Genomic DNA, 69,580 nt, shown 5'->3' with positions numbered 1-69,580 from the left:
TCTTTTCCTAATGGCATAATTACACTAAAATAGAAGTCATCATCCACATTGTCTTACAGTAACAAATAAGTACTAAGTAGCCAATAATGAGCTAGTAAAGTTCACTGGGGACCTTTTCCTAATGACATAATTACACTAAAATAGAAGTCATCATCCACACTGAAATTTAAAGTTAGCTAGCATGTCTTACACGAACAATAAGTATTAAGTAGCTAATAATGAGCCAGTAAAGTTTACTGGAGACCTTTACCGAATGGCATATTCACACTAAAATAGAAGCCATCATCCATTGAAACTTAAAATAAGCTAGTGTGTCTTGCACGAATAAGTAAGTACTAAGTAGCCAATAGTAAAGTTCAACAGGGAATCTTTCCCTAATAACATATTCACACTAAAATTGAAGCCATATATCATTCACATTGAAATTGAAAGTCAGCTAAGTACTAACATGTCTTATACGAACAAAAAAGTACTAAGTAGCTAATAATGAACAAGTATAGTTCACTGGGAACTTTTTTCTAATGACATATTTACATTAAAATAGAAGCTATCATTCACATTTAAAAATCATTATTGTCTATTGAAAAATTTGGGATCAACAAAACAAGTATACTTTCAAAAATTAATTTCCTCATGTGCAATATATTGTATTCCATATTAAGCAATTTCTTTTCAGATATCAACTTCCCAATCAATTTAGATATCTAGGTTTTCAATCACCAGATTTTATGAGTTAAAATTACGATTTAAATACATTTTCTTTCCATTTTTGTGAATCCAATTTAATTTTTGACTTTTCAAATTAACTTGTTAATGTAACTAATCTTCCATTAATTTTATTAAAAGATTTACATATTGCTTCAATTTACCAGATTTCATGGATTATAATTACGATATTAATATATATATATATATATATATATACACCACATTAATTCTCCATCGAAAATATATAATTTTTTTGGACGAATTATATATATATATACACCCATACTTTTTTTTGAATATGTATAATGAAAAAGAACCCAAAATAATGAAAAAGAAAGAAAGGAAAAAAAACCAAACAATATTTTTTTTTAGAAGAAAGTCAAAATAATTTAGAGCCGTTATATATTCAACAACATATATATATATATATATATATATATATATATATATTTTGACGAATTATAGATAAATATATATATTCACAAAAATATATAAATATAAATTTTTTTTAGACGAATTATATATATATAATAAAAAAAGAAAAAAATAAAATAATATATATTTTCTAGAAGAAAGCTAAAATAATTTAGAGCCATTAAATTTTGAAAGGATAAGATAGTCTTTTTATTCAAGAATGACATGACATGATTTGACAAATTAATGAGGTGTATAGGTGACATGGTTTGACACCTAGGATTGAGGCCACAAATCTTAGGCCTCATTGAGGCCCTATATCATTGCCCTATATATATATATATATATATATATATATATATATATATATATATATATATATATGAAAGATATTATGTTATCAAATTGAGATTCTATTAGCTTTGTGGTTAATACTTCAGAGTGGCAGATCATAAGATGTTGGAACATGACTTCATATAGATCGTTACAATCAAACTAACAATTTATGTGAACTTGGCATCAATAAAATGTGGTTCTTAATCAGAACAAGACGAAATTCATTTATCACGGTTTTGAAAGTCTACACATACACTTTAGAACATGAAATCCTTCTTGTTGTATTTGCCTTCCTTTTCCTTCATCTTACGCTTCCTCTTCTTCTCACTATCTGCAACCATGTCATCATCTAAATCTTCTCCTTCTTCTTCCTCCAAATCACCCCAATGCTTTGTCTCATGATCAACTGGCTCTCGGAGCCCACAGTCTTTCATCTGATCCCTCAAGCTTACCTGATTAAACTCTTTTCCTTCATAGTACAGATCACCAAGTGCTGTGAGCTTTGGCTTAGTCTGGTACTTGAAAAAGGCATCATAAAGTACCTGATAATCAATATCCATTGCCCCCAACTTGTTACTATCTTCTTTCTCAATCCACGCCTGTCTAATTTTCTCGATTCCAGTTGCAGCAATGTAACTAGGAAGCCGATAAGGTGGCTTCTCGATTCCACTTTCACCCTCCAATTCTACCCCTTTCTTACTCCATTGCTTTGGCACCGGTACAGTATTCCGATCCGATTTCAAATTAAGCACCGGCAGTTTAGGCCTTAATGCACACCTCTGTTTCAATCTAGCTGCAATTGTTTTCTCTTGTTTTTGTTGATTCTCCTCGGCTTCTTCTCGGGACTCATCATCTTCCTTTTTCTCATCAACACCCGCTGCTTCCTTGAACATGAATTCTTCTAAACTTTTTCTCAACTCGTCAACACCCGCTCCTTCATTGCTGAACATGAGTTTTTCGAAAAGAATTCTCAACTCCTCAACACCAACCCCTTCCTCCAACATGAACTTTTCGAAAAAATTTCTCAGTTTCTCAACATCATCATCACCGTGGCTCGCTGCTGTCTGGTGCAAGATTGTCTCGTCACTCATGTTTGGACTAACGTACGAGGCAAAGTTATTAAGGTCAAGCTGTTGAAACTTGGACAAAGTAGTGATTGCAGAGAGAATATATGTAAATAGAATCCCGTTGGTTCCTTCACTTCCTTGTTAATAAAGGATTAGGAATCCTAAATTTGACAAAAGCCACTTAAAAAAAAAAAAAAAAAAAAAATTGGGAACACTTAAGAGAAACAGTTTTAGTATAATTAGACTTCTGAGAAATTCCCCATTAAAAAAAAGAGAAAATTTCAGTTACCGTCCCCAAACTATGCTGCCTGCCAAGACCAATTTGATACCCAAACTCTCAAAAGTATCAATGTGATACCCAAAGACGTATTTTGATATCAACGTGATACTTCCGTCAAAAATCTCTAACGGCGCCGTCTGTGCTGACGTGGCAAGCATGTGGGCCCAAAAAAAAAGTGAAATGACCAATTTACCTTTTTTTTTTTGTCAATTCATTTTTTTTCTTTTCATTTCTTTTTCTTCTTGTTCTTCTGGGATTTTGTTCTTCTCCTCCTCCCAAACCATCACCAATGCTGCCATCATCCTCTCCAATTCCTGCTAAAAAATCAAATCTTTCTGCACCCAGAAAACTGGTCTGGGCACCCGGCAGACACCCATGTCTTCTTCTCCGCCATAGCCCAGTACATCTTCACTGATCATCAAAATAACGCACCTATTGGATCCACTATCGCGATTCAACTACCACCTAAAACGAAACCGAAACATTTAAACACACTTACAAGCAGAGCTCTTTACCCAGCACCACCGGAAATCCGAAACCCGAAACTCAAAACTCTCTATCACTGATTCCTTGCCAAAATAGAAGCCTCGGCGTCGTCCTTGAGAATCGAATCTAAGCAATGTACCTTGAAGCATCAAGAACTCTGAATTGGATTCTTCTTAGCAACTTGAGAGTTCCACAACATCCACGCTTCCCTATAATGTGAAAACAGCTCCTTCATCGCTTGGTTCTGATATTGAGGCCGATAATAAGCCCCAAGACTCCCAGCAAACCTTGTTGATGTCAACACCCTTCCTAGCTCTTGGAACCGCCACCAGAGCGAAAGGACCAAACTGGTAGCTCTTCGAACTCTCCTTCGCCCCACAGCCATCCGAATTGCAGTTCTCAACCTCACCCTGATCTTGAACTCTCTTCTCCACAACCTTGCTCCTCTTACTACTCGCATTCGTCAGATCAGTCTCAAAGCTCCTCTTCTTAGCCTGCTCCAAATTCGGCTCCGAATTCAAATTCAAACCATCTCTTCTCCCATTCATCCCCAACCACCTGTACGGGCTTCCCTGTATCCACCGTATGAGTCTTCTCAATCAAATTCACCGACAACAACACATTCGCAATGTCATAGATCCTCCTCACCTTCGTCCTCATCACTGATACATTTTGTGCATCCCCTACTCCAAGCAGTAATTTCGCAGCTTCATCAAGAGAAATCGATTCCGATTCCGATCCGGTACACACGAACAGCTTCACGAAATTCTGCGCCAGAAGCGCCAGAGACTTTTCCCTCTTGGTCTCATCCAGGGGATTGTTGTTGTTGTTATTGCAGGCCACCGGGATCGGAGTCAGATCCAGGCCTTCTTCTCTGAGCTCCTTCAGGGCGTTAGGGACCTTGCCGAAACCCTTCCACGTGTACGTGTTCTTGGACTTTCTTGACATTTGGGGGGTTTCCGGGTAGGAGGAAGCGGCCATGGTTTAGAGAGAGCTCACAAATCCACAAATCCATTCCCAAAAAATAATCAATTGTGATAGTAAGGAGAGAGGATCAGATTGGGAAAGGGAGAGAAAGAGAGAGAGACAGAGCTCGATCTGTTTATTTATTTTTTATTTTAATTAATTAGTAGAGAAAGACAATTTTACCCTTGATAAAAATATCACATGGGACCCAGATGCTTGCCACGTCAGCAAACAGACAGCGCCGTTAGAGATTTTTGACGGAAGTATCACGTTGATATCAAAATACGTCTTTGGGTATCACATTGATACTTTTGAGAGTTCGGGTATCAAATTGGCCTTGGCAGCATAGTTTGGGGACGGTGACTGAATTTTTCTCTAAAAAAAAAAAAATACTGGTGCAAGCGTGTATACTTTTAAGAAAGGTATTGACCAAGGTAATTTAGCTCTGCTGCAATGTCAAGTTCCACGAAAGGTATTGAAAGTAGTAGTACTACTACTGCCGCTATCAAACGAGATTTGGGTAGATTATCGGCCTCTGCTTCTGGTCATATTCATCGTTCGAATAGGTCCAAATCCAGAAGTAATACTAGTTTTGACGATCTCCCTGAGGATGTATTTGCCGAAATCCTTTGTCGACTTCCTTGCAATAAAATTCTTGTTCGATGCAAGTGTGTGTCCAAACGCTGGCAGAGCCTTGTCTCGTTTCTCGTATGTGATCCTAAGTTTATTGGACGGTTTATATGCCTCAAGCATGATGGTAAAACACCAATAATTCGTAGTCTACTGAATTGGGAAGGAAACGAATTTCGTGTCACCAAAGCGGAGGAATTACTTACCACAATGAAGATGAAAGCAGAGGAATTGATTACCGCGGTGACTATGAAAGTAGAAAAGTTGCTGACCAGAATGACAACTAAAGAAGAGGATGAAGCGTATATTACAACAGCCGACTTCGCTACCATAATGACCACAACCGCTGAGAAGCAAGGTTTTAAATTTCTCCGAAACTGCCGAAATTTCCGTCGAAATTTCCGTAATTTTGAAGTACCGAAACGAAATTCATATGCTATATCATTTCCGTAAGAAGTTTCCCGAAATTTTCAGAAATTTTCCGTACATTTCCACGAAATTCTTAATTTCCGAAATATCTACACACACAATATATATTTAAAAATTCATACCGAAATTTTGTCCGAAATTTCTCTAAAATTTCTGTTAAATTTTATGTCACCTACAATGAATTTTTACTTCATACTTTTATAGAGAAAATATGAAATTTTGATTTTGATTTTTTTTTTTTTTTTTTGCAATCAAGTTGAATACAACAAAAAATCTTTTTGTTTTTATCTGCTACAAAGTTGAATGCTCCAACCATAACATGATTTCCTTTTTGCTTCGTCTCAAATATTGTATGCTTCATACACTGTAACATCATATTAGGTAATTCCACAATATCTGATATATGGATTGCATGTGGAAAGGGAACAACACGTACACATACAATAACCATGTGATGAAGTACGAAAATCATTTCCAAAATTCATGTACTTGGGAGCAGTATTGTATGATACTAAATGAAAGCAGTTCAACCAGCTAGATCGAACCACATCGTAATAGCTTTTATATTCTTTTTGTTGTACTTGTTCATTTTCATTCATGGAGTTTTAGTTTTACGTGCCCCGCCCCACCCCCTTGTAATTTTCTAATTATTAAAAAAAGTAAATCATATTTACATTATCAATATACAACACATTATCAATACACATAGATAAAAACATTAGTTTAGCAATCTACTACAGTACTAGTTAATTACTCGTCCATATAAAATATCATAATTCTGTTATAAATGTATAATTTTAGAGATGTTACATTGTAAATAGGTTTATTATAGGTTAGTTTAGTCTATTTAAAAGTTTCATTCAAAAATATCATTTTATAAATGCAATTAATTTGATTTCTTTATTTTTAACCGAAATTTCCACCGAAATCGAAACTTTCTCCGAAATTTCCTTAAATTTGAAGTACCGAAATCGAAACCGAAACCGAAACCGAAATTTGAAACCTTGCTGAGAAGTCATTTGTTACAGTTTCGTCCAAGCCCTTAGCTCCACTGTCTAAATTAAAGCCTCATGAGAAGCTATCATTTGGAAAGAAAACCGATGGTGTTAGCAACATATAATGACTTGGTTTTGTGTCGGGATCTTAATGTTGATGTTGATGATGATGCTCCCTTAAAAAAAGCGTATGAGTATTACTACATCTGCAATCCATACACATTTCAATGTGTTGCTCTCCCACGACCTCTTCGCGCCCATGATCGGTACGGTCACGTGACTGTTGGATTCATATGTGATCTTGACAATTCTGGGAGTAGGTGCAAAGTTGTGAGATTTCATCCAAAAGATAAAAAAAATTCCTCCAAATTAGAAGTGGAAATCTTTTCCTCCGAAACTGGTGAATGGAGAACGTCAATTATCTCATTCAGACAGAAAGTATCTTCTTGTCATATCTATACTACCTAATCCTTACAATGGAATGTTGTATTATTGGAACACTGACTACAACAATTTCGTTGGGTTTGATCCTTTCAAGATCAACAGTAGTAGGGATGGTGATGATACTATTGAACCTTATAAAGGTCGTATCATTGAGTTTGAGTTTGGTGGGGAGAGCTCTAAGATCGCGTGTGTAGGCATGTGCGGAGGCCGTCTAAGATTCATCGGCGGATTCGACTTCATTTCATGTATTCTTCCAGTGTGGGAACTGGAAGAAGAACAAGATGAGAGAGCTCTCGATAGATCTGGCAAATTGTTTTTGAAACGCACGACGTATTCACTGGATAGAGAAATGGTTGATACACACCAAGACATAATGAGGTTCTGTGCAGACCGGTTTTTTGATCCGAATGACGAGAATATCTTGTGCATGCTCAAACACGGAGATACTGGTAGTCAATTTTTGAAATACAACATTTGTACAAGAAAGTGGTCAGTGATGTGTCATGCGCCCGATGTCCGAATTTACCATGGTTACATTTTCCCATTGACAGTGCTCCCGTGGTGGCCGACACCGGTTCCTAAATGGCATCACCCCAAAGGTCATGGTGCAGCTCGGAATTTACTAGCCTGGCGTGGAAGATAATAGATAGATATATATATCTTTATTAATTAAGTCAATTCTGTAGAGAATGGTTAAATTTTTGAAGTACCCGTAATGTCCATAGTTTATTAATATGAAGAATAACAATACTTTCATCATGAGAGGGTGAAATTGATATTAGCCATAAAACTGAAAATAACTACCCACTATCCATTTATTTTCTTTTTTGTTTTCCAATCTTTATCTACTTTCATAAATTTTCAAAAATAAACGGTCAAATGGCACGAACAGAGTGCGTGTCAAGAGGCTAGTGTATATATATATATTGAGAAAAATTTGAATAAAATTGAACTAGAACGAGGTGTTGAGTTCCGTTAGTTTTGCTTTATTGGTTGAATCTGTCTTTTTTATTTTATTATTATTATTATTTTTTTTTTTTATGTTAGGAAGTAGTATCATTTTGGTCACTATATTTTTCTTTTTGAGTAATTAGGTTTCATGTCCCTATCTCTTTTTCTTTAATAAAATTAAATAGGAGTTTTATCATCTCTTCCACTTTATCCTCTATTCATCATCTCTTCCAATTTATCCTCTATTCATAAAAATAAAATTAAGGTGTTGAGTTTTAAAATATTACTGTACGGTGTATTTCTCTTTATCTTTTCTTTGAGGTAAAGAGTTCATAAATTTTGATCATTGTCTTACTCTAAATAGACAATGTAAGCTCTGAGTAGTCTATGCTAACAAAATTAACTAGCCTTGTAGGCAAACTACTCTATCTAACCCTACTACGCCAAGCACGTTATTGTGGTACGAGAGAGCAAGATACTTCTACAAAAACTTCTAGAGAAGCTTCTACTATCATAGACCAAAATCAAAATAAAGCACCTAGGTTAAAAACCCAATGACCCGAAAGCCAAGTCCCAAGCCCAGGCCCAAGCAAAACCTGAGCTAGCAGGGAGATGAAATCCCTACGCCTCCTGCTAAGTCATCGCCGCCACTGCCAAGCTTTCTGGCGGTCGGCCTTTCCACACTTCATCAAGCCAGAAACCTGCAAGTACCGCTACCTCTCTTCTGCAACTCGCCGGGTCAGAAGAAAGCCCGCACTAATTAATCACTGCCAGAACTAATTCGGAAAGGCCCAATTAGATCGCTAACGCCACCTCCCTACAGGTCAGTCATCTCTCAACTTGGTTCCAGGTCGTCGAAAGTCACTAAATCGTTGTAACCCGAGAGCGACCTGGACGACTGCCGCTGATGCATCGCAGCCTGCACCGCATGTACTCCACAGACACTAAACCACCCGCATAGATCCACCTCCAATAACCTTCTCACCCAGCCAAGGTTGGTGCTAGACGCGATCGGTCATGGCCGCCGCTGTGTACGAAACCCTAAGGGCTAGGGTTCTCTCTTAGAATCCTTTGTTGTTTGATCGTATATTTCTCTTTATCTTTTTGTATGATACATATCTAATTGTCTGTATTTGTCTTCGTCTTAGTATGTACCACCATATCCATGTTAGGGACTAGTATCTATTTGGTCACTCCGTTTCTTTTTCTTCGAGGAGTTCATGTCCCATTCTCTTTTTACTTTAATAAAGTTCAATAGGGTTAAGACTATCTTTCGACCCTTCATAAAAATAAAAACAAAGTGTTGTGTTTTAACATATAAATGTAGGTTATATTTCTCTTTTTTTTTCTTTTTTTTTTGTATGATACATAGATAGATTATTTGTATTTGTCTTCGTCTTAGTGATGATGTTTCTTCTTGCCACATGCCAAGTGATTTGCATTAATCTTTTCAACTTCTGTTTTTTTTTTTTTTTTCTTGCTAAAAGATGTCACTGTTTGTGCGCCTGCGGCGGGGGGGATTAATTTAGCTTTATTGGGATACCCTCGTAAATCTCGGTCGGACTACTGACTGATTGTGTGTGTTACTAACTGGCTAACATAACCGAGTTGACTTGCTACCGCACCCCATTAAAAAAAAAAAAAAAAAAAAAAAAAAAGAGGTTACTGCAATTTTCACTCAAATGTTCTAACCTAGTAGGTAAAACTGAAAAAGGCCCATTACAAACAGAGGTTTAAAGCCCACAAAGAGCCCAAATCCATTGAGACCTGGCCACTATTTTACCTTCTCCTCAGTCTCTCGCCTCAGTAGTCGGTCCTCTCTGCTCAGCAACAAGGTTTCCTTCTCTTCAGTGAGTCGCCTGAGATCCTTCAATGGGTTACATACAGGAAGCACGTGAGAATCACGTGAAGAAGAAGGTAGAAGAAGGTAATATTCAAAACCCCAAACTCTCTAGGGCTCACAACTCTGCAACTACTTTTTTTCATTTGCTCGGCTCAAAATGCATAATTTGTTAACATTTGCTGAAGAAAAGTCTATGATTTTGTATGTAAATCACTGTTAATCTCAGCGCTGAGGAGCAAAATGAAGCAGAAGGCTATGAAGGAGTGTAAGGATTACGCTTCCAAATATGCAGAGTGCTCTACTGGGAGAACCATCTCCGTTGTTTGGCAGTGTCGCCAAGAAGCCAAGGAATTGAACAATTGCCTTCACCAATTGTAAGCCCAGTTCCTCTTTTTCGCTCCGATCGTTCATTCATCAATCATCACAAAAAGAAAGGATTTTTAGTTTTGTTATGTGCAAACAGGGACTTGTATCATTAGAATGGTCTTTTAAACTAGACTAGATAGTGATGAGTTTGTTGATTTTGGTGTGCTGCTGCTAATTTAAGAGTGGTATTGAGAAATTAAGATAGAACCCAAGTCTATTAGTGCATGATCTATTTTAGGGCCTAGGGATTGATCATTTGCATTCATCATCAAGGTTATGCTACTGGTTTTGTAGTCAATCAAGAAACGAGTTGGCTTTCAATCTTTAGACAGAGTTTTAGGGTTTAGATAGTACGTTTTGGGAATCGGATATATATGGTGGCATTTCTCGATGTTTTCTGGAACTAAATGTGGCCTCTTTGAGTTGTATGCAATAGTTTCCCAAATGGTTCCTTGAATTTTTTTCTTTTTAAGTGTTAGTGCCATCAGAAGCACATGGCCCATCAAGGGCAGCTTCTCATGCCATCTGTATCAACCAAACTTCAGTTTTTGATTTTGGATTGAATTGTGGCTAGAGAGAAAGATATTTATAATTACAAAACAGATGAGATACTATCTCATCTTTTTATTGCATTTTCTTGAGAGAATGTGAAGAGAGATGACAAGCATCTCATCGGAGAGCTGAATGGTAATGCCGGGGCAACTTCATCCTTAGTTTGTGCTTAGGGAATGATGGTGCTGGCAGAGCATGCTGTCGTTGCCACCACTTCATCAACTTTTTATAGTCTTTGGGTAAGAGAAACAAATTGTCTGAAAGGAAGCCAGTTGTCAGAAATATCCACTCTAATGCAGGGTCACATAAAATTAGAACTTCACATGATTACTTGAAATACTCGGTTTTCTGTGTGATTATGGATATGTGTATAATGGCAGTTTTTTTATTATTGCAGCACTAATGATGATGTCTTGGAACAAATGAAAAAAGATTATATGCTTCAACAACAGCAGAAGGAGTCTACCGGAAGTCTAAATCCATCTGCTATCTAAGCATGGACGAAACATGTAGTGCAGAGTTTGTTGTTAAGCAACAATTTTTAATGTTTTCCTAAAAGTGGTTATGCGGCATTTTATTCACCCCTTGTTCATATTTCAACTAAACGTTACGTTATTTTGATTCCCCCTGTGGTGTAATTGATGTCCAGGCTAGTGAGCTTTTTCAACGATAGGCACGTCATTTCCATCTTGGAGGATTGAACTGGCCAATACTGTGTAGTTGGAATCATGTCAAAATATGGAATTATGGATATGCAAAATTTGGTCTTTCGGGCCTGTTTGAGACTTATTCTTTTGCACGTTGCTATTTTCATCTCCATGATGATCTTGGTTTAAGATTGGATTGATGGCTAAAATGTGAAATTTTCCCATGCTAAGTTGATTTGAAGCAACTCATACTAGAGAATATCAGAGTAATAGCAATTCAAATTTTCTGTTGGTACACTAGCACCCTATGCCTCTTCCATCACGTTGAAAGCAAAACCTAGTAGGAATTTGAAAAACTCCGTAATCTTTCAGCCAAACCAGATCTATTCTACACAATCCTCATTTCTTGACTTCATTTACGAAATTTTCCGGCCGCAACTTCAAAAGCTTCAGCACGCTGAATCACATATGAACAGAAGCAGTTCACATTTCTGAACTATACACCAGAAGCCACAATTTGCTTTTGTAGTGTATAAAGTTATAAACACGGTGAAGGTTACAATCCAAACAAACAGGAAAAAGAACAAATATAAATTGCAGGATTTCTAAGACGTTTCTAGTTCAACGGTATGTTTAACTGCCCTCAGACACAGTGGCGGAACTTGGAGCCCAATCTTGGAGGGGCCAAAAATTAATAGTTTAGTAAATTGGGGCAATGGGGGGGCCATATATATACAAAATTGTTGACTTTATTGGTGTTATACACGGCTGGTTAAGGAAATTTGAAAACATTGGGGGGGCCATGGCCCTCACCCGCCCCTATAAGGATCCGCCACTGCTCAGACAGTCAAGCTCTAGTAAACAGTATCCTTAATTTGGTAATTTTATGGTCATTAGGCTCTGTCCATTGAGTATTGACCCATTAACATGCCCTGCCCGAGCCCTATCAACGATAGGGTGCAGAAGACTATGGGGTACCCCAAGGAGACTAGATGGAGGACGAAGAGCACTGCGTGTGAGTAATCAATCTGTTTGAAAACTGAAACATTTGAAACTGGTGCATCTGTTTAGTCCTAGTTAGCTCTATCCACTCATATAGGTGCTTAACTTGTTACAGTTTAAGTGCTCTATCTCTATGTATGTCAATTATCATCAGTGTGATGGTTATTCATTTTATTAACTGTCTTTGCTTGCATCGTCGAAGCATTGTTATGAGTTTTGTTGATTGGAAACGGACTTCAATTCCGATTTACTGGAAGAAGATTTGCTGATCGAGCATAGTGCAAGTGAGACCAAGAGGATTGGGATTGATTAAGAATCGACCTAAGCGTTTGTATTCTCTCTTTTCTTAAGGCACTATCAATGTCAACACTATTAGTCATTTTCTGGAACAAAATTTTAAAGCATCCTTTCTGTTATGTGTTGTACTGCAGTGTATGTTGCTCCTTTATTTGCAGCTGGGTTTTGGCCCTTCCCCTACCCCTAGCACGTGGCTCATTGCTTTCTGGTCATTGCATGGTGGAGTGGTCAAAAAAAAAAGACAAGAAAGAATAATATAAAGATAAAAAGATGGATGGTATGGCAAGTACCCCATTTGCATTATTGCATATGTCAATTGGCTGTTGGGGATTTCAGGATGAAAGAATCTGTAACTTTATCCACACATTCTTGCATATATATGGGACTTATATCAAGCACAATATATATGACTAGGCACCAACTCACAGGTTTATATACATAAGATCCTTGATTACTTATAGATTATGGATTCCCTGTGGGATCTTGTCTGCAGGTTTAAATTAATCTTATCAATTATCAACGTGGTCATAGTGTGGTATAAAATATTTCGAGTAAAACCGACCTAATACTGCATCTTTAAGACAAGGTTCATCTCTTGCCTTCAAAAGAATTCTCTCAGTTCCTGAATGTGTAAATGCAGTGCAGAATTCATTTCATATTGGCCATGCCAAAAGTAAGGTATTTATCCTAAAGAGATAGAAGAAATTATCTATCCTAAAGAGAAAGAAGAAATTACGTACAGATAGCGCACATAGCATCATGCATGCATACAGCATGGAAGTCTCTGACCAAAAAAAGTTTCGATTGCTTACTAATGTTGTAGGCAGAAATGGCTTTTCTTTTGCAGTAGTTCAACCTTTGTGGAATAATAATGACGTGCAGAAAGATATGGACAGAAGCCAAATATTCCGAGGCAAGTACAATATTTTCAGAGAACAAAATCTAATTTCCAGAATTTTCTTGCACATGGTTGATTATTCCTTCCATTTTTGTGCTCTATTGGTCCTTTTTTCCCCTTTTGGGACAACTTGTACAGGGTGCAGTAATAAAATGTGTCCTAGTTTTGAGGTAATTTTATGGACAAATAGAGTATAAAAAGAAGATGGAATAAGTTGAGCATGAAGAGTCAAAAAGCAACTGAGAAGATAATAAGATATTTGAAGAATAAAGTTATTGACTGAACATTTACATGATGCATCTCCTTAGAATTTTAAGAATATTCATTCCAAAATCAAAATCTATAGGCAACCTTATTAGAGTATAATTCTATGAATTAATTAGATAATGCATATTTCTTAAACTTCGAAAAAAAATTGGGTAAATGATAATGCTTCAATTTAATCCGCAAAGAAAATGCCAAAGGAATATTTGGATTATGGAAATCACAAACCAGCAGCAGCCTGATGATAAGCTTCATCACCGGCCTGTTGAATCCAATTTCATTAATTATCTTCTCATTGCAATCAACTTTTTCAATTTCGCACGAGGGGATGACTGATTGATGGGATGTTCAGGATCAGTTGTTTGATCATGAGTCCAGCTGGATCTAGATAGGCCAATCCATGGTTCTGTAAGTTGTGATCATTGTGATAATTTCTCATGATACTGAGAGATGAGCAAATTGGTATATAGTATTACTCATGAATAACTGATTTTCAGTGACCAAAAGTCAACTAAATAACTCACATGCATGAGAATCAGCAATGACATAATATGCTGAGTTCATAGTCCACTTGTCAGATAAAAAGAAAAGGAGGAATGAAAAAGCTTTCTTTCCTAATGAGCTAGAGCTGGCCTTTGTGATCTTCTATATAAAGAGCTTCAAGGCAATCACATTAGCGGAAAATTCTACAAATATTAACGTATGACATGCATATAATTCCCTTAAAGTGTTAAAATGCGTCATCAAAATAGTAATATTAGTCCTCAAAGTGGTAACATGAGTCTTTAAAGTGATAAAATTTCTTAGTTACGACATGAGTCTTCAAGTGGTAAAATGAGTCCTTAAAGTGGTAAAATGAGTCATCAAAGTGATAAAAATAGTTGATGTATGAGAAACATTAACATACCATAGCCTAACATACCACATTAGCATCCACACCACAAAGACCAGAACACTACTATTCCACACATTGCATGCGATTTAGAAGATCAATGGCAACCATTTCCTTCGATCTACGGCCTAATCTTCAAGCAACTAACAACCATCAACATGGAGGTGTTGTTGAAGAAATTGAAGGCCTTATCAGAGTCCACAAAAATGGATGCATAGAAAGGCCTTCAATTATCCCTAGTGTCCCTTGCACTACTGCAGCAGCTAGAGATGTTGTCATTGACAAATTCACCAACTTGTGGGCGCGTATTTATGTTCCCAGCCATCCCGCGGCCAACAACCTCCCGGTGCTTGTTTACTTTCACGGTGGAGGATTCTGTGTTGGCTCTGCTGCTTGGAGCTGCTACCATGAGTTCCTCAGCAACCTTGCTTGTAAAGCAAGTTGTGTCATCGTCTCTGTTAATTACCGTTTAGCCCCTGAGAACCGTCTCCCTGCTGCCTATGATGATGGTGTCAACGCTGTTATGTGGGTGAAACAACAAGCTCTCAGTCAGAGTTGTGAGCAAAAAAGGTGGTTAAGTCGGTGCAACCTCTCGAGCTTGTTCATAGGTGGTGACAGTGCAGGGGCTAACATAGCCTACAATATTGTCACCACCCAGTTCTCAAATTAATGAACAGTCGGTTTTAAAACCACTGCGTCTCAAAGGTACTGTTTTGATCCAACCTTTCTTTGGAGGTGAAGCGCGTACTTGGTCTGAAAAATATGCAACTCAGCCGCCACAGTCTGGACTAACTCTATCAAACTCCGATGTGTATTGGCGATTGTCACTGCCGTTGGGGGCCAACCGAGACCATCCGTGGTAGTGCAATCCCTTAGCGAATGGTGTGGCCAAGTTGAGGGACTTGAGAATCCCAGCTATAATGGTGTGCGTATCAGAGTTGGATATATTGAAGGATAGGAATTTGGAGCTGTGTAATGCTTTGACTAGCTTGGGAAAAAAGGTGGAAACAGTAATGTACAAAGGGGTTGGGCATGCATTTCAAGTTCTGCATAATTCTCAGCTCTCTCATCCTAGCTAGGACCCAAGAACTAGTGTCCCACATCAAGGCTTTCATAAACCAGTACGTAGTAGCTACTGACTAGCTCATGGATTTGATTTAAAAGTTTGTAATTACATCATTACATGTATGCAATATTTAATTTTCTTTTGATAAACTGTAATTGGAAAGTTAAATTTTAATGTAATATATTTTCATTGGTTTTAAAGAATTTCTTTAACTGTACGTATATGTGAATGTCTATATAGGTTGTTCGACACATCAAGTAGACTCTTGATGACTCCGAAGATTCATTGTTGCTACTTTCTTTCTTTGTGTTTTTTTTTTTGGACAAATGTTGCTAAAAGTTCAGAAATTATTATGGAACTTCTAGCTATATGGGTCAATATTGAGATCTTGGTTCATTGGCTTAGACGTGGACCAAGTGGATGATAGGAGACTTTGTTGTGGTACGTACTCCATTTGAAATTTCCTCGTATATTTCCACCATGGTTTTATATTCTATATGAATTTATATAGAATTGATGGTGTAATATATATATATATATATATATATATATATATATATATATATATATATATTCCTATCCAGAGCGGAGTTCCGCTTTGAAATTAAGGAGTGAACTTCGAGTTTTGGGTCACTTTTAGGTTGTATATCCACATCTCGACCGTTCAGTTTTTAGGTACTAGTGTATAGATCATCTCTACAAATTTTCAGCCAAATTGATAACCGTTAAGGCATTGATAACTGCCTTAAAGCTAGTACGGTTTAGGTTAGACAGATTCGGTTCGTCGATTGGTTTAAGCGAGTTAGATACCTTAACGATCATCAATTTGGCTGAAAATTTGCAGAGATGATCTATACATTAGTACCTAAAAACTGAACGGTCGAGATGTGGATATGCGACCTAAAAGTGACCCAAAACTCGAAGTTCATTCTGTAATTTCAAAGCGGAACTCCGCCCTGGATAGGATATGTATATATATATATATATATATATATATATGTACGGCTATAGATTGTCTGCGGAAGGGTATGTCTGGCACCACTCGAGCTGCTTCATTTGATTGCCGTTGCAGTGGAATTCGCAGGTCTGTTGAGAGAATGATATATGGATGTTCACCAGCGTTGTGGCGAAGACAAGAATGCTCTTTGGAATGAAAGGTTTTCAGACTGAGTTAGCTGCTGTCCTTTCCAGTCTCATGAGGTAAGATGTGCAGATTACATGACAAAAAAAAAATCAATGTATTTTATCGTCCGGGCGGCCTAAGTCTACATTGCAATAGAGAATATATGTAATACCAAAATATAGAATTAGAGGTCATGAGTTTTCTTAAAGGGAGCTTCTATTCATACCTCCAAAATTAGTATTTGTACCTCTCTATTTTTCCAAATTATAGTTGACTTTGTCAACTCATGCCAAATTACCAATAAGGACACAAAAGAGAGAACAAAAAAAAAACTTTTTTTTTTTATAATTTTTTTTAACCCCACCCCTCCCATGATGTCAGTGAGGTCTGAAACTGTGACATCCACGATATCGGTTATCCTAGATAACTAATAGATCACCGCTCACAGACAAAAAAAAAAAAAAAGTCTCTTCTTACCTTTACAAACACAGTATGTTTCGATGAGGCAATTTGGAAAATTCTAAGCTGTGCATTGCCTATTATATTGTTGCTTGCGCTTTTTTTCCAACTCGAAGCAATTAGTAAATATGTGTCTCTCTCCAAGCTAAGGAGCATTATGTTGGACCGGCTTTGGAACACCATGACCACTTTCAGTACGGGCATCTGTACTTAAATCATAATTAAGTGATGAAAACTTTGTATTCAAAAACTCAGTTTAATTAAAAATTTTGAGAATTAGGAGTAATATCTAAACATCTCAGATAGCAGTATGCCAACGTGCTTCTATATTCAATTGATTTAATGAAAAATACTGTATTGACAACCAACTGGCATGGAGATATTTTTTTTTTTTTTTTTTTGCAGCTTAATTGTATGAAGGGTAAAATAGGATTGTGAAATCTTCAAAAATTGAATGATGTTCGACTATTGATTTTGGAGGTATGAATAGAATGTAAAAGAAGAAGTTTTTATTGATTTAATTGGATGATTGGCGTTGTGGGAAAATTAGGGAGGTCTAGATAGCAAATTAGTTATCTATAAAAGTAAGTTGGGAGGTCCAAATCCCAACTTTGGAGGTATGAATAGAAGCTCCCTTTCTTAAAAAGAGAGAGAGAGGGGAAAAAAAAAGCCCAATAACTATAAGAAAGACTACTTAACACCCCCATTCTTTTCATGGTGGGGAGCTATATTGTAAGTTCAGGGGGCTTTTTGATAAGAGAAAAATGCACCATCAGTGCCTCGACTCTTGTGCACCGGCCAAGTTAATACCCAGACTCTCAGTGCTACCAATGTGATACCTGAACCTATATTTCGCTATCAATGAGATACTTCCGTCAGATTTTGGTAACGACTCCGTTAGATATGTAACGTGGCAAGCACATGGGCCCCAAAAATGCCATGAAATAGATTTTTTTTTTACAATTTTCTCTCTCCTCTTCTTCTTCTTCCTTTGTTCAGTTGTTGCTGGTTGCTGCGATTGCTTCCAAATATTCTTTTCTAAAATTTCTACCACATCATGATTGCTTCACACTTAGTTTTTATGAACTTCATCCCTCAATTCCAGCAATTGTTCATGTAATGTTCAAGTCCTTGAATCCAATCCAAATCATCCATTTTTTTTTTTGATAAGCTTTACCTCACATACATAACTCAATGGCCACAACCACAGTGACCCATACAAACAACTCAGAGACTCGGGCTTCAAACTCATTCCAATTACCACCATCTGAAATTCCGAATTTGAATTCTCCGGAATCACAACCCAATTATCCAAATTTCCAAATTAGGGTTCGAAAAGACGACGACCACCTCTGGAACAACCTGTATTCTCGGTCACCTCCCAATTGATACGAGCCGGAAGACGACGCTATCGACGACGATCTAGACGAGGAGAATTACGGCCAAGACGATGTCGTCGTGGAAGAGCAGTACCAGCACTACCCGCACGACCTGAATCGGAGGGTGTATTGGGATAAGTCAAATGGGTTTGATGAGATGAGGGATAGTCCAGGGGAGTCGGATAGTCCTGGGCGACCAGGCTGCACGTGCCCACGTGGACGGAGCCGCTCCGGGAGTGCTTGACCGGCTGAAAGCCGCTGCTCCGGCTGGCCCCGCCGAGCTGCGTGTCCGTTTTCTTGGAATAGTGGTGGTACGAGATCATGATCGTCTTAACGAGAGAGCCTATGCCCTTGGAATGGTTGCTTTGGATGAATCTGAGAATGGAGGAGAGCGAAGGTTTTGATCGATTAGGAATGCATTTTAGGCCAAAAGATGTGTTTGCCCCTTTTTTTGAGCCCACGTGCTTGGCACGTGACTTTTTTAATGGAGCCGTCAGTGAAATATGACGGAATTACCTCGTCAATAGCAAAATAGGGGTTCAGGTATCACATTGGTAGCACTGAGAGTGTGGGTATCAACTTGGCCGGTGCACAATAGTTGAGGCACTGATGGTGCATTTTTCTCTTTTGATAATTAGTGGACTTATTTGCAGCACGTACTGTCTTTTGCTCTTGAAGTTATGTATTTGCTTAATTATATGTGTTGCAATGTTTTCTTTATAAGTTGCATTTAAAATATTTCGTGACACAAATCGGGCCAAATTTTTTGTTGAATCGGTGGTTTGTCAATCCATTAATACAAATCGGGCCAAACTTAAAAGTTAAAATCGATCAAGAAAGCTAAAATAGCTTTATCGCCCACTTATTTTAAATATCAGTGCTACATTAAAAAAAAATTATCTTTTTGTTATTTTTATTTCTCATGCATAAAATATCATCAAAAAATTGATAATGCATCATTGTAGTTGGTCAATAAGTGAGATCTCGCCCAGTACCATTTAGTCTAGTGGCATAAGTCTCCTCTTTGTAAGTGGGAGGTTGTGAGTTCGACTCATAAAAGACTAGTTGTTGATATGATCAAAAAAAAAAAGTGAGATCTCACTCAAAAGAATTTAGGATTTTCGTCCATTTACCCCATTTCTAGAGGTTTTTTTCCCACTTACCCCATTAAGTTTTTTTAATTCCTCCTTACCCAAAACACTCTAAGGAAGTCTTTCCTAATACCCCATTAAGTTTTTTGTTTATTTTTTAGACTATTTTACCTTCACCCCTTTATTACTTTTTTTTTTTTTTTTAAGGGGGCTGGTGCGGCTGCCCTCAAGCCTTGATTAATGAAATTGCAGAATACAAGGGGGGGACATAAAGCCTTAACCCCATTTTACAATAAGCATAAAGAGAACATCCTGAAATAATACCAAGATTCTCCACAAAACCTATGTATTCTAACAAACATCAATTAGCAAAGAGTGCACGAATGACTACTCCATTTGCTTTGACATAGCGGTGACATACCGGAAATATAACTCTATCATGAAGGAGCATCATTAATTACAAATAGTGCAGCTTTCCCACCATGTTGCCGCACGGAAATAAATTCGGCGACACTCAATTTCATTCTGCCACTAAGTGGTTGCGTCCATTTGATCCAGCAAATAGCTCGCAGCCTCGCTAGGTCAGTCAAGGCACACAGAGAGTGCATACCGGGCCAAAGCCCACTTCGCCCTATCCAAAAGTGGTAGGGAATTATTTTCGGCATAGAGCCATAGCTTACTAAAAGTAAAAGTAAATAATAATAAAGCAAAATAGAAAAGTAAGTTGGGTCAAGGGTCAAAGCCCAGACCAACACAGAGTCAAGGGTCAAAGCCCAGACCCAACTCTTAATCGGGCCAAGCCAAGATCCGGTGCAGAAAACATGACGCTCCGGCGCCTCCCCTGTCGTCCATCCTCCGGCAGCAGCACCACCATCACCTACCACCTTCCGGCTAGCCACAACGCCCTTCCTGAGATCGGAACCAGAACACCCAACCCTTATTACTTAGAGAGAGAGAGAGAAAATGGAAGAGAGAGAAACCATAGGAGACTTCACCGGAATCCGGTCACCGGTCGCCGGATTCTGACCAACTTTCGCCGGATTCCGGTCACTGACCGCCGCACACCGGACTTTTCTGAGAACCTCACCAGAAGTCCCCAAAGAGGTTGTCAGAGATTTCATAGGTCACCGGAAAGATTTATTGCTCCCAATAGACGTCTATTCCCCCCCCCCCCCCCCCAATAAAACTTTCAGGCGCTGGAATTGAAACTAATGTTCCTAAAATTAGACAAATAAATGAAGAGATTATATCTATTCAAAACGTCTATTACCCTCCAATAGATGTCTATTTCCCCCCCCAATAAACATTCAAAACTTTTTTTTTTCCTTTTCTTCTACCCCATTACTTAAAAAAAATAATAATAAAAATCTGATTTTGGCAACCATGTCTTCACCGGTTCCACAATGCAGACAATGAGGAACTGAGAAGAACGAAGACGAGGGTGGTGGAAGGCGGGGATGGTGACGGTGGTCCACGTCACACAGCAACCCGAGCGAGCTAGGCTCTGGCGACGTTGCGAAAACCGATCCGGCATAGATTTGGAGCGGCTAGTGGAAGGTTTTGGGTAGAGAATCTGGATCGTATGTGAAGAGTAGATTGGGAAACTCTTTGAGGAAGACCAAAGATGGCTGCGGATGTGAGATGGTGGCCATGGATTTTCCGGCTTCGTCCACCGTCGACGGCGTGACCAACAATCCGGAATTGGCTTAAGGCGATCTGTGAGAGAGAGAGAGAGAGTTTCAGATAGGAGACTCGAAGAGGGATGAGAGAGGCAGGAGAGAGAGAGAGAGAGAGAGAGAGAGAGAGAGAGAGAGAGAGAGAGAGAGAGAGAGAGAGAGAGAGAGAGAGAGAGAGAGAGTGGCATGATGTAGTTTCTTAATTAGATTTTGGGCAAAGTTGTCATTTCATTTCAAATTGGGTTAGTGAGAATAAAAATCTGTTACTCGGGTAAGTGAGATAGTTTTGGCCAATTTTGGTGCTTTGGGTCAAGGACCCAAGAATTTATGGTTAAATGAATAAACATAAAAATCAGGTGCTAGAGCATGTGCAATAAGATCATATGCTATCGAGAAATGAATCACCAACTCATGTAAGAAACAACTGTATATTTTATTGAAAAAAAATAAAGTTACTTAAAATGTTACAAGTTTTGAATAACAGAAATTAATGAGAAGAATTTTATATTATTGGTCCTTATTTTGTATTGCCAGGTACATTGTGTCGAGTAATTATAATAACCAAAATTAAGTAAAACTTAAACTAATAAAAACAAGACCATATCTAAGAATTCAAAAACTCACGAAAATTCATGCTCGATATTAATTAGTCCATTGTTTGGCCAAAACCACTAGCATGTTTAGCCCATTGTTTTGCCAAAACTAGTAGTGTGTAGAAATGGTCGTCCGCTATAAATTAAGCCTACGCTCGTGCGGTAGATGTATGAATAGAACTCGTGCTTAAAACAGATTTGCAAAATCCATGGTTGAGATTTGTGAGGTAGTTGCAAAAACTAAGATGAAGATGAAGACGAAGATGATGCCAGTGGCGAATTTGTAGAAGGTTATTAATCGAATCAACAATTTACCATAGGTACGTATATTTCAATTTCAATTTTTCCTTTCACAAATTTTCTGTATGCATTTCTTAACATCTAATAAATCTTTTATAATAAAAATAAAATTGATTGGATTCATAATTATGTCTAAATCTCAGTTTCACTTAAGTTCTGAAAATGATTTTTAAACTAATCAAATGTTAAATTTTTAGCTTGTATTCTAAGATTGATCATTAATTAATTTGGAATCACTATGGGTTTCAATCGTGCAGTACGATACTTGAGGAGAAGGATATAGATCTTAGCATTCTCCGTCGAGTCTATGCGGTGGAGGATATCGTTTTCCCCGATGGCGGCATCGGGTTTGACGGTTGCTGTGTCCACCAGCGAGGCCCTTGACTACAGCGATGTGGTGATATAGCATAGGGTGGAGTCTGGTCCAGCCTGTAGTGAGTGGTTGGGCTCGTTGACAACGGCGTCCGTTCTGCAACAGTGGCAATCCACATTGGGGTCGTGCAAGTAGGGTTGGTGCTCAGGGAGGCAACCATGGTTTCTTGACTAGGGAGGCCATCAGATTGACCCAACGGTGCGTTTGGATGAGAAAATTATAAAATCCATAGGAATTTATAAATGATGGAATCTTTAACTCCATCAATCTAAAATTCCATTAATTGTAATTTCTGTTGTTTGGTTGCATCTATTTAGAATTTGAAATGTATAATAAATTAAAAAAATTTAAAACAAATAAAAAGATAAAATCATAAAATAGAAAAAAGTCTTGTTTTGGAAATAAAAATTGAATACTGCAAAGGAATTCGTAAATGACACCTATTTTGGTGGAAATTGAAGTGAGGAATTTAAATAACGAATTCCTTCGTGTTTTTCCACAGAGAAATTTAAAATTTCCAATCTGATAATGCCAAACGAGGGAATTGGCTTTTAGGAATTATGAAATCCTCACTTTCAATTAAATTCCATCATTTTTTCCCTCATCCAAACATACTCTAGAGGTTCTGCTCTCGCTGGTCCGAGTTGCTGGGATGGAGGGTGGTGGGTTGGGCCTTTGGGCTTCAGCCCATCTTTCTTTCTCTATCTGGCATGGGCTTGACTTGAGCCGGGTCTTTCAAGGGTGCGACATAAGCTGACCTTAACCAGGCTTGTGGACTCTCTCTTATGTAAAGTGTTGGTGTACAACAATATATTCTTAGGCAATTGCATTTGTATTTGGGATGATGAGTCTAATTTATTTTTGATTTTTTTATTGTACTTTTTTGTTTAATTAATTTATATTTTGGTTAGTATTTTCTTTTGGATACCTTAGTCATTTGAATAAGTAAGCTTGTTAAATTGTATTGAGTATCACCAGCTAGAATGGTTTCTAGTCTAACCAGCTTGTGGCTTCGACACTATGATGAGACTGTTTTGGTGATGTGATTGCTCTCTAGCCTGAACTAGCACGATCTTATCAGTCTTATGATATTTTGATCACAGAAATATATCTTGGAAGCTTCTATTTATATCTCCAAAATTGACATTTGAACCTCCTCCCTTAATAGACCTCTCATTTACTTTCACAAATAACTAATTTGTTATCTACACCTACTTTGTTTTCGCACGATTCCCATCATCTAATAAAATCAATAAAAGCCTTTTTTTTATTTTAGATTCTATTCATACCTCTAAAATTAATTGTTGGACTTTTTTTTTTTTGGTGATAAGCCAAGGGGGCGGCAATTCATTAAATGTAAATGTGTGTAACATTACAAAATGACTCATCAGGATCTCCCGGCTATGACAAAAGAGAGCCATGAATAGAAATCCTAAAGTAAAAACTCTAGTGAATCTAACATAATGTTGTCATAGAGTGAAGCTCTAAAGTAATCAGTAACCTGACGCTACCAGAGAAGGCTCCGAACATAGTCAAGAGCCTTACCCAATATATTAAGAACTCAATTTTTTTAACCTCCACCCACATGGATCCCAAGTATGGGCCCAAAAGTTGGTGGGCCTAAACAACAAAGCCCACCTAGAACCAACCAACCGTAAAAAGCAGGCTTGGCTGAGTCCAGAATTGCTCAGGACACATAAGCAATTAGGCACCCGAGCACAACCAGACCGGCAACCTGCGTCACCTTCCCCGCCGGAAGCAGAACGACGCCATCATCAGGCACGGATGGAGAGGGGGGCTGAGGTATGCTGCAGCATATTTTGGGGAAAAAAAAACCTAGTATATAGCATAAGACATAAGTTCCAGCACCCCTTAAAAAGAAAAAAGGCACCCATATATTGATATTGATATATATAGCAAACGACAAGTCTCCCATTTTCTATGGTCTCCTCTCTCACCTCTGCCAAGTTCTGCGTTGCTTTCTGAGACTCTCACCTTTACCAAGTCGCTCTATCTCCTCTCGTCAACACTCTGCTCTCATTCTCTCAACCTTATTCAGAGTATTACACGTTAACTTCTTTTCTATAATGAAGTGTCTTGATGAAATTGGAATGTAATTTAGGTTAAAATTTGGTTGCTTTTGTAGGGAGGTTTGGTTTGGTCCCCCTCCTATGTTCCTTTTTTTCTTCTTACTCTTTTATTAAAGGGCCTTGACCCAAAGCACCAAAATAAACAAAAGTTATCCCACTTACCCCAGCAACAAATTTTTGTTCTCATCTACCCAATTTAACACCAAATGACCATTTTGCCCTTAATCTAATTAAGAAATTACATCTTCCCATTGTCTATCTCTCTCATTCCATCCGACAGATCGATCTGTCTCCTCTCTCTCTCTCTCTCTCATCAAGCTCGTACAGCTTCGGCGAGTCAGCAATGCGCGCCGGCAAGCTCCCCTCAAGTTGTTCTCGTAAAGATTCAGGCCTTCCAGCTCCAGCCGAGTCAACTCGTCGGGAATCGGCCCCGTCAGTCGGTTCATGGACGCATCGAGCAGCCGGAGCTTTTTCAACTCTCTTTCTCTCTCTCTCTCTGCTGTCGCCGTACATCCTGGGCCGCCTCAGCTCCGCCGAGAACGTCGGCGAGTTTCTCAGGGACATCCGGCTCGTGTCGCCGAGTGTGGTGGTGTCCGGAGCTTGAGCGATGTCGTTCAGGAGGAACTTCGGTCCGGGCTCGAGTTCGTCGACAGCGAGAGGCTGGATGCGGTGGTGCCGGGCTCCGAGATGGTGAGGAAGATCGAGCTGTTTCTGTTGAGGCCAAAGATCAGGCCTTGTCTTCTCTCTCTCTGTCTTTCTTTTTCTTTTTCTTTTTGGCGGTGTCTCTCTCTGTCTTTCTCTTCAGTGGAGTTGTTGATTTAAAAAAGTTTTTTGGTTTTTTATTTTGTTTTGTTTTTTGTTCTGTTTTTTTTTTTTTTTTTTGTGTAAAATAGGGGCAGAAGGCCCAGAAAGAAAGAAAAACCAAAGAAAAAAGGAAAAAAAAAAAGTTTTATTGGTGGGCAATACAAGGCTATTGGGGGGCAATAGAGGTCTATTAAATGTCTATTGGGAGGCAATAGACGTCTATTGGGGCAATAAATGTTTTGAATTGATATAATTTTCTCTCTTTTTACCTTAAATCAAACATCTATTGGGGGGCAATACATGGCTAATAGTCTTCTATTGGGGGGCAATACATGGCTGATAGTCGTCTATTGGGGGGCAATAGAGGTCTATTGGGGGCAAAAAAAACATTTTCGGTGAGATTTTCAGCAAATTCCGGTGGGCAGTGACCGGATTCTGGCGACCGGTGACCGGAATCCTGCGAAAGTTGGTCGGAGTCCGATCACCGGTGGCCGTAATCCGGCGAAAGTTGGCCGGACTCCGGCGGCCGGTGACCGGGCTCTGGTGAAGTCTCCTATGGTTTCTCTCTCTCTCTCTCTAAGTTTCAAAGAGGTGAGGGTAAAATGGTATTAAAAAAAATTAAAAAACAAAAAAAAAAATTTAATGGGGTATTAGGGAAGACCTCTTTAGAGTGTTTTGGGTAAGAGGGAATTAAAAAAACTTAATGGGGTAAGTGGGAAAAAAATCTCTAAAAATGGGGTAAATTGACAAAAACCTTTTATTAAATTCAAGTAAGGGGCATGCCTCTTATTTGCTCCAGCTAAAAAAAAAGAAAAAAAAAAGGGTTAAAATTTGGGGATTTCTAAATTTCTTGATATAAGTAATCAAATTTATTGATCCCTAGAAAAAGATATTGAATTTGTATTATTGTGTTGATTGTTTGAGAGTTGAGTTGTTTATACATTTGATTGGTGTTTTTCAGCTTTTGAGTAAGTTGAATTTATACCGACATTGAATATTTAACTTTGAATTGTTTCAATTTTCTGTTGTCAGATTTAAAGTAACAATATGCATTTTATCGATGCTATTTTAGGAAGTGTTATGCAATTGAAATATTCTACCAAAATAAAGTAGACTCTGCCGAATTTTTAAGAATAATTTTTCTTACTAGCATAAGGTAAATTTAGCCCACCTCAATTCAAATTCCTAGTTCCGTCCCTGGCCATCATCTGAGAGACAGCCACTAGCGGACTCCTGCACCCGGAACACTCCACCAGCGCCTGGACCCCTGAACTGAATCTAGGCCCAAGCCACAGCCCCGCGCCGCCACGAACACCACGACCAGCCAGCCCAAAGTCGACCAGCCTCGCCGACAACCGCACGAGATCTTAGTCGTGCGGAAGAGAGAGATGTTGACAAATGGGAAGCTTAAGCTGCATGGAACAGAGTGATCTTGACAAATAGGAAGCATTAAGAGATATGGTTAGTGTCTCACTCCTTCTGAGAAGTTGAATAGAAAGAAATTAAGAAGCGAGAAGAAGATAAGGGAATAGTTTTATGCTTGGTTATAGATCACTGGTGAGAGTTTCTACACCTTGTTTAATCTGGTTTCATTCAAACACACTTTAATTATTTTCAACTATGAATTGATAAAATATGAAACATTGATCCATTTTTCAAAATATTCAAAGTATGGGTGACAAACTCATTCTGAACAGTTTGTCACCCATTCCCAACAATCCCGCCATCTTATTCAAATTACCCGCCATTTATAGACTTTTTGCTCAATTGTGAAATGTTTTAGGTGACAAAATATAGGCGTATAGGAGACGAAAAATATTTTGTCCCCTTTATTTTTGGGTGACAGAATTTAGCTTTTGTCACTAATACGAATCTGTCACCCACTATGAGAGACAAAATGATTTTGTCACCCATACCAATGGGTGACAAATTTGTTTGAATGGGAGACAAAATAGGTTTGTCACTAAAGGGGTTTTCTCCCGTAGTGAGTGGTATTCTTGATAAAACACTTGAAGCAGAGATCGAGGCTCATCCACGACTTCTTGAGGCTGGTACTTGTTTTTGTCCATTTTAGTCAGCTAAGTTTGTTTTGATGGTTATACTGTTTTGTTTTGTGTTGGTCTGTCTAGAGTATAATACTAGAATTAATTAGTCTTAATTAGTAGATGATGTATAGGAGACTATACATGTTGTGGTACCGATCGATCACCTGATCATTTGAATTTTCTGTTTTAGTTCCACTGGTTTTATATTCTAAATGAATTTCTATAGAGTTGATGATGGTGTAATCTGTACAGCAGATCGATTGTGTGTGGAAGGGTATGCCAGGAAACACTGCTTCATTTGGTTGGCGTTGCAGAGGAATTTGCAGGCTTTCATCGAGAGGATGGTGGTTGTTCACTGACATTGTGTTGAAGACATGCAAGAATGCTCTATGGAGTTCTAGATTTTTGAAATGACTTTGCTTTGTACTTCCAGTCTCATGAAGGATGTGCAGAACATGCAATTAAAAAGCATATGTGCTGATTTAATTTTTCGCCGTGCGGGCCCAGGTTTACATGTACATTCTATTGCATGTAATACCAAAATATAGAACCATAGTCCACGATATTGGTTTTTCTTTTGTAAAGAAAAAGAAAAGGGAGTTCAATCCTAACAGCTAAGCAAATACTGATTATATATAAGAGGTTTTTTGCCTTTACTATGGATAAAAAGATGGATGGTATTGCAAGTACCGTACCCCATTTAATTTGCATGATTGCACATGTCAATTGACTGTTGGGGATTTCAGGATGAATATATGTAACTTTATCCATCACATTCATGCATATATATTGGACTTATATCAAGCACAATATATATGACTAGCTAGGCACCAACTCACTGGTCTATACATAAGATCCTTGATTCCTTATAGATTATGGATTCCCTGAGAGATCTTGTCTGCAGGTTTAAATAAATCTTATCAATTATCTACGTGGTCATAGCGTGTTATAAAATATTTCGAGTAAAACCGACCTAATACTGCATCTTTTAAGGCAAGGTTCATCACCCGCCTTCAAAAAAAAATACTCTCAGTTCCTGAATGTGTAAATGCAGTGCAGAATTCATTTCATATTGGCCAAAAGTGAGGTATCTTTCCTAAAGAGAAAGAAGAAATTACAGATATATAGCACATATATATAGCTAGCATCATGCATGCACACAGCGTTGAAGTTTCAATTGCTTACTAAGTTTGTCGGCAGAAACGGCCAGCTTTTCTTTTGCAGTACTTCAACCTTTGTGAAAGAATAATGACGTGCAGAAAGATATGGACGGAAGCAAAATATTCCAAGGCATGCAAGTACAATATTTTCAAAGAACAAAATCTAATTTCCAGAATTTTCTTGCACATATGGTTGACTATTCCTTCCATTTTTGTGCTCTCTTGGTCCTTTTTTTCTTCGATCCCTTTTGGGACAACTGTACAGGTACAGTGATAAAATGTGTCCTAGTTTTGGGGAAAACTTATGGAGAAATTATAGTATAGAAAGAAGATGGAATAAGTTGAGCGTGAAGAGTCAAAAGCAACTCATGAGAAGATAATAAGATATTTGAGGAATAAAGTTGACTGTCCATTTACATGATAAGTTTTCCTAGAATTTTAAGAATATTCATACCATAATCAAAATCTTTGGGCAATTGTGCATTTGCAAAACCACATGCCGGACAAGTTTTAATTAGACTATAATTCTATGAATTGATTAGATAATGCATATTTCATAGACTTCGGAAAAAGAAAAAATGGGGGTAATTGATAATGCTTCTATCTAATCAGCAAAAAGAAAATGCCAAAGGAATATTTGGATTCTGCAAAGCATAAACCAGCAGCAGCCTGATGATAAGTTTCATCACTGGCCTGTTGGTACTTCAATTTCATTATCTTCTCATTGCAATCAGCTTTTTTGATTTCGCGTGAGGGGATGACTAATTGATGGGATGTTCATGCAGGACAGTTGTTTGTTCATGAGTTCATCTGGATGGTTCTGCAAGTTGTGAGCATTGTGATAATTTCTCATGGTTCATGTTAACCAAACCTGAGAGATGAGCAAAAGTCAACCAAATAACTCACATGAGAATCAGCAATGACAGAATATGCTGACTTCAGAGTCCACTTGTCAGATAAAGAGAAAAGGAGGAATGAAAAAGCTTTCTATCCCAATGAGCTAGAGATCTGGCCTTTGCGATCTTCTATATAAAGAGCTTCAAGGCATCACATTAGCATCCACACCACAAAGACCAAAATTCGATCCACACATTAATTGCATGTCATTTAGAAGATCAATGGCAACCATTTCCTTCAATCCGAGGCCTAATCTTCAAGCAACTAACAACCATAGCCATCAACATGGAGTTGTTGTTGAAGAAATTGAAGGCTTTATCAGAGTCCACAAAAATGGATACATAGAAAGGCCTTCAATTATCCCTAGTGTCCCTTGCACTACTGCAACAGCTAGAGATGTTGTCATTGACAAATTCTCCAACTTGTGGGCGCGTATTTATGTTCCCAGCCACCCCGGGGCCAATAACCTCCCGGTGCTTGTTTACTTTCATGGTGGAGGATTCTGTGTTGGCTCTGCTGCTTGGAGCTGCTACCATGAGTTCCTCAGCAACCTTGCTTGTAAAGCAAGTTGTGTCATCGTCTCTGTAAATTACCGTTTAGCCCCTGAGAACCGTCTTCCTGCTGCCTATGATGATGGTGTCAACGCTGTTATGTGGGTGAAACAACAAGCTCTCAGTCAGAGTTGCGAGCAAAAATGGTGGTTCAGTCGGTGCAACCTCTCGAGCTTGTTCATAAGTGGTGACAGTGCAGGGGCTAACATAGCCTACAATGTCACCACCCGGTTATCAAATGAACACTCGGTTTTAAAACCATTGCGTCTCAAAGGTACTGTTCTGATCCAACCTTTCTTTGGAGGTGAAGCACGTACTTGGTCTGAAAAACATGCAACTCAGCCACCACACTCTGCACTAAATCTATCAAACTCCGATGTGTATTGGCGACTGTCACTGCCGTTGGGGGCCAACCGAGACCATCCGTGGTGCAATCCCTTAGCAAATGGCGTGGCAAAGTTGAGGGATTTGAGACTCCCAGCTATAATGGTGTGCGTATCAGAGTTGGATATATTGAAAGACAGGAATTTGGAGCTGTGCAATGCTTTGACTAGCTTGGGGAAAAAGGTCGAAACAGTAACGTACAAAGGGGTTGGGCATGCATTTCAAGTTCTGCATAACTCTCAGCTCTCTCATCCTAGGACCCAAGAATTGGTGTCTCACATCAAGGTTTTCATAAACCAGTAACCAGTACCTACTAACTAGTTCATGGATTTCATTGAAAACTTTCTAGCTAATTACATATTTACATGTATGTGATATGTAGTGTTCTTTTATTAAAAAAAAAAAAAAATATATATATATATATATATATATATATATATATATATATATATATATATATATATATATATTGTTCTTTTTGTAAACTGTAACTCGAAAGTTAAGTTTTAATGTAATATATTTTCATTGGTTTTGAATAATATATTTCTGCAATAGAAGTTGTGCTGTGGGATTATCAAGCCGTACAAGAGTGTCCTAATGTGGACTCTTGATGACTCCAAAGATTCATTGTTACTTAAAGTTTACAAATCACAGTGGAACTTGTAGCTATAGAGTTCCAAGTTCGAATTTTTAATCACAGTGGAACTTGTAGCTATAGCTAGAGTTCCAAGTTCGAATTTTTATTATTTGACATCGCTAATTATCGAAAATAGAATATCGAATAAATATTACTGGAAACTCATAATAATACTAAATATTTTATAATGACTGAATATGAGATTCTGAAATAAATAATGTTAGGTACGGTGAACTTATTTTTTGGATATCACTTGCATCCTACATTCCTACTTTATATGGTAGTTGATGCGTAAAACTTAGCCTAATGTGTTTATGACTCATAGTTGAGTCCCCATTACTATGTGTTGTTAAACAAGGTCATATCACATCTCTACTACAATAAAGCAAAGCCACAAGTTTGGCGTGAATTTCATTCTCTAAAATTTTGCTCATAATAAAATGGGTCAGGATCCTAGGACACACAATTTTACACAATTTTTTACACTATTTCTAAGCCCTTGAGATCAAAAGCATTCAATGGCTCGGATTAATTTTGTGAATGATGTCAACATATTAAAAGATGATTGGACAAATGACGTGGCATCAAATTGATTAAAAAATAATTAAATTAAACTTTTCTTTTTATAAGAAGCCATAAAATGAAAAAAAAAATGCAGTTAAGAACACGATTAGAAAACAAAGTAAAGGAACTATGAAGACCCTAGCATAGCTCCATCGTCTTCTCCAAGGTCCAAGTATTGAAATCAAGACAACTTAATTCCCCAAGAGATTACAGTATTCTATTGTAGGATCTGTGCTCTGTTTGGTAGGAATTTTGACACTCATATTTCATGATTGTGATCATGACGGAGCAGGAGGATCAACCGGAGAGCATTTCCATAGTTCTTAATTGGGTAATTAATTTCTCAATGAGTTTGGGATCTTCCCTTCCAAAAGACTTGAACACAACTCTAGGTTGATGATGGATGTTAAGTTTCCAATGGAACTTGAAATTTCACCGTGAAAGCAGGCATTGGTAGAAAGAATTAAAGGACTCAAGATGGTTCAAACTATACAACCACTTAGGTATTGGAAGATTAAGAAATTTCAATTCATGGAGATCAGATCAATTTCCCTAAGAGATGTGATATTGTGTGGACTCCTGGAAATAGGACCTTGGAACTCGTAACGCTTTAGACGAAGATAAAACCAGATTTCTAAGACTAAAAACCCACCTTGGCATCAAAGAATAAAACTTGTTGTAAGAAAGATCAAGGATGGCAAGCGAAATAAAATTGAAGATAGGTAAACGGGAATGCTATGAAGTCGACGATTGACCATGCGTAATTCTACCGAAGAGGGGAACATGTTTATCAATAGCAACCAATGATCAGATGCCTTTCTAAAAGAAACATATAAGCAATTAATAGAATTCCATATTCTCTTAGGTAATTAAGTTGTCTTCATTTCAATAACTGGACCTTGGAGAAGACGATGAAGATAGAGCTAGGGTTCTTCATTGTTCCTCTACTTTTATTAATCGTGTTCTTCTGATTATCTCATTACAATTTTTTTTCTTCCAATTTTATGGCTTGTTATAAAAACAAAAGTTTAATCTAATATTTTTGTTTCAAGTAATTTGATGCCACGTCATTTGTCCAATCATCTTCTGGTATGTTGACATCATTTACAAAATTAATCCGAGTCATTGAATGCTTTTAATCTCAAGGGCTTAGAAAGAGTGTAAGAATTTTACAATTGTGTGTCCCAGGATCCTGACCCTAATAAAATTATCTAAAAGAGTTATTATGGTCAAAATATAAAATTGAGGAACAGTGAGAAGAAAACTTTCATGTTTTACTCATTTCAGTAATAACACCTGCATGACACGGGTTAGAGGCTAGCAGCTAACATCAAAGTGATCAAACACAGACCGTCTCATATCTATGTTTTCAACCAAGTAATGACTAATCCAAACATATATAACTTTGTTTGATTTCGCTCTGCTTTTGAGTTGTGTCTAAATTGTCATCCGTTCTCTACCGTAAATTATGGTACAGTATTCCGACGGGAGTATTCGGGTTAGAGCGAGACCCGTATAACCCGCTTTTTTAAACGGGTCGGGTATGAGTCCCGATCGACCCGAGTCTTTACTCTCCTCCATCGTGTTCTGCATCTCAATTCTAACTAGCTCGAAATAACTGTCTCTGCGTTCGTTACTCGCTTTACATAATACCAAATGATTCAGATCAAATCCCAACCTCCACTCTTTACTACTTGAGTTTGATCTCTCTCTCTCTATTCTTCTTCTTCTTCCTTAGATCACTCTAATGGCGAAGAAGCACGTCAAAGATAACCCCCTGCCGCTCTCTCAGTTCGGCGTCTTGGTAGCTCAATTGGAGTCCATAGTCGCCTCCGCCGCCCAGAAGCCACCGGAGCCCCTCCTCTGCTTCGATCTCCTCTCCGATCTCATCTCCGCCATCGCCGAAGAGCCCAAGGTCCCTCTCTCGCTCTCTCTCTCTCTCTTTTTCAATTCCACTTTTCTCACGCTTCTTTCTCCTTCGTACTCAGATTCATACTGCTTTCTAGTTCCTCTCAGTTAGGTTCGGAAATGTAGGTCTTTTTTTTTTTCTTTTCCAGATTTTGAATTCGTAGCTTCGTCACAGTACTGAGTGACTGATGCGTATGCTATTGAGATTGAACTGTTCGTTGATGATTGGATTGAAGTTGTGTTGCTTTGCTATGGAAAGTGGATTTGATTTGTGTTATCGTGGAAATGGTGAATTTGCAGGAGTCGATTTTGTTATGGCAAAGGCGATGCGAGGAGGCACTTTATTCACTGCTTGTACTTGGAGCTCGGCGGCCGGTGCGGCATTTGGCTTCAGTTGCAATGGCGAGGGTTATATCCAAGGGAGATAGCATTTCAATATACTCCAGAGCCAGCAGTCTCCAAGGGTTTCTTTCTGATGGGAAGAAGAGCGACCCGCAAAAAGTAGCTGGTTAGTTGAAAACACTGCAACTGATGATGCATTTTCTTTTCTCTTTTTGTGTAAACTGATGGTATACACCATCGGTGATATTGTCATTTCCATTGTCTAGATAGTGTTTGTGGCGTTTCTCTTTGTCAAACTATTCATACTGTCATATAGCGGTGGCTAAGTTAGTTTGATGAATACTGAACTTAGTAGTAGAAAGAGTTTAGTTGCAGACCTGTACTATATTGCTTATTATAGATCATTTTGTTGGAGAGAAACAACAGGGTTGTCAACTTGGGCACACCCTTGTTGCTTTAAGAGTTTATGATGTTGAAATATTTGAGCTTTATGCTCGATTAGGCTTTTAAAATCCCCATTTAAAAAAAAAAAATATTCATGTTTCGAATACAATTCTGTAGGGGCTGCACAATGCTTAGGAGAATTATATCGATATTTTGGGAGGCGAATCACTTCAGGTTTACTTGAAACGACTATGATTGCCACAAAACTCATCAAGTTTCATGAGGTACTTCCATCACATCTGGAACTCTTTTGTATTATAGGTTGGTGTTGTCTTTTTATTATTTTCTTCCTTCCACAAGGAGTAAAACTTTTAATAAGAAAAAAATGGGAGGATAAAGTGTATTTGTCATCTACTGCATCAGTTGAAAAATACTGCATTGGAATTGTGATATGCCACACTGATTTCATTATTATCTTTATTATTTTATTTATTTTACAACTAGTGAAGGACCTAAGATCTTTGGCTAAATGGTTGGAGATCCTAGTTAAAATATGCTTCTTATACAAAATGGTCACTAAACCATACCCGATTCAAGTATAGGTAGCTTATGGCGGTCTTTTCTATTTTTTGTTTGTGTTGGTATTGCTCCTTGTTTGTTGTGTTACACCTCTGATTTGAATTGTACGTAATTTAGGAATTTGTGAGACAAGAGGCTTTATATATGCTTCAAAATGCTTTGGAAGGGTCTGGTGGTAGTGCTGCTGCTTCAGCATACACCGAGGCATTTCGTCTCATCATGCGGTTTGCTGTTGGTGATAAATCATTTCTTGTCAGAATCGCTGCTGCAAGATGTTTGAAGGCATTTGCTATTATTGGAGGACCGGGTTTAGGGGTGGGAGAACTTGACAATTCAGCTTCTTTCTGTGCCAAGGTAGATGTGTTTCTTTGCAAGTTTTATTCCATGTTGGATTTCTATCTTCAGATGCTGATGTTATAGTTCTCTACTTATTCATTTGGCCCTGCTTATAGTAGGCCCTTGAGGATCCTGTTTCATCTGTCCGTGATGCATTTGCTGAAGCATTGGGTTCGCTGCTTGCTCTTGGAATGAATCCTGATGCACAGGTTTGTATATGTACCTGTGACCTTCTCTTGTCATCTACTTTGTCAAAGATCTGACTGCGATTTGTTACGAACTATATCTCAAAGTGTTTATCTCTCCCTAGGTTCAACCAAGAGGGAAGGGACCTTTTCCTCCAGCAAAGAAACTAGAAGGTGGTTTGCAAAGGCATTTAGCATTGCCTTTCACAAAAGGTATTTACGTGCTTCTCCTGTTGATTCATTTGAATGATGTTCATGACTCAGAGGTGTATAACTACTGGTCACACTTGTTACGATGTGCAGCAAGTGGCGCTCGGTCAAAGGATGTGCGAGTTGGCATAACATTGTCTTGGGTGTTCTTCTTACAGGTAGTCTGTGATACTTATTTCCTCCGCGAGTTTTCTGCTATCCATCTTATATTGGGAATGTCTTATTGTACCATTCAGTGCTTCATGCAAGTCATGTCATGTTTGATTCCTCTTGTGCATAGGAGGCATGCACACTAACTGAGCACCGAAGAAAACTGCCCAAATCCAACTTAACCCCTATTAAGATAATGCATTGTCTAAATTATCTCAATAATTATGTAATGTATTGTCTTTTGAGCCTAGAACTAAATAAGATGGATTACCAACCATGGCCCCATAGAGGCTTTGTTGATAGATTTTTTTTTTTTTTTTTTCACCTTTTCATTTGTAACTGCAGAACAACAAACAAACAACTGTAATAAGTCTCACAATGGTAGAAAGTGAAACACTTCCCTTAGAGCTTCCATTTGCAGAAAGCTGCCGTTAACAAAATGTCGGCTGTGCTTTGAGCATGCCTCTTAAGAGGGCTAATAAAGTTCTGACCATCTGTCAGACAGAAAAGAACGAAGGGATTTTGTAGGATTCCCAAGAAATCGAACTAACAAATGTGTGGCCAAAATTTAAAGGTAGTACTTTTTGATCTACAGCCAAGTGCTGAGCCAACCAATACCAGAACCAGAAGTTGTGTTGGCTCAGGTATAATGGCCCTTTTGATTTCATTGGGTTGGGATTTTTTTAACCTGAACTTTCAGTCTGGCCCATCACAGACCTACTGTGGTGTTGGAATGTGGTTATTTTTCTCTTCCTTCGCAGTAGTGCTTATCCGTCCTTTGAAATTGTTAATGCAGGCAATTCGTTTGAAGTACTTGCATCCAGACAGTGAGCTTCAAAACTATGCAATTCAGGTTATGGACATGCTTCGTGCCGATACTTCTGTTGATGCCTACACTCTGGTATTCTTCAAACAAATTCTTGAGCTTAACTCTTTCATTTGATGTAATTTTTGTTGTACCTCACCCTTCAACCTTTATGTGGTAAAAAAGAATTGATCATAGTTGCTCAAAACAACCTTAGCCTAGGGGTAATGTTTTTTGTGTGAAATTTTAAAATAACTAGTCACTTTAAAATTTGAACTATGAGTAATGTTAAGTATTGGCTTTAGTACATCAGAGAAATAAGTACTGGTGGTGCCTTCTAGACATTTCTGTAACTTGAAGGAATGAAACAATTAATATTCTAACTTTTTCTCTCGTTAGTTGCAGAATAAGGATATGGTTGTATAGGAATTACAACTTTGATGCATTTGAATTTAACTGTAAAAACATGAACTATTTTGTTATAATGTGCAAGTATCTATGTTCAGAAATATCCAAATATATAATAATTTCATGGGTTGCTCATATTGTTAAGAGTCTCAATATTCTTAAATATAAAGCTACTGACTCTCTCTCCTTCTTCTTTTTTTCTTTTTTCACTCAAGGCTTGTGTTCTCTATATCCTTCGTGTTGGTGTTACCGATCAGATGACAGAACCTACTCAGAGGATTTTTTTGGTTTTTCTTGGACAGCAGGTACGCTAAAATGATTTGGTTTTGTTTTTGTTGTCATGGAGGTGTTCTCCTTTCAATTTATCTGTCATCCGATACACTTCTATGCTGTCTATTTCAAAGTGAAAATTTTAATGAAACTTGCAGCTTATGTCTCCTGATGCCAGTCCTTCCATGAAAATTGCTGGTCTACGTACTGTCTCATATACCCTAAAAACTCTGGGAGAGGTAACTGTGACTTTAGATATACATTTGAATTCCAATTTTTAATCTTTGCTAAAGATGATAACTTGTGGAATTTTTCTATTAAATTATGCCATGGCTTACATTTCCATTGATATTCTAACATTTATGTTGTAGACTGATCTATACTATTATTAAGAGAGGAGAGCTCTCCAAAACTGAATTTTTTTACCAATTTAACCCTTATATATTAAAAAGCTATGAAATATAATTAATCACTAGGGATAGTATAGTAAATTGCAAAATAGAAAACAAAAGAATAAAAATAAAAAAATAGTAGAAAACGTGGTAATTGTATGAAAAGCTTCCCCACTACCTTTAACTTCTCTCCACACACACAGTGTGCGGGCACTGCTAGTATAGATTTAAAAAAAAGTGTTATGCAGTTGTTCCTCATATAATATGTTGCACCGCCTTTGCTTGTTCCATCTGTTTGCAGGTTCCAGCTGAGTTCAAGGAAGTACTTGACAACACTGTTGTTGCAGCAGTATCTCATTCTTCTCAACTTGTAAGCTCTAGATTTCGCATTTGAAGCTTGAACATCTTTGAATAGATAACTGTTCTTATTATCTCCATAATGGTCATGACTTGTTTAAATCTCACATCTTATCACCACTTTCTAGGCATTGTTGTGTTTTAATTTAATGTATTCCTTGGTGTTTGGGTGAACTTCTGATTGTAATGGTTTTGCCAACTAGTCTGGGTGTTGGACATGAGTATTACTTTAGGTAGGCAGGTTGATAGAGGTGGTTGAGTAAAGGAAATTGGGTTAAGACAGCATAAACTTCCTCTACATGGATAAGGGAAATAATGTTACCTTATTCTTGGTAGATAACATGTGTTGAGGTATTACCTGGCCATATTTGTTATTGCTTAGGCTATGAAATCTGACCAACCTTTTAAATCAGCTAGCAGTTTGGTTAAAGCTCTTGAAGCATTGGATATGCTTCAAATCTAATTATATTATTCTATTTCTCGGACTGATACCTTGGACTTTTGGTTGTTTTGCTTTTTCAGTTCTTGATTCACAATTTCATTTTCTTTCTTGATATCACGAGGTTTTGTTGTGACGTATTTTCTTTGCTCTTGGTCCTACACTCCTGCTCTTAAGTGATTGAAAGTAAACTATTTCTGTCACATGTTGAAGTGTGTGGTTATTGATCCTTAAACACAATTTGGGGTGATAAAATAGGATCGTCATTAGTTCAAGTGTTATTAAGATTATGTCTATAAAACTATACATATTTATGTATATTTTCTGAAATATTATATCAGAAAGATGAGAGTGTCTTGTAAGAAAGGGGTTTATAATGTATAGGAGAGGTATTTTGGATTTAAGTTGTGCAGAGACCATGGGGATCCCTGTCCTATATTTGTATTGGAGAATAGCATATTGGGGTTCAGCATTTCTCAGCACAAGACTTATCTGTATAATAGAGCATGTGAGCTGAACTTCAGAATTTTCTCAGACATGTATTTATGAATTGGCATATGTAAATACATTATTTCTCCTGTTTCTTTTCAATAGTAAAGCTGCATTAGCTGAAGGTTAAAGTTAAACTGCGATCCACAGGATTATTGCCCCAATTGTTGTTCTCTAATTTGCATGTTTTGTTACTTTTTATTTGTATATTCATTTCTTTTTTGGGAATTGTTTCTTCTTCTTCTTTCCTTTTTTTTTTTTTTTTTTTGTTTTTTGTTGTTTTTTCTTGTTTCCATAGTTGAAGTAGTCATGCAATTTGAAATTGTTACTCTCTCATTTCTCTATGAACTGGTTTATCTGTGGCATTGTTGTTGATTATTATACATGACAGCTTATTTTTATCTCATCATGCTGGAGGTAGCAATGTTAACATTGATATGATAATTCTCTTGGGTAAATTCTAATTGATAATCTTTGGTCAGGTACGAATTGAGGCTGCTTTGACATTGCGTGCACTGGCTGAGGTTGATCCCACCTGTGTTGGTGGTTTAATTTCATATGGGGTGACCATGTTGAATGCTCTGAGAGAAAATATATCGTTTGAAAAGGTGATGCATTGAGTTAACTTATTTGTATTGCTGAATGCCAACTTCTGATTTTAAATTTATCCTAAGCATCAATGGGGTTTCTTTCATTCCTCCTACGATGTAAAACAGAAGTTACTCAAACACTATATGAACATAGCAACTACCACAACACAGCTAACAAAAAGAATATATGGAACTGCCTCCCAGTCCACATTTTAAGTTTGTTAAAAACGGAGTTCCCCTATCCCAACTGCCTCCTACTTTATTGGTGTGTTTTCCATTTTAGGATAGCGGTCTGTTGAGTGAGTTGAGATGTTGGTATATTTTTTTACTTTATGCTTCCATGTCTACCTAGTAAACTACCGTGCTACCATGTTTTCTTGGTCCTTGATTAGGTGTTCAACTTGATGCTGTTTTTATCAAGTAAGAACATAGCACAGTTTAAAGTGAACTAATTGCTTGCATCAGTGGGATAATGGAATCTTTTAAATTGTATTAGTGGATTGTAAGCATTCTGTGGAATGCTTTCTATGAACTATAGTTTCAGTTAAGTGACTTGCTTTTTTATATATTTCTCAGGGGAGCACTTTGCAATTAGAGCTTGATTCTTTGCATGGGCAAGCTACTGTGTTAGCAACTCTGGTGTCCATTTCCCCAAAATTACCTCTTGGTTATCCCGCTAGGTAATGGTCTCATCTTGTTTATCATGGATGCAATATAACACTTATCTTCTATGAAAGAAGAGATGCTTTGGGACATACTGGTCATTGGTTAGGTTGGTGGATTACTGTAATACCAACCTTATTTTACCCAAGAAATAAAGTAGATACGTTGGGATATTTGTAGTTGGTAGCTTGATATATATTGTCGGATCATTCCCCAAATCATAAGGTTTTGAAGCGGGTGGTTATCTGAATGGTATCAGAACCTAGTTGGAGGAGATCCTGGATTAAGATCCTCCAGTTCCCAATTCCTCTCTTTTTTGTTGGTTGGTCAGGTGAATGGTGGGGCTGCACCTCTCTGTCTGAAATTTTGTATTGTATGGGTCTCCATGTGAATGTTGGAGATGCATTTGAGGGAGGTTGTTAGCTTGATATACATTGTTGGCCCATTCCCTGACAGCTTGATCTTTTGGTACAAGTGGTTGTCTAACAGTCACTTTTTTTTTTTTTTCCGGGGGTTTACAACGCATGGTTGCTGTGAGCATTTTAATTCTTTTAGTGCTGGTTTTCCTATCTATTAATGTGATATATACTGCCCGGCATGTTTTCTTAGCCTTTCATTGCCAGGGCTTTGGAAGTGGATGCTATTTGTGTTGTTAGGTCATTGTTACATTTCAATTTTTTTTTTAATTTTTAATTTTTTTTTTTCTAGCACCCAGCATGAACTATTGGTTCTGAACTCCTAGTTGTTTACTGTCTCAGGTTGCCCAAATCAGTTCTTGAAGTTTCAAAGAAAATGCTGACTGAATCTAGTCGGAATCCTCTGGCCGCTACAATTGAAAAAGAAGCTGGGTGGTTACTTTTGTCATCTCTCTTAGCATCCATGCCAAAGGAGGTAAGGATCATTTTTGAAATTATAGTTTTCTTTACCAGGCAACATTCAGTCCCATCACCTATCCCATTCCTACCCTACTTATAAAAGAAGAGTCATAGAACCATTTATTCTACAGTTTAACAGATACCTTTGTAAGTTAAGGTGTTGTTCTTCATACATGCAGGAGCTTGAAGACCAGGTTTTTGATATTCTTTCCTTGTGGGTGTCCCTTTTTACTGGAAACCCACAAAATGAAACTAACCAAACTGGGGATTTGATATCTAGGATTCGGTAAGTCAGATTGTACTGTTTAATTATATTCACCTAAAAAAAAAAAAAAATCTCATTATCCAACATGCCTAAATATTCTATAATTCTAGGATACTTGCTCGCTTTCAACTTTCCCTGCTTCTGCCATTTGAACCTTTGAGTCTTTCAATGTCTTTGATACATTTTCTGTTGACGTACAATTGAACTGTATTAGCCAAGTTAGGGTTAAGACATAACATGACTTGTTCTTCTTGAGTGGTTAATATCTTCATCTTGATTGCTTATGCTTGGACCACAATTATGGTTCAGGTGATTGTTCTTAAATGCTCCAAATATTAAGGATTGCAATTTCTTACTAGTCTGTTATTTAGAACTCAGTTTTATCTTTTGAAAATATGAATATCTTAATTTTACACAGTTTTGAGAGTGCTTTTATTTGACGTGCATTGATATAACCATATAACTATACTTTACATTTTAATTTTTCTTATAATCCATTGATGTAAGTATGACATATGACCCTGCATTACCTGTCTGGCAACGATCAAATGTAAATCTTGGTCTGGGTTGGGCCATTGGTTGTAATGTTTGAACTGTATTAAATCGCCTATTTGCCTGTGATTTGAATAATTAGTTGGTCTTTTCCATTGTTTCCTAGTAACTCTTCTGAGCTGTTAGTGGCTGTCTTGAAAGTCTTTTGTGATTGATTTTCTTTCAATGAAATTGATAAGATTATACTATTAGAAATGCAGCAATGCAGACAAAGTGAGCATTTTTCTGATTGATTTTATATCTTGACTTTCAACTTTTTCCTTTTGTAGCATGTGGTCTGCTGCAATTGATGCTCTTACGTCATTTTTAAGATGCTTTCTTTCCCATGATGCTAAGAATAATCGGATTTTGCTTCAACCTGTGCTTGTATACCTAAGTAGGTAAGTTCATTTTGCAAATCCCTGTTGTCTGTATATTGTTCTCCTAATTCATTCAAATAAAGGCTGGCTCTAGATGGTGGATGTCTTGCTAATAGATAGATAGACACATTGAGTATGCTTCAGTTTGGGGCTTTGAGCCCGAGGCTGTGATACTTTTATATTCGGTTTAAACATATTTTCTGAACTGTGATGGAATGCAGGGCTTTATCCTTTATATCACTGATAGCAGCCAAGGAACTGCCAAATGTGAAGCCTGCTCTGAATATATTTATTATCAGGACACTAATAGCTTATCAGTCTCTTCCTGATCCAATGGCATATAAGAATGAACACCCCCAGATTATTCAAATTTGCACTAGTCCATTCAGGTAATCATAATTGCCTAGTTTATTCCTGCATTACTTTGCATTTGATTTCTTTTTTCATTTTTTAGTGAGGAATGAGGACACACACACACACACATTGAATGTGAATTCCTCCGTAAATTCTATATTTTGGAATTGCTTTTTTTAATATCTGTCTACCTGACCTGGATGCTTGTTTCTTGTTGTAAATATAAAAGAGAGGCTTTTGGATGTGAAGAAAGTTCATGCTTGAGGTTTCTGTTAGACAAAAGAGATGCATGGTTAGGTCCCTGGATTCCTGGAAGGTGCTCTACAGTTGTTTCTTCTAAAACTATTAATGAATGTTGTAATTTCATTTTATCCAAGTTTGTTGGATGATGCCTGGTACTATTAGACAACATGTCAGCATGTACTCATAAGCAAGCTTGCAGTACTTTCTCTTTTCATTTTTCTTTTGATTTTTTAATTCACGAGGTATTTGGTTTTTGTTAATTGTGTTTACTCAGGGATTGGTTTGAAGATGAACTTCGTGCTTTTCAAGGTGGAAAAGATGGTATTATGCCCTGTGTCTGGGAGAACGAAGTTTCTAGCTTTCCTCAGGTAATAGTATTTTCTTTCTAGTTGATGATTTGCTTACTGTCTCAACAGTTTTATTTCCTTTTTAGCTTCTTTTAATATACTGAAGCTTGTGAAGTCTGCCCCTGCACACCAATACATGCGATGGAAGTCATGTTTCTGGAAATTTTGATATTTACTTCCTGAAGTACTTCTAATTTGTTTCCTAGTTTTCATTTTTTGTTTCACTTAAAGTTCATAAGCTAAGAAATAAACTTGATCTTGAAGCCGGAACCAGTAAACAAGATATTGGTGAACCAGATGCTTCTCTGCTTTGGAGTCATGTTTGCTTCTCAGGTAGGGAAATGTGGCATATCGACATTAGCTTGTGAAGACTGGTTAATGATTATTAACATCAGTTGGAATTTATCCCAGGATAGTGGTGGGATGCTGTCACTTCTTGGAATGATTGAGCAATCTATGAAAGCTGGAAGAAAGCAACCATGGCATGCAGCTAGTGTAACCAATATATGTGTGGGGTTACTTTCAGGATTCAAGGTGCTTGTTTTTCCTTTCTGATATACTTATACAGTATTATGGTTTGCTAGGACTGACCTTAGTTGATGTTTAAATGCTTTCTTCAGGCTTTGCTTTCCTTGCGTTCCCAGCCATTAGCAGTTGATGTATTAAATTCAGCACAGGCTATATTTCAGGTGCCTAATTGTCATAATATACTTTAGGTATGCTTTGGTCAGGAAATGTCAGATGCTAGCTTACTGACACGTGTAATTCTAATTAACAGAGTATTCTAGCAGAGGGTGACATCTGTCCATCACAACGTAGGGCTGCATCAGAATGTCTTGGCCTTTTAGCTCGTCTTGGAAATGATATCTTTACAGCAAGAATGGTCAGTTCAACATTCTACTTTCAAAATGCGCCTTTGTTTTTCTGTTTTCAATTTTTACTTGATACGAAAAAGCAGAGTCCCCCACTTTTCTTGATGAGTTGAAAGTCAGTTTTCTCTTTCATTTTTTTTTCTTTTAAACTTTGTATGCTGTTGCTGAGTGTGTTTTATTTTTCCTAGTGTGTTCAGTTTTCATCTAGACTCTCTCTATCTCTCTCTCCTCCTCATCCCCTCTCTCCCTCCCTCCCTCCCTCTCTCATTCATTGTTTTGGGTGACAAACAGACAAGATCACTGCTTGGTGACCTAACTGGAGCAACAGATTCAAACTATGCAGGTTCAATTGCTTTTGCTCTGGGTTGCATTCATTGCAGGTGAGAGCCTTGGAAGTGAAGTTTTGTTTTTTCAATTTTGGTCTGAGAGTGATAGTACAAATGACTTTTATTTGCTTTTACTCTTGGCTGCATTTCACTTTAGTTTAAGTTGAGTTTTCTCATAATTTTATTGGTCCTGAATAGCTGCTTTTATATTAGTTTTATTCATAGATAGTTATTTACGTCGCTGAATATGATGTTTGCACGTTGCAAGTAAGAGCCAAGTTTGTTGTTGAAACTACTAACATAGATCAGGTATTTTAAGTGCTAAGAGGACAGGAGCAGGTGCTTTCAATTGGTATCATAAGGAGCATCTTACTCTAAGTGAACACTATTGACTTGATAGATTTGTTTTAGATCACTAACTTGTCATATTTGTTATTTTCTTAATACAAAAGAATTAGTGATCCTGGGATGGTTTAGCTATATATCTCAATTGAGAAACTCGACGTTTTCTCACTGTCCTTGCATACTTTGCCTGCAGTGCCGGAGGAATGGCATTGTCAACATTAGTGCCTTCAACTGTGAGCTCAATTTCTTTGCTTGCTAAAAGTTCAATAGCTGGTTTACAGATCTGGTCTTTACATGGACTTCTGTTAACCATAGAAGCTGCTGGCTTGTCCTATGTATCTCAAGTTCAGGTAAATTTGATTTTCGATGACTGTTACAATTTGTTGCTAGAGCAGACTGTCAATTCAATTTGTATCTCTTATGATTCTCGCACGATGAACTGTTAGTTCGTAGTTGACCTGATGGTCTTCTATTGTCACATCTCCTTTACAGGCAACACTTGGCCTTGCTTTGGATATTCTTTTGTCCGAGGAGAATGGTTGGGTTGTACTTCAGCAAGGGGTTGGCCGTCTTATAAATGCTATTGTAGCTGTTCTTGGTCCTGAACTTGCCCCTGGAAGTATTTTCTTTTCACGTTGCAAGGTATTGTATATATGTCGTTCATTGCCTTTGCCTCTGAGCTTGTACTGAAGGACTAAAGCAGTTGGACTTGGCATATTCATAGGCCTTTTCTTTTTTAAATTTTGAATGCTCAACAGAATAACTATCTTCTTCTTTTCGGTTGTATACTAGTTCATAAATTCATGAGTTTGATCCATTTGATAATTTTTTTTTGCAGTCAGTTATTTCAGAGATAAGCTCAGGGCAAGAAACAGCAACAATGCTCGAGTATGTAATCCACATCTTTGCCCCTTTTCTGTTTCTCATAACATGTTTTCTTCTGCAATCTTTTTTTTTTGGGTCCTCTGTTAGAGAATAGGAGTTGGCTCCCTTGAAAACGTCTATCATTCTTGCAGGAGTGTTCGCTTTACTCAACAACTTGTACTATTTGCACCACAAGCTGTTTCTGTGCACACCCATGTCCAAACTCTTCTTCCTACTTTATCCTCAAGACAGGTTTGCTTTATTTGTCCAGGTGATTATTCATGTTCTAATTCCTATATGTAACTTTTATTCTTACTTCTTCTTCTTCTTCTGCTCTCCTAAGCAGCCAGTTTTGAGGCATCTTGCTGTTTCCACTCTTCGGCATCTTATTGAGAAAGATCCAGTATGTCTTCATCTTACTTTCTGTTATCAAATTCTCATCATACCGAGTCAGATCCTAGTGCTGATACTCTTCTATACAGGTGTCCGTTGTTAACGAGCAAATAGAAGATAAACTATTTCAAATGCTGGATGAAGAAACTGACTCCGAGTATGTTAAGAAAATACTACTATGTCCTTAGTTAACCAATCTAAATATTGTGTTCTATTTTCTCTTCTGTTTAACGTGCACACTTCAGTGCAAGTAAGTATATATGTTTTGTACCAGAGAGAGGCTTTTACCCTGTACGGTTATGTTTTAAACTACTTGTATCCTTTTAGGATTGGTGATCTGGTGCGAGCCACAATTATGCGATTGCTCTATGCATCAAGCCCTTCACGTCCATCTCATTGGATGTCAATATGTCGAAGTGTGGTGAGTTCTTATTTTCAGGAAGCAGCATTTTTGACAGCAACGGTCTAAATTGTGGAAGAAAAGATCCAACAGAAAACTATTTTGATTATCTGTAATTCTCTTGTAGATACCGTTACTTCTGGATGTATAATTGAGAATTAGGCTAAACTTCTCGCCTTCATGTTCTTATTATTACTTTTTTTTTAATGATCCCAAATCACTAAATTGTCAACCTTTCTCAGGTTCTTGCCGCATCAATGAGGAGAAATGCTGATAGTATAAACGGTTTAGAAAATGATCCGGTGGGTACAGAGGGTGATCCAAGTTTAAATTCTGGAGAAGATGATGATAACATGGTTTCTGGATCTAGAGGCTCACCCCAGTTGATTCTCAGCAGGGAAAAGCACCTCAGATATCGAACCAGAGTATTTGCTGCTGAGTATGTGATGATATTTTCCATGCATTGTCTGAAATGATACACATTCAATTCATTGCACACATGAACACTCATACATGTGCCCGAGTGCATAATTGTGGGATGAATGCACCCTAAGCAAGATTCCACTGGGCAGAAAATGTTTATTCTATAAAGAAACAAACAAATGTAGCAAAAGTATTGTAAACTTTATTTCTTCGATCTCAAGAAAATGATTATGAATAATTTTAAAAGTGCAATTTCAGATGAAAGAAATAGCTTTCAGCATATAATTTTAAAGCCTGCATAACATAAGAACTAGAAGAAAGGTGTGCACGTGTTTGGTCTGTGCTTTTAGAGGGATCTGATACCCTCATGGGTTTGACCCTCACCATATGATGAGTCCTCTCCCCTAAATAAAAATAAAAATATAAAAAAAAAATACTTTTCAAAAATTCACTTAAACTTGTTGTACCCCTCATTTGATTAACTTTCTAATTTATCGTATGTAGGTGTTTGAGTTACCTACCTGGAGCTGTTGGAAAGAATCCAGCTCATTTTGATCTCTGTTTGGCTAGGGACCAATCTACTAATGGACAGGCCTCTGGTGATTGGCTTGTCCTCCATATCCAAGAACTTATAGCACTTGCTTATCAGGTACTGGATGTGAAGTTATTTGTGTTTTGTTATATTGGTTTGACATATCTGAACCCCAAAATATGTTAAAGTTAACTTTTTTTGTTTTAATTGTCATAGATAAGCACGATCCAGTTTGAAAACATGCAGCCAATTGGTGTAGTACTTCTGAGTACGATTACAGACAAGGTAAATCTGGGCTGGACATGCTAATTCTGTTGATATTTATCCCACCAGAACACCTAGTTGAGGCAATTTATTGTGGCTGTGAATCTTTACATCTATAAGCTCCCCAATTACGCAAATGTCGCTTTTTAGGGGTTTTTAGCTGTAAATCCATTTAAAGTGTAATCTGACGTCATTAGGGATCTAAATTAGTAGCAATATGGGGTACAAGTGCCACATGCATGTCGTTGGAGTAAACAAATCAGTAAATACAGTCCTGGGACTTGCTTGAGCTTGTAAAAACCTTGCCCTAGCTTGTCTTGTCTTTTCTTTATCTTTTTGCTGAATGTCGAAGAACATAAAGCTTTGATCTAATTGGAAACTATGTGCTTCCTAAATACTTATCTGTACGTATTCTACACATCATATTTTCAAATACTCTAATTCGTTCATATGACTTCTACTTTCAATTTCCTTGAATCTTTTATTTGATAGTGCTGCTAAGCATTAGCCAACACCCCAAGTTCACTTCGGTGTTTCTATTTATATTCTTTATTTTAATTTCATTGGTTTATTCATTACTATATCTATTTTGCGATGCTGGATACAGTTCGAGAGGACTCCTGACCCGGAGCTTCCAGGGCACCTCCTGCTGGAACAATATCAGGTCTGTTAAGTGAAATTTCTTTTTATTTTTTGTTTATTCACTAGATTCCATTAGATTCGAGGACCTACATGTTAAATCACAAAGTGATGTGTTTTGTCTCTGTGATAGCTTGGAGATGTTTTTTTTTTCTTTCTGTTTCTCTTTGGATGGAGGGAACAGGGTTTTTAGAGTTGAATTTCACTAAACTTCTATGAACTAATCGAGGCTGTATGTAATTTAGGCGCAACTAGTGTCTGCTGTCCGCACTGCCTTAGACTCGTCCTCTGGTCCTATTCTTTTGGAAGCAGGCTTCCAGTTGGCTACAAAGGTTCGCTACAAAAACAAATCTATTTGTAATTTTTCTTTAATAGTGATGTTCTAATTAATTTGTGAAAGACAATGTAATGTGAAATGGATTATGAAAAATTCAGATATTCACAAGCGGAATAATTAAGGGTGATCAGATTGCTGTTAAGCGCATATATTCTTTGATTTCACGACCATTGAATGACTTCAAGGACCTGTATTATCCTTCATTTGCAGAATGGGTCTCGTGCAAGGTATAAGCATTTCATTCTATCCAACTTTTCTTTTAATATATCGTAATTTTATGACTCCACTTTGTTTTAGTTGCTACTGCTATTAATAAAGATGATGACGTGTTTTTCCGTTTGTAGAGTTTATAGAGATAAATCTAATATCTTATTTGTAATGCAGATTAAGATAAGACTTCTTGCTGCCCATGCCTCTCTCAAATGTTATACATATGCATTCTTGAGGAGACACCAAAGTGCGGTTCCAGATGAATATTTAGCACTTTTACCATTATTTTCAAAGAGTTCAGACATGCTTGGGAAGTACTGGATTAGAGTCTTGAAGGACTACAGCTATATTTGCTTGTGCGTGCATCTTAAGGCAAAGGTCAGCTGACTGATGGAACTGTTAGCTTTCCATTTTTCTGTCTTTTATTTTTTTTTTTCTCTTTTTTTTTTCCACATATGTGGCTAGCATCTTATATGTTCTTCTCTTCGCAGTGGAATCCTTTTCTTGATGGAATTCAATCACCTCTGGTATCATCAAAGTTGCAGCCCTGCTTGGAAGAATCCTGGCCAGTAATATTGCTGGCAATTGCATTGGATGCAGTTCCAGTGAATCTTGAAGAGAATGAATCTTCAAAATCCACTGATGAAACTACATCAAGCAATAGCTTATTGTCTGGATATAGTATGGTTCAATTGGAATCCGAAGATTATCAGTTTCTCTGGGGATTTGCTTTGCTTGTTTTATTTCAGGGGCAAAATTCGACCCCCAATGGATTGAAAAATCCAGTTTCTATAGTTAAAGCTTATAACAGGGGAGATCCATCCAGTGAAGAATTATCTTCCCCAGGAGTTAATTTATACGAGATTGTATTACCGGTCTTCCAGTTTTTGTCCACCAAAAGATTTGCCAGTGCAGGATTTCTCACTATGGACATATGCAGTGAATTGCTTCAGGTGGCAATCCATATTTCTTCCTCTTGTTCTTGTTAACTCTGAAAAGATCCAGTGTATGCATGGGAAGTCCCTAAAAATAGCCACATATTTCATATGATATTTATCTCGAAGTCATTCTCTAGATAAACTTAAATATAATATTTGTAATAAGAAAAATAAGCATCAACTCTTTCTAAAGTGAAAAGAATTGGGATATGGCAGTGGTGTGTGAATCGTTACTCGTTAGTGGTACCTGCAATGTTTCTCCTGTTTTTTATGCTTGGTTTGTATTGTGAAGTCACCAGCCTTTTGGTCATTTTATCCTTGTCAAGCCATGAAGTATCAGTTGACATAACTGTCGTACTAGTGTTGACCATTGAGTTCATTTTAAGGCTTTTTTTTTACTCGGTTCTCATTTTAATCAATGCAGGTTTTCTCATATTCTATGTGCATGGATAATTCATGGGATACTCTTTCAGTTTCTGTTCTATCACAGGTAAACACATACTTTTGACTTCAAAGGCATATCTTTGCTCTTGTTTTGGTAAATAATATTGATGAGTATTCAGCATTGTCTAGTGTTCTGATCTAGCAGACACTCAGTTAATACACATGAAGTCTTTCATACCAATTATTGAGGATAGTTTTTCTATTGGATTGTTAGTCCATTACTTTCACACATGCTATGATTCTATGATGTATCTGGTAACTAGTCCACTTCCTTTGGCATATTCCTGCAGGCTGCAACAGCCAACATGCCTGTTTACACTCCCTACCCTTAGGCTCTAATAACAAAATCTTGTGTAGACTTGGTGCAAATAGTATCTATAATAAACTTTTGTGCATGTTTAGATGTGTTATCCATATCTTTGCATCGCAGATGCTGAGTTGTAATTTGAAAAAGAGGCACTCTGTCTCTGTGTGTAGTCATTCCTAAGTTTTGAATCATAGTTGTTCTGTTTTTTTTTTTCCATCAATAGATTGTGAAGAACTGCCCTGAAACGTTTTATGAACTGGAAAACTTTGCTTATCTGGCAATGGAACTCTGTTTGGCGTACCTCTGCAAGGTGTTTCTAAGGTATTGAGACCTACCATAAGTATTGTTTTATCTCTTTTAATATATCATTTTGACCATGTGAAGTTTCAATTGCCTTAAGGTTCATACTTTTTGTGTTCCAGTACCGATGTGACATCTCTGGACAAATCCTTGGGGGATTTGATATCCTCAATATTTGTCACAGCAAAAACCCTTGTGAACTGTTTTCAACCAAAGGTTAGTAAGTTGTATCAGACTATAAGTAATTATGTTTTCTGTGCTCTAGTGGTTATCGTCGTTGAGTTTTGTTATCTATTTGTTTATTTGTGTTACAGAGGCATGCTTTCTTGGTTATATCAACATTTTGTCATTTAGTACACCTGTTTTGATTTTTGATTTTCATCTTTCCTTTGAACTGTGTATCTTGAGATGCAGAAGCAACTAGTATCTGCGGCATTGGCGTTTCTTTTAATTGGTTACAAGGGAATCAGAGAAGTCTCAACTGACTTCTGCTTCTCCAAACTTGATGAATATTTCAAGTGCACGAGCCTCTTATTGAAAAGATTTATTGATGGTGAGCATTTGAACTATAACACTGACCTGGCCAATTTTGTTAAACTAGTCAATAATGCTTCATTACCTCCACCTGCGATTTAAAATGATAAAGTAATTTGAGCATCAAACCACACCCTTATCTCTACTATTATTAAGAGAAGAGAATTTGTCAGCCAAAACAGAAAAATTTTACCAAAATATCCCTCATATATTAAAAAACATTTGAACTGAAATATTTGAGAAAGACAAAATGGTCAATTCTCAAATAAACGAAAAACAAAAGAAATTTAACAAAAAAAATCAAAAATAAAAAACAAAATATGTGCAGCAATTTTCTCCACATTCTGTGGAATAACTTCCCACGTAATTATCCACACCCATAGGGTGTGTTTGGAGTCCAGTATACTCTATTGCAAGGTCATATTCTTGCAATGTGGGATTCACATTCTCAACATTTGAGACTCAACATAAAATATTTTTTTCAGCAAAGTTTCTCTCATATGTGATCCATCTGACTAGGATGGCCTATAACTGCCTTTTCTAATCAACCTCAGTTGAAAAAGGGATGATATTGATTTAATGTTTACCCACCATCACTCAGTCACTCAATATTATCATGGTTTGTTGGACATTAGATTTTTGTCTCTGATTTTGGTTCTTTAAGGGCATGCTGCGTTTTGCACAACCTGTGTCTTTTGAATTTATTTAATTAACGTTGAATCTGCCATTTCTTGAGTGTCTTGGTGCTCAACATCATTTTTTCAAGACGAAGTTTCCAAGAGACCAAGACTAATAAAAGCAATTGAGTTGATATCAGTATAATTCTACAAATGTGTTTGTAAGTGTACACACACAAGTGGAAGATAATATATCAATAAGTTAATGTTAAAGATTATGCCATACTGATAAATAGCATTGGCTTCTTAGTTGTGGTCATTTTATGCTAATCAAAATCCATATTGCAGATACATGCAGTGTTGGTGATGATGGTATTCTTCAGATGAGAAAAATATTGGGAACTTGTCTGAATGTGATCACTGATTTGACCAAGGACTGCATTAAGTGTATTCATATGCTGGAGAATAAGAGATCTGATTCGCATACATTACTGCAAACAAAGCTTGCTTTCTCTCTTGAACAAACTATATCATTTGCCAAGCTGGGTTATGAAATGGATTATCTTGAAGATAATACAGATGGTGATTCAATTTATTATGGTATGTTTAAATATTGCACCAGATGTGTCCAAACTGTACTCACCGATTCAAGTTTACAGGTATGTCCTTGTGCATGTATCCCATTATGGTCACTTATACCGAGCATGTGGCAACTGATGATTTTGTTCACAGGTTCAAGAAATTGGGTTGCAAGTACTAAAAAACTTGATTCAGAAAGGCACAGATGCAGAGGATGACACTTTCTTAATGCTTTTTGTTGGGGAACTTGCTTGTGATTTTTTCCTGATAATGCAGAATATGCTAAAGGTATTTCCTAATTTCCATTTGGATATCCTCTGCATTTACAGATTACTCCCTTTTTCCTTTCGGCTTTTGATATTTGTGGTTCTGAAGGAGTTGTACTGTGCTTTATATTACAGAAACCTGTAACTGAAAAATCAGCATCTGTTGCTGGTGAATGTTTAAGACTTTTAGTGCTTCTGCAAACATCGTCAAAATCTAGCGAATGTCAGAGAGGTTTTATGAATTTGCTCCTGGAAGCTGTTATCGTGGTTTTCAAGGCTTCAGAAGAAGGTTCTTCTCAGGTGATATAATTAAGTAGCCTCCGAAATTTCAATTGTATCTCATCACATTTATTTATAATGAATTAATGATTTTCTGATTGTGCATTATACAGGAAGTCAATAAACTTAGGAGCATTGCTGTGAGACTTGTTTCTCATCTTGCTCAAGTTCCTTCCTCTGCAGTTCACTTCAAGGATGTGTTGCTGTCTATGCCTCTGACTCACCGACAGCAATTTCAGGTGTTTTCCCCCTCCCCCCCCCCCCCCCCTTTTTTTTGTGTGTTATGTGCATATGTGCTGATTTCACAAAAAAAAAAAAAAAAAAAAAAGGAGAGAAGAAGTCTAGGTTGCATTACTTGTGTCTTGTAAGCTTAGAATTAAAGGGAGAGGATCCTCTCCTGAGCTCCTTATTGACCTGAGCTTCCTGAGCTTTGAAGCAGATGACGACACGTGGATTTATCAAATCTAATGGACTATGATTCTTCTTTTCCTTCAGTCACTTCATTCTTTCCTTCCTCTCTCTTCTGTTTTCCCTCTCCTTCTCTACACCGATTACCACCAATTGAATCCCAAACCCAAATTGAAGTCACCTTCCTCAAAACACCATTCTCCGGTCAATTCAAGTACTTGGGCATTAACACAGTTCTAATAGCTGAGCAGACTTCGAGTACTAGTTTATGACCAGTCGATATCCCTAGCCCGGATCGTTTCGAAACGAGCCGGAGCGGGTCGCCGGTAGCTAACCTCCATAAACAGATGGCGACTCTCTGCGTTTCTCGACTTCTTGCGCTTCACGGTCTCGGACTCCTCGACATCCGAGTAGTAGCCCTGCAATTTGGAGTAGTACTCCACCATCACTTGGACTCTTAAACCCAAATTCTACCCATCAATTGAATCCCAACCCAACTCATGCATTGAATCTTAGTCCCAGAGTAAACATGAAAGATTGCTGGACCTTAAATTGACAGGAAATAAGAGGGTGAAGAGGAAGAAGAAAGAACTGTTTAGAGCGGGATATGATAGCTTAGATGTGGCAAAATAGAGATTTAAAATAGAGAGAGGTTTTGTCATAAGATCAGATGAAATCTGATAAGGAGTGAAGAAGAACAGGAGAGAGAAAGGGAAGGAAAAGAAGAACGTGCAGTGAAGGAAAGGGAAAACAGAAGAGAGAGGAAGGAAAGAATGAAGTGACTGAAGGAAAAGAAGAATCATAGACCGTTGGATTTGATAAATCCACGTGTCGTCATCTGCCTTAAAGCTCAGGAAGCTCAGGTCAATAATGAGCTCAGGAGAGGATCCTCTCCCAGAATTAAAATGGTGCCAATGGCTGGGTTTTATACTTATCTTTGTGTTTATTGGCTGCTCTTGCAATTGACAGTATTTTCATTCTTGCCTTCTCGGTCCTGAAGTTAACATTATTATATCTCTTTTTTTGTAAAAACGGTGAATTTTAAAGAAATCCTACCATTACTTCAAGCGTCACCCTCTGTAATCCTTTCGGCTACTTGGTAATTGGCTATGCGGTGTCTTTTGACCTTTAAGTGCATGTCTGCATTATCATCTTATTTTCATCCCTCTGTCAAAGTTACAGTCAACTTTTTTTCGTTCTCCCAATAACCAATGGATGTTAATGAATCAAACATATGGTTTGTTAGGCGATGCTTTTTTCTCATGTACTTTCTTGCAATATTCTTTCTTTGTTTTTTTTTTTATTAATACTCTTGAGTCGCAATTCAGAACTTTCACAAATCCAAATCATGCTAACTTCCCTAGATTCTTGTATATCCTACCATTTTGATTGCTTCCAGGTCCAAAAAGATATTTTTCTATTGTTCCAGAATGGCCTGGAAGACTTGAGTCGCAAGCTCTACATTTTGGATTCATTAAAATTGACTCCCTTCTCTCTCTTTTCAGGGGTTTATTCGTGCTTCTGTGACCCAAGAGCATAATGCAACACAGATGAAGCCCACAACTCCATTTTTGGAGATAAAACTACCAGTGCCAACAGTGGTAAGTAAAGAGAAACAGTATCCACTGCCAGCCACTACTACATCACATTCTTCTGTTTCTGATTATCAAAGAGATGAGGAGGAGGAAGAGGATGAAGATGATTGGGATGCTTTTCAGTCTTTTCCTGCTACTTCAAACGCAGCTGAAATTGACTCGAGAGTAGACAGTGCCTTGGAAACACCCGACCTGGTTGAGAAATCGTCTCCTTCGGAAGTGAATACAGAGAGTGATCAATTTCATGGAGATTCTGTTTCCCAACCTCTCAACAATGTAGAGGCTACCAGCAAGGCAGACCATCAAGAGGCTGGCATAGCTGAGGTGATATCTGATTCCCCAGATGATCTGACATCCTCACAGGGTAATATACTATGTGACAATGTCAAGACAGAAAAACCCGATGATTCCCAAACTAATAGTGGTGTTATCGAGGCATTGGATGATCAAAAGGAGAGAGACGATAAATTGTTATCCGGACCAGAAGAGGGAAAGGGAGCAGAGTTGAACCAAGTTACTGAACACAGAACATCTGAACTTCATCCTATTGAAGATGCTGAAGGATTGGTCGGAAAGAATTCAGCACACCATGAGCAGGGAAAGGAGAACACTGATAATAGACCAGTGCAATCATCATTAGATCCTGTAAAGCTTGGTGAGGAAGTAAAGGGAGGAGGGTCGAACCAAGTGACAGAACAGATACCATCTGAACTTCATCCTGTCGAAGATGCTCAAGGATCGGTTGCAGTGAATTCAGCGCACCATGAGCAGGGAAAGGAGATCCCTGATAATAGATCAGTGCAATCATCATCAGATCCAGTCAAGCTTGACCAGGAAGTAAAGGATAAAAGAGAAGACAAAGAAGAGTCGGCAGTTGAAGATTCTCGGCCCCAACAACACTAACAGAGCGCCAAAGTTCAAGAAAAGCAATGATGATGCTGAGAAATCTGAATGATAGTAGTTGCTGTAAATTGTAATATCGATACAGAAGTACACAGCTTTTGTTGCCACTGCAAACACGGAAATTACTTTGTATTGTCATGACATGTATCATTCACAATTTTCCAAGAAAAATTACAAATCAAAGCTTCATTTTGGCAGAAAACTTTAACAAGACTTGCCTCAAGCTCACAGTTGAAGACCCCCAGAAAATTATATGCATAGGCCAGCAAATGATCCAAGATCGAACCGAAAAAGTGAGTCGGTTTTGGTTTAAATCTTATGGGGGTGTTTTATATCAAATTAACTCATTATATCATATGAAGGCATGAAGCACACCTAAAATGATCAAATCAGCTCATTATATGAAACACATCCTAATCGGTTTTTTAAGTCTGAAGAGTTAAGACAGAGAAGTCAAACGACCAGCACGTATAAAAGCGCAGACTCTCTTTCCTTCTTCCTCTCTCTCTCTCTCTCTCCGTCTCTCATCAGAAACTGACGTCAGCTTAACGTAGCCTAGCAGAGACATGGAAGAGAGACCGAAGAAGCTACTCATTCTCTACGCCACTCAAACCGGAAACGCCTTAGACGCCGCCGAGCGAATGGGCCGCGAAGCCGAGCGCAGAGGCTGTTCCGTCCACCTTCTCTCCCTCGACCAATACGACGCCGTAAAGCTATTCCCTTCCATTCCTTCAGTAAAATTATATATTACCAATCCCCACATTTTCGAATAACAAAGCTTTGTTTCTTTTTACTTCCTCAGAGTTGCTTGCCTCAGGAGGGCGCTGTAATTTTCGTTGTTTCTACCACAGGCCAGGGTGACACTCCCGATTCCATGAAGGTTTTGCTTCTCAATTTTGATTACTTAGTACATGAAATGTGGAAATTGAGTTTTCTTCTTCTTCTTCTTCTTCTTCTTCTTCTTCTTCTGTGTATATGCAGGGATTTTGGAAATATCTATTGCAGAGAAATCTAAGTAGGCAATGGCTGGAGGGACTTAACTATGCTGTTTTTGGATTGGGTGATTCTGGTTACCAAAAATTTAATGTAAATACTTCAATTCATCTCTGCTTCACTGCTTTCATTTCATATATAGCATGATGATAGATTAAATGTGCTTCTTGGCCCTGCAATTTAACTAGGATTGATATTTTACGGCTGCAGTTTGTTGCCAAGAAGCTTGACAGAAGGCTTTTGGATCTCGGGGCAACCCCTATTGTGGAAAGAGGTTTAGGAGATGATCAGCATCCATCCGGGTATATGAATGAACTGTTAGAAAAGTTACTAGTGAAATCTTGCTCTATATTTTAGATTGGGAGAATGTGATTTACATATTTTGGTGTGAACAGATATGAAGCTGCTCTGGATCCTTGGATGGCATCTTTGTGGAACATGTTGAATACAATCAATTCCAAATACTTCCCGAGTGGCCCAGACTTTTTGATTCCATATGAGAATTTGATTGCTCAACCGAAAATTCGGATTATGTATCATGACATTGACAAGGCGGATTCACAACTTTCAACCGATCCAGGTATTTTTCTTGTTTAGAGTTCGATTATTGGTATAATCACAGGGATTACTTTGTGGAACATATACAAGATGAATAATTATAAGCATGTTTTTAGAGTACTAGGTCTTATACCTCCATGATAGGTTTGTAGAGTTTTTAAATGTGAATGAAATGTCACAAATTTGTTCCCTTTTCCCAATTGACACCAACCACACACACCCCTCCCTTCCCCCACCCCCCCCCCCCCCCCCCCCCCCGGGGTGCCCAAAAAACCAAAATTCGTCCTATGTTAGATATTTAGTTGATGTCTAACGTGTACATATCATCAGTATTGAGTGCATCGTTCCTCATGGTTCTTGTGTGGTGTCTAATTAAGTTATGCCTTGTGTTTTCTCAGACTTGAATCACATTGAGTTGCAGATTGAAAGAGCTCGCAAAATGTCTGCTGTAAAGTATTCTCTTGACAAGAATAGGCCTGACTGCATTCTTAAATTGGTAGGTTATCCTGAAAGTTCTGCTATGTGTAACTGCATAAACACATGCTAATTCGAGCTGCATACTTTTATCATATGCATTCCTCGACTCATTGGAACTTACTGATGTAGGTCAAGAATCAACCATTGACTAAATCAAGTAGTAAAGATAAAGAGGTGCATCACTTTGAATTTGAATTTGTTTCATCTGTAAGTTGTTTGGTACTCTTTATTGTTAATTTAACCGATATGGATTGTTCTTTTTCATTCCAATTTAAACTCTCATTCTATGCACATCAGGCTATTGAATATGAAGTTGGTGACGTCCTTGAGATTCTCCCCAGTCAAAATCCTGCTGCAGTAGATGCTTTCCTACTTCGTTGTAATTTGGACCCTGAAGCATTCATCACTGTGAGTAGTTTTCTTGTGTATCAGTTGAATGTAGAAGGCATTGTGTCTCACTTGTAAAATCTAGTAAAAGGGAGGTATAGATAAGAAAACCAAATAGGAAGGTAAATGATTGGGTTAAATGAGGCAAAAAGGTTATAAATAGGATACATTTTAACAAGAGAAAGATAATTCTGAATGGTTGGGTTAAATAAGATCATTTATATATTCTTCAGCTTCTCATATACAGAAGTGTAATATTGTATAGCATATGAAAGGAGTTCTGCATGTGATTATTAATACAGCTTTATTGATTTCAGGTCCATCCCTTAGAGACGGAGAATCAGCTTCTTGATACTCATGTTCCCATCAAATTAAAAACTTTTGTTGAGTTGACAATGGATATTGCATCAGCTTCCCCTAGACGTTATTTCTTTGAGGCAAGAATCCAGTATGTAATATTAGCAAGTTTCTTAGAGAGCTCGTTTTGCAGCTTTGTTACCTCCATATTGTTGCTTGCTTGGTCGTGATCATCATCCAATTGGGTGTTAATTGTCACTTATTTGTATTTCGACTGTTTAGGCAATCATAAAAAGTGATTTGAAGAATATGAAAAACTTTTGATTTTTGCTAAATTGGTAATGGTGACATAACTTTCAATTTGAACATCTTGCATTTAAAACATATGGAATAGAAGGCCCATTAACAAACAATTTTAGTTGGTTTTAGTCATTAGTTACAAATGCCTGTGCTCTTCATTGATCTTCCATAAACATTTTTCAGGTCATGAGTATGTTTGCAACAGCTGAGCATGAAAAGGAAAGACTTCAGTATTTTGTGTCACCTGAAGGAAGAGATGACCTATATCAATACAATCAGAGGGAACGGAGGACTGTTCTGGAGGTGATGTCAAATCTAGTGATAAATTTCTTTGCTTCTTCCTTGGTTGTTTTTTTTTTTTTTTTTTCAGTAATTAAGTTTATATATGCAAATTCAGGTATTAGAGGATTTCCCCTCTGTTCAAATGCCATTTGAATGGCTGGTACAGTTGGTTCCTCCTTTGAAAACGAGGGCTTTCTCCATCGCCTCCTCCCCTTCGGTTCACCCTAATCAAGTGCACTTAACAGTGAGTGTAGTATTATGGACAACACCTTTCAAAAGAAATCGAGCAGGTCTTTGTTCAAGTTGGCTAGCCAAGCTTGATCCCGAACAATGTACGACACTTATTTTGACTTATAAAGCTGATTATGAATGAAACAATGATTTGAATTACCCTTTTATATGTTTCTCTTTTTGTGTCATAAACAGGTGTTCATGTTCCAGTGTGGTTCCAGAAAGGCTCCCTTCGTCCCCCACCACCATCACTTCCTCTTATTCTCATTGGACCTGGAACTGGATGTGCGCCCTTTCGTGGATTCATTGAGGAAAGAACCATACAAAGTTTGACCCGTTCTACTGCTCCGGTCATGTTCTTCTTTGGATGCAGAAATGAGGACAACGATTTCTTATACAAAGAGTTTTGGTTATCTCATTCACAAAACAACGGGGTACTTTCAGAAGCGAAGGGTGGAGGCTTTTATGTTGCCTTCTCAAGAGACCAGCCACAGAAAGTCTATGTGCAGCATAAGATGCGGGAACATAGCCACAGGGTGTGGAATTTGCTTGGTGAGGGGGCTGCAATCTATGTAGCTGGTTCTTCGACAAAAATGCCCTCAGATGTATTATTAGCGTTTGAGGAAATTATCTCCAAAGAAAGTGGGCTTCCTCAGGAATCTGCAGTCAGATGGCTTAGGGCTCTGGAAAAGGCTGGCAAATACCATGTTGAAGCATGGAGTTGAATGCTGTTTGAATCTTAACATCCAAAATCTTTTGGTTGGAATATGAGAAAGTAGCTTCACAGTGAAGCCCTAGAGATCGAAACGTTCATGAATTTGCATTTTTATACGTAACCTAGGCGATTTTAGACGATGGAGATAGCTTCTGCTACACATTGAAGGGATCACAGGCTAGGCCTCAAGGCCTGGTAAGTTGATCTCAAATTTTTCTTTTGGTTAATTCTTCAATTGGCCTTTTTCTTAGGTAGAAAAGGAATCAATTATTCTGATTCATGGGTTATTGTCACCCTGCTAAATATTTGTATTTGTAAAAGGAAATATATGTCATTGAGAATTTCAGTTACTTCCTTATTGGGAATGTCATTGTGATGAAAAATGTTTGATCTAATAGTTTGTTCCAGTAAGCCTTATCCCAATGACCGAGGGTTTGACGTGCAAAGCCTTGTCAACAGTTTTATCTTAATGAAATTGTCATGTTTCATGGTCTCACCATTGGTAAAACATGATTCCTAGGAGCCTCTCCAAATGACATACTGAAAAAATCTCTATCCGATTTCATTCTATGATTTTCTTGGTTCTGCGACTTTGAAAAGTAGTAAAAAAAAAAGATCGCGTTGACATCATTTTGTTCCGTGAGTTGTAAAATTGCTTAAAAATCACAATTTAGGGATGAAAGTATTTTGGTGAGAAAATAAGAACTTCTAATTTTGGCAAAAAAAAATTTCGTGCTATAGTCTACAGTTTTGAAGAAAATCATGGTCATATTTTATTTTATTTTTTTAATTTTGTGATAGAAAGTTCAAGTTCAGGCATCAGTGCGCTTAGCCTCGCTTGCATGGGCACAAAAGGCATGGATAGAATTTCAGGCCTTAAATTGGGCCTGGGTTACCAAAACTAACCCAAGAAACAATCTGAAATGGGCCGAATGGCTCCGCTCACCCACATAAATAGATATTACGTCTCTCTCTCTCTCTCTCTCTCTCTCTGTGGGTCGCTGAAAGGTTGAGCAAGATAGATAAGGAAAAATCGTCTGAGAATGTTATCTATGGGTGTTGGGATCGAGTGTCAGGCAACCCTGAGTGCCTCCGCCGCCGTCGTCAGGCCGAAGCTTCTGCCTCCTCACCAAAGACACAAGCTTTTCCTCAATAACAGCTCAACATTGAAGCCCAGGAGCACCTCTTCTTCCTTCTTCATTTCTCACTCGCTGCCGGACCTCAAGCTCAGACTCCCCCACACAGACTTCAAACTCTCCGCCGCCGCTGAAGCTCTTGTCGCCGAAGAAACCGCCGCCGATGACGTCACCCCTGAAGAAGACAAAGAGGTTCAGCTTCCTCCCTACCTCTCTGTTTCCCTTTTAGTCCAATTTGTTTTATAAAGGTGGAGACTTTAGGCTGCAACTTTCTTAGTTCACTAACTGGGTTTATTGGCATTCGTATTTCCATGTTTCATCTCTTTGGGTTTGCTTTGCATGGATGTGTCTATAGACTATAATGTACCAATTATTATATAATCGGTCACAATTTTCATTCTTTCTTGCCTTTATGAAAATTTTGGGGTCAATTGGACAGAAATGAGCTTATTAGTCCTTAAAATATTTTGATTTATGTGGTTTGATTTCCTTTTGCCTATCACACTTTACCCGTAACCAAACAAGCTCAAGTATAGTTTAGATTTTAGAAAAGCACTACACTTGGAGTTAATTTTTTCTTTTATATCTATTTTAGAAGCTTGGAGTGGTTGTGAAGCCGATGGAGAAACCGAGGCTTGTGTTGAAGTTCATTTGGATGGAAAAGAACATAGGCATTGCACTTGACCAGATGATACCGGGGCATGGCTCCATCCCGCTCAGCCCGTATTACTTTTGGCCGAGGAAAGATGCTTGGGAGGAGCTCAAGGTCTTACTCGAGAGCAAGCCTTGGATATCTCAAAAGCAGATGATTATTCTTCTCAATCAGGCCACTGATATCATCAATTTGTGGCAGCAGAGTGGCGGCAATTTGGCGTAAGCTTTGATGTAAATTTTTTTCGTTGAGTTCTTAGGTGCTGTGTGTTACTTGGGCCCCCTTGAATGTTAGGAATGCTGTCTGTGTAACATGCTTATTAGAGCTGTATGACTACTTGTGTATCACATTCTGTCAAGTTGAATGAAATATGAGTTCTCAATTCTCTTTGATGATATGGGTTGTATTTGTGCTATCTGTCAAGAATTCATCTAAGAAAAGTAAGTTTCATATGCATTTGCTAGTAGATGGTGTTCAATCGCCTTCCTTGGTAACAAATCCTGGATGGTGTTGTCTTAGTAATTCATCGCCTTCTGGCAAAGTGGATTTGGGGCCAGTTTTCTGTTTTTCGATACGGTCGTATCAATCCAAACTTGAAGCAGATGCTGTCTTTCTGTCCCTGATATCTTTTGGTTATACTAGAATTCTTTGAAATGTATTTGGGGGTTGTTTTGGGTCTATGTATTTACCTTCCCATTTTGAGCTGGAGTAGTCAACATGATGGATCTTGTCAAAACCAATTCTATTATTTGAGATATCTCCTGTGATGCTCTATAATCTCCGTGCATTGAATACCAACTACTGCTGCATATGTTGGTGATTCAAACTTGAGCAATGTATAGGTATAAGGATCATCCAAAGTGGCAGATTTTTTTCAGGTTCAGACCAGCATCTGATCTGGTTTATATATGAATAATTAGTGTATCTAACAATGAAGTAGCAAAAGTTAAATTGCTTATGAAATTGGGGGGAAAGGAGTTGGGCTTTTGCCTGCAGTGTGAAGATAGACTTGCTCTGTTTGTGAGGTTATAACTTGATAATTTTTTAGATGAATAAATGATCGTTTTTGTGCTTTGTTTGGTAGAGTTGTCAAAGCTGTTTTGCCACCGGTTCATAAAAATCAATATCAAAGCTTTGCCTTGCTTTCAAGATTTGATAAACATGCATGATGCATCAGATCTTATTTTCTTGATTTCATGCGGAGCATATACATCTGATTGTCCTTAATTCCTATAGCTGAATCATTCTCAGTATGCAGTCTCATATTAATCATACCGAGTCTTGAGCTCATTTAGCAGAACACATGCAATATTTGCTATGGTTAGTAAGCCGGCCTAAGTAATTGTCATTTAGAACTGGTGTTGTTGCAACACATGCATTTTGTGGGTTTTCATTTCCATATGTATTGTTTGATTTTACATCTTTGCAATACTCGCTAACTACCTCATATGTCATTGTGCTAACTAGACATCAAAAGCAACAACATATTTGTGTGATATTGAAGGAAAAATAAAGGCTCGAATAAGTGAAGCCTCATATTTGCCAATAGTAATTAGGCTAATTTTGAATATCGCGCCCATAGCATGAAAAATATGCAGGAAACCGTTTGCGTTGTTGCAACATATACATATTGTGGCTTTCACTTTCATGGGTATTCTGTGATTTAACATTTTGCTTCTCAAATGTCTTTATGCTAAATAGACATCAAAAGTGTGTTTAAAAAAAAAAAAAAGAGATAACGAACAAAGCTTCACAAATCTCGGAGGAAAAAGAAAAGCAGTTTGGTGCGCCTAGGGTTTGCAAGAGGCCTCGTCCCGCGGCGTCCATGTGCCTCCAGCGAGATCTGGTGGCTGGAGGGAAGGAGATCGTGATCTGCTTTTCTTCTTTCTAGATGACAATGATGGGAAACCCGTCTGGGACGCGATCCATGATGGTGTTCGTTCGGGTCAAGGGTTCTTTACAGCCGTTGTGCATGCAATTTGTGGTGTCCCCTCCCCTCGGAAGGGATTGATGGGTGTTTGGTGCCTTAACCCTCGAGGTCAGCGTTATTTCTTGGGTGGTTGGCACGGCTGGGTTTGGTGGGCTTGTGGTAGGTTGATGTTGCGAATCAAAGGAAAGGAGGCTACAGGTGTTTGTACAAGTCTAGCAGTGAGAACTTTTGATTGCCTGTTGGTGGCTATACGGGGAAGAAGCAAATCAAATCATGGTGTCTTCTTTTTCATTTCATTTAGGGTTTTCTTTTTTGGTGTTTTAGGTCTATTAATAAGTCTCTACTCTATTGAGCTAGGGTTTGGGAGTCTTAGTCTTACTGATGTGCCATTTTCATGGTGTTTTTCATGGGGACTATTTGTTCAATTGTCGGTGCTCTCTGGTTATCAACGTGATGGTGAATTGTCCTTACACGTGGTCTGGCGGTTTTGGAACACGGTGTGGAAGAGGATGCAACGGTTCGTCTTGATGTTGGTGGCGAGGTTGTATCGTGACATTCGGGATTGGTTATCTTTCTTTGTAGCTCGCGGTTATGGGCGTAAAACTTGGTTAGGGGTTGGACTCTTTTGGCTCATGGATGTCACTCAGAGTGACAAACCCGTAGCTAGTGATCATGGTAGGAATATGTATCGTGGTGTTGAGACCACAACCGGTTATTCCAATGCGTTGTAATCTTTTACATTATTAATGAAATATTCTTCTTCTCAAAAAAAAAAATAGACATCAAAAGTGATAAAACATTAAAATGTATTACACTTCCACATTTTGAGATACTGAAGGAAACTAAAAAGTCAGAAGAAGTATATATGGTATTGTCATCATTTTTTTTTTTTTTTGATCAAAAGAGGTCAGCCCATTATATAGATTCAGCAAGCAGTACAAAAACGAAACACCCCTAAGGGGTCGACAGAAAGAATCGTTCCTCAGAGTACCCTGAGACTCCTATTCTAACAAGAACAAGAACCCAATATACCCCTAGCACACCCACCTTTTAGACAGTTCACGCACCTTTATTGCAAACAAAAACCAAAAATCTCCGAAGCAAGATTAAAAAACCCTCAGAGATCTTGATTTTTGCGACCTAGCTAAAATTAAATAACATCCGGAAGAGGAGAAGCAGCCTCCTCTTCCATCCCACCTTCTGGATCCAATGCCTCAGCCGCAGCAATAACCGTTTCCTTGGACAGGCTAGCTGCAGACTCAGTCACAGCACCAGAGTCAAGATGACTCTTCCATTTGCGAGATTTCCTCTCATGCAGCTCCGGATCCAAAGTCCTGGCAGCCTTCGGCTTATTTTTACTACCTCGAGGACGACCCAACTTCTTCTTTTTCTTTGGCGAGATTATAATCTGCCCATTCTTATGTTGCAACACCAAAGCAATATTGTCATCCACTCGAAGAGCAGGAGCTGGAAGCGACAATATCTTCTTACCCGCATTGAGCAAATCATAGTTTGCTTTTCTCTTGGTACCAACAGCAACCAAACCAGTCGAACCCAAATCAACCCCCGGCTTCAGAAGGCCTTTCTTCACTTTAGCCAAAACGTTGGTTGGAAGTATGGTTGACGTAGCACCATCTGGGATTAGCTTCTGCCAATCCTTGAACCAGCCTACCCCATTATTCTCAATCAACCCTAAGGATGCACAGATTTTACTTCCATCAATCTTGGAGCCATGCAGCACGTCACTACCTTGTGACGCATGGGCTTCCACCACTCCCAACAAATGGGAACCATGCAACCTACCATTCTGTTGCGCCTCCAGCTCCATAATCATTCCTCCAACCTCAGCAGAAGGCATCTGCTCCGTCATAGGAGCTAGCATTGGTTCCAGAGGGAGAGCACCCACTTCTAGTGACAATCCGGCCATCGCCGCTTCCGGAGGCCCATGCTGAATCTCTGCCTTCTCTGTCAGCAAAAAGCCATCACACCCTGAGGCCTCATGCTCAAATAAACCGCAGTCCCTACAAAATCCCTTAACTTTCTCATAAATGAGAGTAATCTCAGGCTGCACCGTGGGAGAGAACTCAAAAAGCATCCAAGTACGCACCCTCCGACGTGTATCCAACACCAACCGGATCCTCTGCTCCTCCTCCTTCCGACGAAGAGCCGATTGATCAAATCGAATAACCTGACCAATCGCAGATCCAATTAGGGTTAAGGCATGCTTGTTGCGAAGTGCCAATGGCAAACCCTGGACCACAATCCAGATCTCCATCTTCCACAAAGGAACCCTCTCCACTGAGCCAACTCCATCATAATCCCCTACCAACAGCATCGTGTTCCTGTAGAACCACGGCCCTCCATGCAGCGCTCTATTACGATCAGCTTCATGAGAGAATTGGAAAAGGAATCGATTTCCGGCATCATGAACAGAGAGGCCGGACTTGAGACGCCAGATCGAAGCAATGGTGCCCTTGAACCCAGGAAACCGCGACTTTGACCCCAACAGTCGCCCAACCATATACCAGTTGTTGTCGTGCAACGCTGCCTGCCCCGCCTCGCCCAAAGACACCCTTGCGGAGTCCGAAGGAGGACGAACAGCCATAGTACCAGTAGGAGTCTGCGCCATAGAACCCAGACAAAAGTTTGGAAATTTTGGTCGAAGAAAATTTCTGCGAAAACCCTAGCAGAGCAAGCGGCTAGGTCATAATATAATTTTTTGAATGCCAAGAGAGTTATGGTATTGTCATCATAAGATAGTGATTGCTCGATAATAATTATGTTGATTGTCATAATTGTAAATAATCATATCTTGAATTCTTGACTATAACGATTTTCAAACAAAAAGAAAGCGTCTAACACTTTTATTGAACATATGCTCAAATGCACTCTTTATTGGTTTGAGCCATTTTTTTGTCAAACTAATAAAGGATTTTTTTCACCCATCTAAAATTGAAAATCCTACTACTTTATGGTCACAAAAAAATAAAATAGAATCTTCTAGGATTACAAAAAAATAAAAATGAGTGAAAAATAGAAACCGACACCTCCACCTGTTTGAACCCAAAATGAGCATTTTGGCATGACAAGGCGTGTCTTGGAGAAATTGAGCCAATGTCAGTGGCTCAAGCTATATATTGTCGACAAGTTCAAAATATATTATTTAGAGGCTAAATAAAGCCTACCTGCAGAATTATGGAAGATTATGCAAGCTGCAAGAAAAGGCACGCCCATGCGAATATTCATACTCCATTCAATTAAGGAATATGGCATGCACGTGGGGAAACATTCAATTACATTTCATGGTGGCCAATTGGAAAACCTATCATGATTCCATTATTGCTTAAGTGTTTAAACCACCATGGTTCCATTAGTGTGTTAAGTGTTTAAACCACCATGATTCCATTAGTGCTTAAGTGCTTAACCCATCATGATTTGTTTAAAGCCAACCACTATGGCTTGGTAGCCTATATATAGAGGCTACGACGAAGTAACAGAACACACAATTCATCAACTAATCTCTACGACTACTCAAGTCTCTTCGGAGAACCCCTCTCTTTCTCTTACCGGTGACCACACTCCAGTCTCAGTATCCTCAGGAGCCGACTGTCAGTGCCACCAAACCCTCTGTCAACGTGCTTCGGTCCTAGTCTTCTCGGGAGCCGACTGTAGTACCGCGACCACAACGGTTACGGAACCAGCCAAGCAAGGGTAATGCCCTCGCAAACCAGCCAAGCTAAAGTCATGCTTTAGCAAGTTCTCCCCACTTCCCAGTGATTTTCGCTCTGCTCGATCTACGACGTCGAGTATCGATTGTGTGATTTTGAAGAAACTTAGCAAAAGTCCTCACCACGAGGCACAAAGAATCCCACGACGAGGTTGGTGCTCTCCTCGTCCACAATCGCTCAAAAGAAGTCAGGTCAAGGGACACCCCCGACGACCGCACCCGAACGGTGCTGTCACGCCCGCACAGAAAAGAGAATGTTGACCAGCTGCAACAAAACTGGAGCCAAACACCACCTAAGAGTGATTAAAATTTCCGTCATCAATTCTAATTTGGATAAAATTTGAGAAAAGTTCAAATAAGAAATATTTCATCTCTAAACTTTTGAAGTAATAAACATGATATGGTTGTAAACTTCAACCCTGACCCAATTGTGGATGACTCATTTGCTTTGGATACCCATGGCTTCAATATATACATATCTTGAATTTTAGGTATCGATATCTTACGGTGACAGTATCATGTACTGTTGAATAAATCAAAACGCATATGTATTTATGATTAGACAATGAAGTTAAACGGATTGATATACTTATGTTTTTCCCAATTTGGTGACGGTTTTGTCTGGGATTCGAATTCTCAACCAAAATGAAGATGACCAATGAAAGGATGGAAAGAAATTCAGAATATCCTCAGTTGGTATGAAACATATTGCGCACGCGTACAGGCACGCGCCACATTACGGAAGGGGAGAATTCTCTTCGTAGGATAAAACCCTATCCACACACTTTAATTTTACCTCTTTTAACCCAAAATCACAGAACCAAATCCACGGCTACGCCACACCGTACTACGTGTCGGATTCTCATTGGTTAAGTAACTACCCGCAAGAAAGTTCACTCTGTTGGGTTACCCAATCCCTGCACACTATATAAAGTTACAAACGAGAAACGGAGACCCACTGCTCTCGGTTACTTGGCAGTGACTTCGTGCTCTCTCCTTTTCTCTCTCTGAAAAAGCGGTACCGGCGGCTACCGGAGATCGGATACTCGCCGGAGACAGAATCGGAACTGTACGGATTCGGCGAATCCTCGCGACCACAGAGGACGAAGAAAGACGATGAAGGTTTTTGTCAAGACTTTGAAAGGCACCAACTTCGAGATCGAAGTGGAACCCCAGCAGTTGGTACGAAAACCTAAATTCTTATATGAAAGCTTTTAATAGCCGTCGGATGAGAATTTCAGTGTTTCTGTGCTTGTTTGTGGAATGATAATCGCTTCAGTTTTGTGTGTAATTAGGGTTTTTGGGGATTGGGTACGAATTAGGGCTTTTACTGTCAGAGTGCTGGTTTTCGTAATTGTAGAATTTAGTGAAATCTTTGTGCTTTTATTGTTCTGTTCTGTAAATTGTGCAAATTGGGCTAACTTGCGGTAGGTAGCCATTGGTTATATGCTATGCTAGTAAGGCAAAGCTTTTGTTTTAGTTAATATGGATTTGAGGAGTAAGGTTTTCTCCTAGTCACATTGATGCTACCACACCAGTTCAAGTCGTTCCGCTTGTACAGCTTTTAGTTCCTCGACAATTTGTACTTTGAGGTTTTTAGGATTTTCAACTCAGACTTTTGTGGTTTGTCCGAATTCAGGTTGCGGATGTCAAGCAAATTATAGAGACGGCACAGGGTGCAGATGTGTACCCTGCCTCAAAACAGATGCTTATTCACCAGGGGAAAGTTCTTAAGGACGCCACGACTCTAGAAGAAAATCAAGTTGCTGAAAACAGCTTTATTGTGATAATGTTGAGCAAGGTGAGTTGTGTTGCGTTTGTGTTTATTGTTAGTTGCGGTTAAGAAAAGGGAGTTTCAAGTTCTGTTTTATGGGATTTGTAGCTAACATAAATGGAAGATTTCCATTGTTAAAGATAACTAAAGCATCAATTTGGTGATATCAGTAACTGTTGATTATC

General features: G+C 38.2%; 7 protein-coding genes and 2 pseudogenes across 11 annotated transcripts in view; 7 read left to right on the top strand and 2 right to left on the bottom strand.

Annotated features, from left to right (window-relative positions):
- Positions 1–1,715: 1,715 nt before the first annotated feature.
- Positions 1,716–2,549, bottom strand: LOC133733141 (uncharacterized). The gene has a single exon (XM_062160755.1). It carries the CDS (start codon positions 2,547–2,549, stop codon positions 1,716–1,718), a length of 834 nt encoding a protein of 277 aa, XP_062016739.1.
- An 862-nt stretch (positions 2,550–3,411) lies between these two features.
- On the bottom strand, positions 3,412–4,272 carry LOC133733135 (E2F transcription factor-like E2FE; annotated as a pseudogene).
- A 5,201-nt stretch (positions 4,273–9,473) lies between these two features.
- On the top strand, positions 9,474–11,256 carry LOC133744982 (uncharacterized). Its single transcript, XM_062172997.1, has 3 exons — positions 9,474–9,633; positions 9,776–9,923; positions 10,865–11,256. Exons 1-3 carry the CDS (start codon positions 9,579–9,581, stop codon positions 10,959–10,961), a joined length of 300 nt encoding a protein of 99 aa, XP_062028981.1. The 5' UTR covers positions 9,474–9,578; the 3' UTR covers positions 10,962–11,256.
- A 3,293-nt stretch (positions 11,257–14,549) lies between these two features.
- Positions 14,550–15,610, top strand: LOC133733127 (probable carboxylesterase 17; annotated as a pseudogene).
- A 14,096-nt stretch (positions 15,611–29,706) lies between these two features.
- LOC133744966 (probable carboxylesterase 17) lies at positions 29,707–30,794 on the top strand. Its single transcript, XM_062172984.1, has one exon. It carries the CDS (start codon positions 29,727–29,729, stop codon positions 30,759–30,761), a length of 1,035 nt encoding a protein of 344 aa, XP_062028968.1. The 5' UTR covers positions 29,707–29,726; the 3' UTR covers positions 30,762–30,794.
- A 2,316-nt stretch (positions 30,795–33,110) lies between these two features.
- LOC133726167 (protein SWEETIE) lies at positions 33,111–56,138 on the top strand. 3 transcript variants are annotated; one of them, XM_062153661.1, is made up of 48 exons: positions 33,111–33,574; positions 33,868–34,075; positions 34,471–34,577; positions 34,990–35,226; positions 35,328–35,417; positions 35,519–35,606; positions 35,697–35,761; positions 36,550–36,654; positions 37,182–37,271; positions 37,395–37,475; positions 37,930–37,998; positions 39,396–39,521; positions 40,080–40,183; positions 40,925–41,057; positions 41,221–41,327; positions 42,128–42,238; positions 42,439–42,606; positions 42,801–42,887; positions 43,089–43,182; positions 43,426–43,494; positions 43,573–43,695; positions 43,782–43,850; positions 43,940–44,044; positions 44,325–44,413; positions 44,898–45,054; positions 45,197–45,346; positions 45,543–45,592; positions 45,721–45,820; positions 45,915–45,971; positions 46,051–46,118; positions 46,289–46,382; positions 46,604–46,800; positions 47,289–47,433; positions 47,533–47,601; positions 48,188–48,244; positions 48,465–48,551; positions 48,655–48,783; positions 48,941–49,144; positions 49,258–49,719; positions 50,129–50,194; positions 50,679–50,776; positions 50,878–50,971; positions 51,170–51,308; positions 52,255–52,565; positions 52,639–52,773; positions 52,887–53,051; positions 53,144–53,269; positions 54,944–56,138. In XM_062153661.1, exons 1-48 carry the CDS (start codon positions 33,407–33,409, stop codon positions 55,934–55,936), a joined length of 6,846 nt encoding a protein of 2,281 aa, XP_062009645.1. In that variant the 5' UTR covers positions 33,111–33,406; the 3' UTR covers positions 55,937–56,138. The 3 variants fall into 3 exon arrangements, with proteins under 3 accessions (XP_062009645.1, XP_062009646.1, XP_062009647.1); XM_062153662.1 differs by lacking the exons at positions 33,111–33,574; positions 33,868–34,075 and having other exon boundaries at positions 34,485–34,577; positions 35,039–35,226; XM_062153663.1 differs by lacking the exons at positions 33,111–33,574; positions 33,868–34,075; positions 34,471–34,577 and having other exon boundaries at positions 35,087–35,226; positions 35,325–35,417.
- Positions 56,139–56,290: 152 nt separating this feature from the next.
- LOC133726168 (NADPH-dependent diflavin oxidoreductase 1) lies at positions 56,291–60,534 on the top strand. Of its 3 annotated transcripts, none has more exons than XM_062153665.1 (12): positions 56,291–56,643; positions 56,739–56,816; positions 56,918–57,022; positions 57,140–57,231; positions 57,325–57,509; positions 57,886–57,983; positions 58,094–58,138; positions 58,262–58,372; positions 58,669–58,788; positions 59,132–59,251; positions 59,346–59,562; positions 59,657–60,534. In XM_062153665.1, the coding sequence occupies exons 1-12, from the start codon at positions 56,503–56,505 to the stop codon at positions 60,184–60,186; spliced, it is 1,842 nt and encodes a 613-aa protein (XP_062009649.1). In that variant the 5' UTR covers positions 56,291–56,502; the 3' UTR covers positions 60,187–60,534. The 3 variants fall into 3 exon arrangements, with proteins under 3 accessions (XP_062009649.1, XP_062009648.1, XP_062009650.1); XM_062153664.1 differs by having other exon boundaries at positions 58,094–58,171; XM_062153666.1 differs by lacking the exons at positions 56,291–56,643; positions 56,739–56,816; positions 56,918–57,022; ... (3 more) ...; positions 58,094–58,138; positions 58,262–58,372 and having other exon boundaries at positions 58,669–58,799.
- Positions 60,535–61,152: 618 nt separating this feature from the next.
- On the top strand, positions 61,153–62,359 carry LOC133726166 (small ribosomal subunit protein cS23-like). Its single transcript, XM_062153660.1, has 2 exons — positions 61,153–61,504; positions 61,908–62,359. Exons 1-2 carry the CDS (start codon positions 61,220–61,222, stop codon positions 62,187–62,189), a joined length of 567 nt encoding a protein of 188 aa, XP_062009644.1. The 5' UTR covers positions 61,153–61,219; the 3' UTR covers positions 62,190–62,359.
- Positions 62,360–68,571: 6,212 nt separating this feature from the next.
- Positions 68,572–69,580, top strand: part of LOC133726165 (ubiquitin receptor RAD23d-like) — a 5,475-nt gene continuing 4,466 nt past the window's right edge. Inside the window, exons 1-2 of the mRNA XM_062153659.1 lie at positions 68,572–68,803; positions 69,261–69,422. Coding sequence (XP_062009643.1) covers positions 68,738–68,803; positions 69,261–69,422 — 228 coding nt within the window. The 5' untranslated portion in view covers positions 68,572–68,737. The remainder of the gene's footprint in view (positions 68,804–69,260; positions 69,423–69,580) is intronic.

Source organism: Rosa rugosa, chromosome 1, assembly GCF_958449725.1.
Source record: "Rosa rugosa chromosome 1, drRosRugo1.1, whole genome shotgun sequence".
In the NCBI taxonomy this organism is placed as follows: domain Eukaryota; kingdom Viridiplantae; phylum Streptophyta; class Magnoliopsida; order Rosales; family Rosaceae; genus Rosa; species Rosa rugosa.
This window is presented reverse-complemented; position numbering and strand designations above follow the sequence as displayed.

What these genes read in the sequence shown, in the direction of transcription:
- LOC133733141 (XM_062160755.1), bottom strand. Translation starts at nt 2,549, where the DNA reads ATGAGTGACGAGACAATCTTGCACCAGACAGCAGCGAGCCACGGTGAT.
- LOC133744982 (XM_062172997.1), top strand. Translation starts at nt 9,579, where the DNA reads ATGGGTTACATACAGGAAGCACGTGAGAATCACGTGAAGAAGAAGGTA. An exon ending in GAAGAAGAAGGTAGAAGAAG is followed by an intron (nt 9,634 to 9,775) that starts GTAATATTCAAA and finishes TGTTAATCTCAG; the next exon opens with CGCTGAGGAGCAAAATGAAG. An exon ending in AACAATTGCCTTCACCAATT is followed by an intron (nt 9,924 to 10,864) that starts GTAAGCCCAGTT and finishes TTATTATTGCAG; the next exon opens with CACTAATGATGATGTCTTGG.
- LOC133744966 (XM_062172984.1), top strand. Translation starts at nt 29,727, where the DNA reads ATGTCATTTAGAAGATCAATGGCAACCATTTCCTTCAATCCGAGGCCT.
- LOC133726167 (XM_062153661.1), top strand. Translation starts at nt 33,407, where the DNA reads ATGGCGAAGAAGCACGTCAAAGATAACCCCCTGCCGCTCTCTCAGTTC. An exon ending in CCATCGCCGAAGAGCCCAAG is followed by an intron (nt 33,575 to 33,867) that starts GTCCCTCTCTCG and finishes GTGAATTTGCAG; the next exon opens with GAGTCGATTTTGTTATGGCA. An exon ending in AGCATTGCCTTTCACAAAAG is followed by an intron (nt 35,607 to 35,696) that starts GTATTTACGTGC and finishes TACGATGTGCAG; the next exon opens with CAAGTGGCGCTCGGTCAAAG.
- LOC133726168 (XM_062153664.1), top strand. Translation starts at nt 56,503, where the DNA reads ATGGAAGAGAGACCGAAGAAGCTACTCATTCTCTACGCCACTCAAACC. An exon ending in ACACTCCCGATTCCATGAAG is followed by an intron (nt 56,817 to 56,917) that starts GTTTTGCTTCTC and finishes GTGTATATGCAG; the next exon opens with GGATTTTGGAAATATCTATT. An exon ending in GATGATCAGCATCCATCCGG is followed by an intron (nt 57,232 to 57,324) that starts GTATATGAATGA and finishes TGGTGTGAACAG; the next exon opens with ATATGAAGCTGCTCTGGATC.
- LOC133726166 (XM_062153660.1), top strand. Translation starts at nt 61,220, where the DNA reads ATGTTATCTATGGGTGTTGGGATCGAGTGTCAGGCAACCCTGAGTGCC. An exon ending in CCCCTGAAGAAGACAAAGAG is followed by an intron (nt 61,505 to 61,907) that starts GTTCAGCTTCCT and finishes TATCTATTTTAG; the next exon opens with AAGCTTGGAGTGGTTGTGAA.